Genomic DNA, 60,948 nt, shown 5'->3' on the forward strand with positions numbered 1-60,948 from the left:
GGGACCCTGACCCGGGGGAAGAACCCTGGAACCTAGAGGCTGGAACCTGGAACCCAGGGGAAGGAACCTGGAAGCTGGAGAAATCTTTTCATGGAATATTTTTCCCCAACAGTAATGACCCCGATGCGCCCTAGGCTGCACAAAGGTTCTAACTTCTTTTTATCTTTGGAACCCTGAGGCCACATAGGAATCCGGAGGTTCTTCCTTAGATCCATAGACTTTTGATTGGAACCCGAAGGCTATGGGGGAACCCGGAGGTTCTTCCTTAGATTTTAAGCGTAGGACCCGAAATCGTTTGGGGAACCTTGGGTTTCCTTTTTAGATCGGGGGATCGCATAAGGACCCGGAGTTCCTTGGGAACCCGAAATGTTTTGTTTTTCACAGGGACCGCACTCTGCCTTCCTAGGCAAGACTACTACGGGTACCTGTTTGGATTTCGCATTCTGCCGCTCGGAAGCTGGCAACTATCGAATTCCTATGCTGTATTCTACTTCTGCAGGAAGTCACTAACAAGCTTAGAGAGTGCTGGTGTGGGTGTTATGACTTATGACCCAAGTACCAGGCTTACGCTGCTTTCTACGTCTCGAGAAGCATGATTTAGATTGCTCCAAGTATTTCAGAGTACTTTTGCAATGAATATATACCAAGTGTTCCCTGTATCGTGTAGCTCGTAGCGTTTTCATACATGTACTTTTTACATTGGTACTCAAGGGACCCCGATGCGCCTTAGGCTGCAAAGGGGTTTTAGGTAGTTTTAACAGCATACTCAGGCTTGCGCATACCCATTCTTGCTTTATGTCTCATACCAGTTTTGATTCTTTGTGGGTCTGCCACTGTGGTCGTGCCACTTTTGTGAGGGTTGGCCAGGATCGGAGGTCCCTGGAGACCTGATCCAGCTCGTATGCCCCTTTAAGTATAATTATTTCCCCTCTGCTTTTATATTCGGAACTATTTTATCATAAGCTTTGTCTTGAGACCTTTAGCATACATAGGAGTAGGAAATTATGATGCTTAAATAGTATATAGTAGTATAGAAATCATGATCCGAAGACCGTATTAAAAATGATAGGCTTTAAAGTGCAGGGCATTCCAGCTGTTGGGTTGTATTTTACCTTTGCTATCTTGCAGCCTTTAGGCGCCTGCTCTCCGCATCTCGATGACCTTATAGGGTCCTTCCCACCCTGGGGTAAGTTTCCCCGTCATTTTTTCTGCTCATCGTAGGACCCAGTCCCCTTTCTGGAAGGTTCTGGTTCTGACTTTCTTTTTGGACGTCCTGGCGATGTCTTGCTGGTAGGACCAGTTTCTCAGTCGAGTGGCCTCTCTTTTTTCGTTGAGAAGGTCGAGGCTTAGCGCCATCATCTCGTTATTCTCCTCCTGAGATGTAAATCCGGAGACCGTTATTCTTACGTGCATCTCTGTAGGTACAATGGCCTCAGAGCTGTAGACTATCCAGTAGGGGGTTTCCCCTGTTGCTGTTGTAGGAGTCGTCTGGTAGGCCTAGAGGAATCCGTGTAGTTCTTCTGCCCACTTCCCGTGAGAGCCCTCCAGTCGCTTTTTAAGCATGTTAACCACTGTTTTGTTCGTGGACCCACTGTTTTTATGCATGTTGACCACTGTTTTGTTCAGGAACTTGCGGATCTGGAGATCTCTTATGCGGCTGAGCGCTTATGCTTCGACCCACTTGGAGAAGTAGCAGTGACTGTCAGAAGGAAGACCTTCTGCCCCGGTGCCATAAGGAATTTCCTTTCTATATCCATGCCCCCACTTTTTGAAGGGCCATGGTGAGCTTATGGACTTGAGGTTCTCTGGGGGAAGAATATAAAATGGAGCGTGCGTTTGGCTATGGTCGCAGTGCTTGGCTTGTTTGTCGGCGTCTGCGGCTGTCGTGGGCCAATAGTAACCGGGCATTCTGGCTCTGAGCACCAGGCTCCAACCGCTAGAGTGGGATCCACAATCTCCTTCATGTAGTTCTACAAGGATTCTAGCGGCCTCTGGGGTGTGACACACCTCAGATACAGACCAGAGAAAGATCTCCGGTACAGCTTCTCCTGGGAGATACAGTACCTTGGAGCTTCCTTTTTGATGTTTCCGGCGTCGCCACATTCTGGGAGGATATCGGCCTCCAGCTACTAGATTAGGGGGGTTATCCAAGTTTCGCCTTCTTCGACAGCGGAGACCTCCTCTGACGGGGCTTCCTCCATGGTAGCTGGCCATTCACGCACAAGCAAAGGGATACTCATCTGGCAATTTGTTTCAAGGGCGGACCCTAGATTAGCCAGGGCGTCGGGTTGTGTATTCTGTCCCAGGGGATTTGAGTGAGCTTGCAGCTTTTGAACTTCTTGATTAGTCGCTGAGGGACTGCCAGATACTGGATCATGCTGTCGTCTTTTGCTTGGTACTCCTCTTGTACCTGGTTGATTATCAGCTGGGACTCACCGAAGACCTGGATGTTCTCTTCCCCCATTTGATGGGAGAGGGTTAGGTCTGCGATTACGGCCTTGTACTCGCTTTCGTTGTTGGTTGCTTTGAAGTTGAATCTCACTGCCCTTGAGGCTGAGTTACCTGCTGGAGAGGTAAGCAATAACCCTACTCCAGCTCCTCTGACGTTGCTGGATCCATCAACGTGTAGGATCCATTCTCCCTCATTCTTACTTTCGCCTCGGAGGCGTAGCTCCTGCTCCAGAGCAGCAGGGAGCAAGGAATGGGAGAATTCGCACTATCGATTTCCGTTTAAATAAGGAAACTAGGAAAACTCTAATTTCCCAGAGGACCCAGATATCTGCTAATTACCACACGTCAAGCAATCAGAACCAGAGAATGACAACGATAAAGTATAAGAAATCGAAAAGAGAGCAAAGAAGATCTTATTCTGAATTTGCGTATGAGCGTTTACAACAAGGATAAGCCTGGGCTCGAGAGCTGTCGGCGAGATTCCTAGTTCTAGCAACCCTAAGACGGCTAAACCTAATTGAGTCGCAGCTCGAAATAAAAAAAACGGAAAATTGCCTAAATGTTCTTAGTGCTAAGTTTGCTCTGAAATAGTCGACGAGTACCCTTCCGACTTCTAAGTCTCGTATGACGAGATCTATGACGAGCAGATCGCAGTGAGGTTGATCGATGCCGCCAGCTTCCTCCTTTGTGAAGGTGATCGAGCAATTCTGGCCATCTCGGGGAGAAGACCATGTAGGCCAATTTGCACTCGACTCTGCCTTCCGTTGGTAAGCCTTGATGGCCGAAACAGTATCGCCGCAGTATTGTGATCCTCCGATGATCATGTTGACTCTGCGACAATTGTTATCATTCCCCTTGTCGTCCGGCCTCCTGCCGCATTTATCCCCTGGCTGGTTTCGTTGAGGGGATTTCTCAGCGGGCAGATTTCTGTCCGTCTTTGGAGGGCGATCGGAGTCGAGGATGAGATCCTTGATGCTGGTTACTTCCGAGAGCTCTCCAACGAGTAGCTTCGCGGCCAGCCTAGCTCTCAAGACTTTGCAGTTGGTCGTGGAGTGTCCTCGGGACTGGTGGAACTCGCAGAAGGTGTTTTCGTCATACCCTTGATTGCGGGTCCACATATTACCCGTGGTTCGGGCTTGGTCCGAATTGATCGTGTAATTATGCGCTCCTTGAAGATCTTCCCCCTCGTGATGGACATACTTGTCGTTACGAGAGTTCTTCTTTTTTTGCTTTTGGATCTACGTGTTTCAAGGATGGTCTTGCCGACTTATGTTTTTGCGACAAAACTTTTGTTTCTTCCTCGATTATGATGTAATCCGTTGCCTTGTGGAGGGCGTCCTGGATCGTTCGCGGTTTGTCGAGGGTTCTCCATTTTCTGCATTTCGACTTGTACCAGAGCGTCTTCCTGAGCGCGTCGATGGTCACTTTGTCGTTTATCCCGTTGACCATGGACATCACCAGCTTGAATCGGCTGATAAACTCGCGGAGGGGTTCGTCTTCTCTCTGGGATAGACTCCAGAGATCGACATCGGAAGTTTCTCTATCTATGAACATAGAGTATTGTTTGAGAAATTCCGATGCGAGCTGTCGGAAACTCTTGATAGAGTTTCGTTTAAGGTGTGCAAACCATTCGAGGACTGCTTCTTCCAGATTCTCGACGAACAGGCGGCAATAGCCGGCGTCTTTTTCGCCATGCTTCAGTCTCGCTCTTCCCATCGTAATGTGGAAAGCCTGAAGGTGCGCCTTGGATCGGTTGTACCGTCATACTTCGGTACTTTAATCTTTCCTTGATCGGAAACCCTCATATCTGAGATGCTAGTGGTGAAGGGAGTCTTCCGAGCCCCTTCCAGCAGCCTGTCGATCTCGGGGGCAGCGCTAGTAGCATGATGGATTTGAGACTTTACGGCTCTTACTTCTGCTGCAGTCTTGGTGATATAGTCGCGAAGATCGCGGATATCCGATGTCTCGTCAGTAGATTTCCAAGCCTGTCGGCGTTTACTGCGAGTGAGCTCGGTTTTCTTTTCGGCCAGCTCTTCTTGTTCGTTCCAGTAGACGATTTCATCCTCTTCCGTCATTGGTTTGTCGAACGGAGAGCTTTCCCGAGCAGATCGGCTTCTGGTCCTTCTTGGATGTCTGTCGACGTCCTTATCGGTGTCGTTGGAGACATCGCTAGGATCCAGGTCAATGCGTTTGGCTTCGTTGTCCTCCGAATCCTTCGCGAGAGGCGGAGGACTTTTGGGGTTTCCCTTTTCGGCGGGAGATTTCTCGCTAGGGTTTTGTCCCGAAGGTCGTTCCCGCGGAACTCCAGACCTATCGAGTGGGGTAGGGAAGTCGAGTCTTTTCCGCGGATTTTAGTGGTTCTGCGGGGACGGATTGCTCGAGTCCTTGTCGTTAAAGTTTCAACCTGTTTGGTTAAGGTGCTCACGAGCTTGTCATGTTGTTCCGACCTTTTTTCATTGGTGGCGAACAACTTTTTAAAGTCCTCGAGCGCCGCGGCGTTGGATGGTGCGTTGGCCGCGGATACGTCCGCTGCTGGAGTGTGGAGGTCGGTGCCGCTGCCTCTGTTAAGAGGAGTCTGCACGTTATCCGCATTGTTAGTTGACATGTCTGATTGAGCGTGATGTGGCTTTTGCGGGTTAGATTGATCCGTATCCCCCTCCTTCTAGCGCCAAACTGTGGGAACCGAAATTCGCATTGTCGATTTCCGTTTAAATAAGGAAACTAGGAAAACCCTAATATCCCAGAGGACCCGGATATCTGCTAATTACCATACGTCAAGCAATCAGAAAACAAGAATAACAACGATAAAGTATAAGAAATCGAAAAGAGAGCAAAGAAGATTTTATTCTGAATTTGCGTATGAGCGTTTACAACAAGGTATAAGCCTGGGCTCGAGAGCTGTCGGCGAGATTCCAAGTTCTAACAACCCTAAGACGGCTAAACCTAATTGAGTCGCAGCTCGAAATAACAAAAACGGAAAATTGCCTAAATGCTCTAAGTGCTAAGTTTGCTTTGAAAAAGTCTCTCCTTCATGCCTCTCGCCTAGGACTCCTTATATACTCGCTCCAAGGTTAGTTTACGCTTTTACTCTTCTTCCCTTAAGCCGTCATAGCATAAAATGGAGATATTCCATTTTTCCGATCTTCGTAATTATCCTCAAAATTTTGTATTTATCCGCAGAAACTTGACATTTATCCTTCCTTGTGCGCCAAGCGTAAACCGTTCTACGGTTTACGGGCTTTGGTTCAGAAATCGTAGAGTGGGCCACAAGTCGTGTTTTAGGTCCCTTTGGGCCGTTTTCCGACTCGAAGCGTTTACTGCGACATCTTTCGATAGAGAATGATCTTTCTGTGGTTTCAATCCGCAAAGTTTGATCGATGATTTAGAATAGCGGAAAACATGAACCGAGTTTGCTACGGTCTTTGGGAGATAGTATCGAAGGTTCGACGAGAATGCATGGACTGCTGTCGTATCGATGTTTCGGAAGAGCTCGGTCGCTACGTAGCGATCGAGCGGAACAGACGCTCGGTCGCTACGTAGCGACCGAGCGGGACGGACGCTCGGTCGCTATGTAGCGACCAAGCGGGATGGACACTCGGTCGCTATGTAGCGACCGAGCTTTGGCTCGAACTCGGTCGCTACGTAGCGACAGAGTAGGATAGCGACCGAGCTTGGCCCGGACTTGGTTGCTACGTAGCGACCGGATAGCGTGCATGTGCGGTAGTTGCGCAATGACCGAGCTTGATTTGTAAACTTTGAGCCTTCAAGGATACTTCTTCGTAAAAACTTCGTATTGGTTAATTTTTACGAAAATCATATTTTTCTTTTACTATCTTTTTGGAAATACGATTTCCGAGGGTTTTCAGGTGTTAATTTTATCATGACCGTTTTTGACCCCAACATCTGCTAGGACTTGTGACTTTATAGTCATGGCGGGTTGAAATATTACATCGTTCTCCCCTAGTTTCACGGCCCATTTGGCTAGGCGTCCGGAGACATCTGGTTTATGGAAGACCAACTTTACAGGGAAGGAGGTAACAACCACGATTGGATGAGCCTGGAAGGAGGGTCGGCGCTTACGAGCGGCGACAATTAGGGCTAAGGCCAGCTTTTCTTGGTGGGTATAGCGGGTCTCCGCGTCTAGGAGAGCCTTGCTTACATAATAGATTGGTAGCTGCTTGTTTTCCTCCTCGCGAACTAAGACGGTGCTTACGGTGTGTTCGGAGACCGCTAGATTTAACAGCAGGACTTCACCGAGTAGTGGCTTGGACAGGAGAGGAGGAGTGGTGAGATACGAGTTTAGCTAGGATTCCCCTGTCCACCGGAAATCCTTCGGATTCTTGAGGGTTCCATGTAGCAGTAGATCCCTCTGGATGACATGAAGGATGTTTTTTCCTGTTCTTCCGAATGCATAAGTATCTGATTGTAGCCAAAGAATGAGTCCATGAAGCTCATCAGCTGGTGCCCCGCGGTGGTGTCCACCAGCTTGTCGATATGAGGTAGCGGGAAGGGGTCCGTTGGACAGGACTTGTTGAGGTCCGTGAAATTGATGTAGACTTTCCACTTCTCGTTCTATTTCTTGACCACGACGACGTTGGCTAGCCATTCTGGGTACTGCACCTCACAAATGAACCTCGCGCCGAGCAGGCTCTCGACTTCTTCGTTGATGATTGCGCCTCTCTCGGGGGCGAAGTTCCGTCTCTTTTGTTTGACGGGTTGATGTAGGGGATCCACCTGCAGCTTGTGCATGATGATCTCTGGATCGATCCCATGCATATCTGCGTGGGAATAAGCGAAGCAGTCGGAGTTAGACCTGAGGAATTCTACCAGTCTTCTTCTCAATCCTTCGGTTAGCTTGGAACCGATCATGAGATCTAGTCTGATCCCCTTCGATTAATGGCACCTCGTTTATTTCCTCTACCTCCGGTTCCTCAGTGTGACGAGTTGGAGGTTTGTTCTATAATTGCTTTAAGACCTTGATCTTTTCCCTCAGAGAGGTCTGATAGCAGGAGCGGGAATATTCCTGATCTCCTCTGATCGCCTTTATGCCCTAGGGTATAGGAAATTTCACCATCTGGTGAAGAATCGAGGGGATGGCCCCCATTCCATGAATCCAGGGACGTCCTAGAATCATGTTGTAACACGAGTCGCAGTCAACCACGAGGAACTTGGTTGACATGTTGATTCCTTCGGCATATACGGGGAGGGTTATCTCCTTGGTGGTCTGTTTGACTTCCCCGCTGAACCCTATAAGGGGGGTTACCCTCTGGGTTAGAGCGCCTTCCTCCAGCCCTAGGTCCTTGTATGCGACCTGGAAGATGATGTTGCCGGAGCTTCCACTATCTACCAGTATCCTTTTTACCAGGCAGTTCGCTATAGTGAGCGATATAATCAGGGCGTCGTGATGCGGAGTAAGGACTTTCTCCTGCTCCTTCGCCGTGAAGCTTATCTCGTCTGTTCCTAGGAGCAGACGTTTTGGCTTGGTTGCCTCTAGACCGTGCTTGGCATTCAGAGTGCTTTTCTTTGCCGCTAACTTCCAAACCGCCCGAAATGACATGTATCACTCGGTCCTGTCGCGGTGGCGAGACGAGAGCAGCTTCAGTGGGCTTACCCGTTTTCTCCTCGCTTAGATGGCTCTTGGCCTTATCGGAAAATAACTTCCTGAGGTGCCCTTTCCTAAGCAATTCGTTGACCTCGATCTTTAGTGCGACGCAATCCTCCGTTTTGTGACCGTGGTCTCGATGGAAGTCGCACGACGCCAGGGTTCCAGAAAGAGTCGAGAGCTTTCATCTTCTGAGGCACTTGACCTGCTGGCCCAACTGCCTAAGAACATTGACAAGCTCCGGTGAGAGATGTCTGGCCACATGGACACTGCCATCCCTTCTGCCTTCTCGATCGGCCGGTTCTGGTACCTGCCCCGGGTTCGATTTCCGGAGTCCCTAGCTGATCTTTGAGAGGGTTTCTCGTCTCGCTCGGTTTGGTCTACTCTGATCGTCTTAGAATCTGGCTTTTGCTGCGCTTTGGCCCGGCTGGCGACGTCTTCCTCCCATTTGACCTGCGCCCTGCCTCGAGATAGGACGTCTTCCATGGTTTTGCACTGATATTTGGTCAGCTCCTTGTAGAGGTCTCCGTCGGGGAGCAGACCTCTCTTGAAAGCGGATATAGCAGTGGGGATACTGCATTCGGGAATAGCCACCTTCTCTTGATTGAAGCGGGCTATGTAGCCTCGCAGGAGTTCTCCTTGGTGCTGGAGGATTTCGTAGAGGCTGTCGGAGGTTTTCTCCAGGTCCCTGCTGCTGGTGAATTGCTCCACGAATTTGTCGCTGAGAACCGCGAAGGAGGCTATGGACCTGGAGGGTAGGTTGATATACAACTGCAGAGCGGGTCCGGTCAGGGTGGAGCCGAAACTTTTGCACATGGTAGCTTCGCATGACCCCTTTGGGACTGCTATCGCGAGCATCTTTTGTCTGTATTGGGTGACGTGGTCGTCCGGATCAGTGGTGTCGTCGTACGCCTTTATGCTGGGGAAAGAATACTTCATGGGCATCTCGATCAAGGTTATCTCATTCGTGAAAGGAGTATCGGCGTAGGAGTCGGGGTTGCTCTTCCGGATGGGGGGAGCTACCCCCGGGAGTCTCTCTGCCATGGACTGCATGGCGTTGAGCCTATCGGAGAACATCTGGTGAAGGCGAGCGATCATAGGAAACTCCGTTCTCCCTGCTCCGTCTTACGCTTCCTTATCAGGCTCGGGCTTTGATTCGCTGTCCTCCACATCATAGGTCTGAGCATCCTTGGCCTTCTCTCGCGTAGATGCGTCTTCTGCCGGTGCCGTAGTTGGGAGGTTCACGCCTATCCCGGAATTGGGTGTTTCCAGGGTCGGCATAGGGCGAACCTGAGTCCAGAATCGACGCTTCTTGTTGCTTACCATGTTAAGAGCTTGGTTCTCGTCTTGGAGGATAAGATTCTCCCATTCGAGCTGGCTGAGCTTCTCGGCGCTCTGTTCGAGTTGCTTGGAGTGTTCATTGAGCTTTTCCTTCAGGATCTGAAACTCCGAGGAAAGCTTGGGATTTTTCTCTTCCCGAGTTCTATTCAACCCGGTTACTTGACCTTGCAGATCATCGATTTTCCTCTAGAGTTCGGATTCTCTCTGGGTAGCTTCGGGTAGCTCGTCATGCTCGTCCATCGCCATTATCAAGTAGTTTAGATTACTCCCCTCCTTCTAGCGCCAAACTGTTAGGGGATTTTTGTGTAGGATCTTTGTGAGTACCACAGAACGATGGACAAGGCTTAGTATTTGTGTTGAATTCGTATTGATTTAGAGAGAAATAGACTTGAAGAGACTTTTTATTAGATCAAAGAGCTGGAACTACAATGATTGGTATATAAACCCTAGTTCTAGCCGTCTAACTCTAATCTTTAAGTCTTAAAGTGTCGATCCCTTGCTTTAGGGTTTTGGTTCCCTTGATATAGTCTTCCTAAGGCGGGCCTTAGTCGGTTGGAGTAGGTTAAACTCTTCCATATTTGGAAATATGGAAGGTTCGCCTTACCAGAAGTTTTTCATTTCCCAGAGGAAGGGGGCGATCCTGGGACCAGACCCGGAAAATTCCATAACGGGAACTGGGCTTCCTTCTAGCGGGGATCCTGGGAACAAGGGTTCTTTCCAGCGAGGATCCAGAGGCCAATGTCCTACCTGGGGTCTGGAGGAATTTAATACCTGGATATTTTTCCCCAACAATGTTGATATGATCCATTGGTTGTTCGTGAGGAAAGCCATGAAAGGGACACTGTTCCATAAGAGTTATGTATATAGGTTCCTTCTCAGCAATACTTGGCATGAGTACCTCGACCTTCTCTACCTTCTCGCAAGTAATGTCGATTGATGACGTTATGTTGTTGTCGATCGATTTCTGGTCCACGTTGTCGATCGTTGTTGCTTGGAGGGTGTAGATCGATACTTCTCTCGTAGACTTAAGGATCGTCCATGAATCAGCAGGCTCCTTCTCTGAAGAACCCAGAAATCCTCTCTTCATTGTTGTTCTTGGTACTAAGATGTATAAACCTGAAACAGAAGAAATTTTTTTTTTTACAGTAGTAAAACCTAGACTAAATCTAACTAAATAAGATCTAATGGCGATCAAAGCTCCCCGACAACGGCGCCAAATTTGATATCACTCAAATTATCCAAAGGACTGATTTATGATTTATACTCTCTCAAATAAGAGGTCGAGTTGTAGTATTTAGGGATCGAATTTACAGGGAGTTAGGGAACCAATTAGATGTAATAGTTATAGGATTAAGCTAGGCTAATAGTTTATAAAGCAGTAAATAAATATAGCAAATTAGTAAATAAAGCAATAAACAAGTTGAACAAGACAATTGTTCAGCTTGGTAGAGAGTTGTTTGATGGAAGGATGGTTGCTAGATATAGGGTTTCTATTCAAGTAATCTTGATTATAATGATGTAGAGGCTACTTGTTACTTGCAAGATATTATAGAACTCAACTGGGAGTACAAATCTAACAACTTCTGTTGTATTGACAGTCTAATATCTAGATTTTGGATCTCAATTCTCGTTTATTGATCACAAGAAAGTGTCGATCGATTATTTTATAGGAATATCGATCGATACACCTTTCACAATATCGATCGATATCGCTTCTAGCAAGCTTTGCGATCAGGTTGAATATGTGTTCACTAGGGTTCCTAAATCAACTCTCGTATGTTTCTAGCAATCCTAGCTCAATAGAATTCAGTTCAGAGAAAAGACCAAGCGTTCACAATTGTGCCTAATGATTCTAAGATCAGGGTTCTAGTTCATGACTCTAGAACACAAGCAGTAAGACCAATCCTATGATGAATATCACAACTTAGCATTTCTATAATTTGGGCTAATCCTTCATAACATATCTGAACCCTAAACCTAACAGGTGGATCTACTCAGACATGAAGTTTATCACAAAAATCATAGATGAATAGATAAAGAGCATAAACAATATGAAACCAAGCGTATGTTTCTAGCAATCCTAGCTCAATAGAATTCAGTTCAGAGAAAAGACCAAGCGTTCACAATTGTGCCTAATGATTCTAAGATCAGGGTTCTAGTTCATGACTCTAGAACACAAGCAGTAAGACCAATCCTATGATGAATATCACAACTTAGCATTTCTATAATTTGGGCTAATCCTTCATACCATATCTGAACCCTAAACCTAACAGGTGGATCTACTCAGACATGAAGTTTGTCACAGAAATCATAGATGAATAGATAAAAAGCATAAATAATATGAAACCAAAACCAATGGAGTTCCTCCCTTCTCTCCTCACTAAGAACAAGAATCAAAGAAAGCTTAAGGAGCGTGTAGCCGTCAACAATGGGTTAGAAATAACATAAATAGGGTTTTGGGTCGTCCAAGGGCATTCTGATAATTTGTGGTTACTTATGGGCTTCAGTCGGTCATAAAATATGCTCAGCCAATATTCTGGCATCACTGTCGACCGACACCAATGCTGTAACGTCGATCGACAGTCCTTCATCTCCTAGACAGCTTCCTCTCGCGAGGTAGACTGACCACTCTTCAGTAAATCAGGCCTAACTTCTGATACAGGATGCTGATTGACCTCATACCGGCGGCATTGAAAATATAACTCAAAGCTCTATATTGTTTCAAAATATGGGCTTAATTTAACGGTGGGAAGGTCTCCATCCATAGCTAGACATCTGACGCACCTGTGCAGTTTTGCACCTCAAAAGGCTCCAAAATCACCATATTTCTCTAGAACGTACCTGAACCTGTAAATACTCTAAATATATTCTATATAATAGTAATTAGTTATTAAAACACTAATAGATCTTGGCTGAAAGTGGGTAAAATCCATGGTCTATAAGCTGGAGACACAAATGGTTCAGATAGGGTACACTATTAAAAGGCAGGATGCCGTCATCAAGGGTAAAGCAGATGATTCACTGAAGCACCACCTGAATGCCATCATGGATGATGATTTCTGGCAAGTTGTTAAGGAGGAGAAGCTTCAGGAGGGCGACTTCCAAGTCGAAATCCCCATGAGTTTTGGCGGTTCACATTGGTGTCGATCGACACCAAGCTTTAAACATCGACCAATGGAGACAGACGACCATCGATCGATATCAGTTTCTCCACATCGATTGACAAAGGAAGTTGCATCATGTGCGACCGTCAGAATCCTAACTCACGAGGAGTTCACAGCTAAACACCTTCATCCACCCAAACCCTTCTGTATCAAGAACTCTGACATCGATCGACACCAGGATCCACTTGCCGATCGACAGCAAGACTCAACCGACAATCGACACATCTCATCTAGAATTGGTCGACAACCACCTCTGACCTACCGAGTGTAGTTACCAAAGATAGATGTAGCACGCCTGAATGCACTCAGAAACCCATCTCAACCTTTAGTACATATGGCAGACAGCTTCGAACAGCTTTCAGATGATGCACCAGAGCCAATGCAAGTTGATCAGACTTTTGAGAGAGAACCTTGAGGAAAAGAAAGGAAAAGGTTCCTAAGCATCTCAAGAGAGGGGTCAATGAGAAAGAGATGGATAGCTTTACTAAAAGAGTTTTTGGGATACCCTTGGACAAGCCATTCGAGGAGGCTTACTTTACCCACAGATTCTGGATGCTCTTCAGGGAAACCAAGGAAACTGAGCAGGACATACATAGGACATTCGATCAGACCAGAGAGAAGATGAAGTAGAGGATTACACTTAAGAAGAAGTGTGATCCTGGGAAATTTGTAGTGCCATGTTTGGTTAAGGGAAATTGAGTTTACATGTGCGCTGTGTTACACAGGTTCATCAGTACGCATAATACCCAAGGTAATGGCAGACCATCTGGGTCTGAAGATAGAGTCTTCTGAGGATTCATTTACTTTCGTGGATCATTCTACAAGGAACTCAGGAGGAATCATCAGAGACCTTGAAGTGTAGATTGGCAATGCACTAGTCCAAGTTGACTTTCATCTCCTGGAAAACAAGCAGAACAAGAATTATTCTCTACTCCTTGTGAGAACTTTCATGGCCACTGTAGGAGCAAGCTGCAACATACAGATGAATCAGTTGTGCTTTACACTGATTAATCCAGATGTATACTATGATCCAGTCAAAGTTGTGAAGCCACAGACGTCGAACACTGGAGTAACCACATGATTCATTGCAGCATGCCACTGCAACTATGAGGATTAATACGAAAATGAGTATTCAGGATCAATCGACAGTGAGACTCCGCCATCGAACGACATAGCCATTCATCTGCTGATCGACGACAAGCGCATAGAATCGATCGACTGCAGTCATGAAAATGTGACTTTCACTTTACCAGCACACTGCTATCTGCGATTAAACATTGCTACACAGCCTCAGACAGCGATTGATTACAACTACGGTGATACGATCAGCAGACAAGGCGATTATTCTATTGGCAGTTGGGCAGATGAGAGCCTGCATGAGAGTTTTGCAGTGGATACTGTTGACCCAACAATGCAGTCTAATGAGTATGATGAGGACTACCAGAATGAAGAGGAAAAAAAGAATATCATAGCCTTATCAGAGAATATGTTAAACTTCTCATGCATACCTATGGCACTAATGAGGTGACGACGATCGACAGCAGGCCTATGCCATCGATCAACGTCGAAACGTAAGACCAGAAAGGAGCTCAGGCAACATGAAAAGGAATTGTAGTATTTGAGATGTCAATCCATTTCTAAGAGTTTTAATGCAAAGAGAATTCAGGTTCCAACTTAAGCTAAATGCAATCCAAGTGATAGGGTGATTCAGTTAAGCTAACAAAGTTCTAACACAACTATCTAGTAATTTTCAAGCAATTGGATAAAAGAGGAGCCATGGGTGTAGGAATTTTATTTTAGATGACTAAGTTTTAAACTAAAATGGCAAGCTTCAATCAACACATTTCCCTAAGTCTAGAGAACATTTCTAAGCTAGTTTTTTATCAAGACAAAAGCTCATTTGCTCTCATAGATCAAACATCAAATCTCTTTGGTTTGTGTCTAGCTAGCAATCATTAAGAACTGATCATTCAACAATCAAAATTCCCCCAACATCAAATGTCTTTGGTGGGGTAAGTTAAGAGAATGTTGAGTTGGATCAGACATTTCATCGAACACCTTTCAGGCGATAAAATGTCTAGATGTCTAATCTGAGATGACCAACTCTAGATTAGCATTAAGATCACTCAATCAAACCAGGAAACATATTAATCTATTCTAGACATTCTAGATCATCACTTATCATCCTAATCATCCTAACCCATGAATACAAAGATGACTACTCACTAACTATCATGATAAACCCAAGAATCAATGATGATTTGGTGTTAATCATGATTCGTAATCAAGATAATTAAGCAATCACAAAAGATAATGATCAAGATTAGATCTTTCACCTAAAAGTTCTTTGTGATTAAATAGAAAACAAGATAAGTCCCAACTTTGGGATAACAAGGGTATTTATACAATCCTTAGAAAACCTAATGGTTTCTATTAAAAAGTCTAAAAAGCCCTTTAAATTGTTTAAAATCGACTAAGGATAAGTCTCGACTCGGGTAGATATCATCGGGCATAACCCGTGTCACTCTACCCGCATCGAATCATCGTCGAGGGTCTCCGTCATGCACGCGGGTAGGCGATCCCGCGTAACTCCATCCCGCGAGACCCCATCGACTGCTTCTCTTCGTGTGCGGGTAAGGGAACCCGCGTCAAGATGTCGATGCTTCTTCCTCTTCCTGCGTGCGGGTTCACGATCCCACGTGCTCGGCCCCGCGTGGAGCTCTTCGTCGCCTTTTGTTGGCCTGGCTACGCGGGTAGGTGAACTCGGGGTACTTCAACACGTGTCGTACTCGCCTAAATCCGAACCAACTTCATTTTACATCTCTTCTTGAACCACAATGCTTCTAACCACCTCCAATCACTCCATAGGACACTCCAATACCTGATAAAGACATATGAATGCAATATGAATCCTAAAGATGATTAATTCCTAATTTTTATGATCAATGTGTACAAAATGGATGGTTAAAACAATGCAAATATGCATGATATCAACTCCCCCAAACTTGTTCTTTACTTGTCCTCAAGTGAACTTGCAAGAACTCATATAGGAGAGAGGTTTGAAGGTGGGAACTCATAGCCAAAAGACTTCCTAGCACTTAACTTAACATCCTAAAGAGACATAGCAAATAGCATGAACAACTATCTTATTATACTCTAGCTTCTCTATGCCTATCCATACTCTTATGCCTCTACACAAGTTGCAATACTCATAACCTAACAAGTTCCTTCAACCAGCTCTCACATTGATTCACACACACACACACACAAGGTGAATTCTCACAAATGGGCACATGATCTCAATCATTTGGCTAGGTAAGCAATGGTCTAATATGAATGAAGAGAAGGATTCAAATGTTATCATTTCAAGGTGGTTATCACTCAAAAACAAGGAGCTTGATCATTATGAAAAATTTATCTAAGACTAGAAGCAATTCATGCATACATAGATCCATTTTCATCATTCTACCCTTTTCCTAAGTGATTACAAGTTCTACCCTTTTCATCCCCATCTTAAAGCCAAAATAACACCCACTCACATCACTAACCCAATGAACAACTCTCTTTTTCATTTGATTCATCCAACTAGGGACTTTAATTCACTTTTTACAACACTTAGCTCTAAGTCTTTCTCATTTCCCTTCCCGCCTTCTCTTTGATTTTTTTTATTTTTTTATAAGGGGGAAGGTTCTTTTGTACACAATCTAGAGCTTCATACTTTTCTTCTGTCCCTAGAGTTTTTATTTTCTAATGACACTCTTTTGTTCATCTTTCTCATCTTTCTCACTCTCCAAACCCAAGATATTAACATTTAGAACACACAAACCCTCTCACCACCCCCAAATGCTAGCTCATTATGCTAGCAAGAGATGAGAAGAAATCTATGTCACCACCCCCAAAAGTGGCCTCACTCATGCAAATCAATGTTTGGTCTCAAAGAATGGCTAGGGTTGTAGGGTATGGAGTACCATTTGGGTTAACAAAGAGTGGTATAATGGAATAAGATAACCCAAATGTGTATGAGATCCATGATCAAGTATGCAAGTGCCCATATGCAAGAGAGATTAAGTTCATTCAAGCCAAGTTCAGTTTGGAGCTGATTTTAAGAACAATGCCAATGTCAAGCAAGCAAACAAGTTTCAAGATGAGTTTTCAAGGCTCGAAGCATGCAAGGCTTTTTAGAGATGCTTAAGCTACTTGATATGTTTAACTAGGGTGTCACTTTGAGTTCTAGACAAGACTTCTTTACAAGGCATTTTAAATCATTGCTCCCTATGCAAGTGAATGCAACCTATATGCTCTAGACTCAATCCTAAAAGTGCAAGTGATGCAACTACATTCTACTTTTTGTTTTTTTTTTTCAAATTTTTCAATTTCTTTTTTGTTTTTTCAATGCATATATGTATGTACAATGCAATGCATGAGACTCAAATCATCAAAGAAAACATGATCAAATACTTAGTACCTCCCCCAAACTTAGTTCACACAGTCTCTGTGTTAGGAAGTTCAAGGAGATACTGAAAAGAGTGATAAATGCAAAGAAAAACCCGTATATACAATGGAAAGGTGGTGGAGTATCTCACTATGGAGCGTGGTAAGAGGCCGTTGGCTCATCCTCGTTGTTGGAATCGATCAACACTTTCTCAGGACCAACAAGCGACAACTGAGGTCCTAGATATGGCTAGTCTAAATATACGGAAGTTGATTGACTATACTTATTTGTTTGAGTTCTAGAATATCCATATATGCTTAGTAGTCTATGTCTCTATAATCCTAATTGTCTGAATAGAAATCTTAAGTGTAACGTCTCCCATATCTGTCTTAAAACCCAATCAATCAATCGAACATTTACTTGTTCACCCCTGGTAATTTACATTTAAACCATTCAACTTAGCTTAACTACATAACTAGATAGATCTATTGTGTGCCTTAGCTCCCTGTGAATTTGATCCCTAAGTACTATAATTGAACCTTTTATTTGAGAGAGTAAATCACTCCTTAGGGTAATTTGAGTGATATCAGTGATTAAGCCTAGACTTAGCAGTAAGAACAACTAGATGAAAAATTATTTTAATTCCCTAACAGTTATTCATTTCAACAATACATAAATCAAACTTTAAAGAACCCTAAAATCTGATAATGAGACTACTCATACATATTAATAAGAAACATTATGATGGTCTGAATAATACTGCAATATAATAAAATGAAAAGCAAACAAAGCAGAGTAAGAAACAAAGGAGTTCAAGATCTTCTCTGGTATGAATTTCAGATCTCTCTCTCTCTCTCTCTCCAAACCTAAGCTATGTCTTCTAACAAGTGTAGAGATGCCTGCATCCAATAGTAGTCTCTCTCTAAAAGTTTGTGTCTATGTATAATAGAAAAACCTTAATAGATAGCTTAACAGGTGGCCATGGACTTATGGTGTAATATTTAGGAACTCCTATGTAAAACTTGTAATTTCCCAAAATTATTATTAAACTCTCGGAGCAAGAAGTCGATTGACGCTTCATATCTTCCGTCAATCGATGTTTGTTGCAACAGTTGATTCCGACTTCATGTTTTCAGCAGAGCTTTCTTCAAAGCTCCAAATGAATCAAAAAGATCCAAATATGTCCAATGAGTACCTGAACCTGTAAAGTCTCTAAAAATACTCCAAATGCAGATAAAAGACTCTAAAAATATATATAAATCATGGGTAAAAGTGGGTAAAATCCATGACATATCATGCTGCTAGAGAGTGGTTAGAGTAGTAATAAATTTGAAAAGTTCATTATCCGTTTCTTGACTTAATAAAACTTTACCATGCTGCTAGAGAGTGGTTAGAGTGGGTAAAATCCATGACATATAAATCACGGGTAAAAGTGGGTAAAATCCATGACATATCATGCTGCTAGAGAGTGGTTAGAGTAATAATATATTTGAAAAGTTCATTATCCCTTTCTTGACTCAATAAAACTTTAGATTAGAACTCATAGGAATCAGTCAAAGATTGGTGCAAAAATAAATCAAAAGTACTAATGTAACAAGGCAAAACAATATACCTGCTCACTGGATATGAGTGTCGATCAACACAATAAAGTGGTTATCTATCAATAAAGTGGCGATCGATCGTTACTCGTGAATAACTGTCGATCGATACAAGCCGGTCCTAACGGTCATGCTGGTTGCAGTCGTCGGATCTTTTTTATAACTTGAAATAAATAAACACATAAAATAAATACTAGATAAAAAATAAAGCTTATTAAAAACTTACCAGTGGGTTTCCTTCGATAGCCCTTGTTATAGTCTATGGCTTGACTTTTTGAAGGTGGTTGGCTAGTATGGAGGTAATTGATTACTTGTTGGAAAACAAGTATCAACATCTTCTTTGCTCATCTCGAACAAGGTACCAACAAAGCTTTTGGTTGCTTCTTTTCCTTTGGTTATGTACTCTTGATGTCTATGAATGATCTCATGATGGTAGTCTACTTTCAGCTGTACCTTCTCCATTGTTTTTCTTCGCCAAGCAACACTGTTGTTGAGAGGATAGTAGATTGCATCAGTCTTGTTGTAGAAGTCCTCAAATATCTTCTCCTGATCCTTCCATACTTTCTAAATCAACTCATTGACATCATCTCTACCATAGACATCTTCTGGTTGATAAGGTTGCATATGATGAAATCCAGGCATCTAAAAATATTTTTGTGGTAAACTCAAATATTTGCCTCCTTGATGATCCATCCATCCAGTGTATGTGCGTTGTCATCTTCATGTCTGTATACTCCATACTCATCTGGTTTCACAACACGGACTTTTTTTAAAGATCAAAAGAGTGATCGGATTGCGTTTGTTTAAGACGGCTGGCATGTTCGTCGGGGCCAATCGACGAACGGGGTGTAAGGTTTTTGGTGGTCGCGTTCGGACAATTTGTTAGCATTGTCCTCGAATTTTAACTTTTGCGACGTCTCACAGTTATTTCGAGGATTATGCGTGTATTTTTGCGTGTTTGAAAGATAATAATCTTTTCGATTTTTGGGCCGGAAGGGGCCACAGACAAGAGTCTTAACGTTTTCAGGCGTGTCCTGAAAGTTTCTTTTGTGTTTTACTGAAGCGTAAACGTTTTCGATAATAAAAAAAAAAGGACAACGTATATTGTAGTAAAAGTTTTTGAAGTTTCTAAAAACTCGATTACAATAATGAAGATTTTTCTAAGTGGGAGTATACGAGTACACGCACCCACTCCCCCCCCCCCTTTTTAGAGAGGGGGATAGCTGAACTCGTCTTTTGACGAGCTGCCTACGTACCCCACAAGGAGCTGCCTAGAGAGGGGGATAGCTGAACTCGTCTTTAGTACCGATTGACACGTTATAAGCGGATCAAACACAAGCTGTCCCAAGGTAACGGAAACGTATCTAAGTTAGCCACGGATAGGTTCGAATATGACGATCGGAACATGGACAAACCAAGCTCAGTCACTACGCAACTACCGCACATGCACAATGCCCGGTCAATGCGTAGCGACCGAGTTCGAGCCAAGCTCGGTCGCTACGTAGCAACCGAGCTCTTCAGAAACGTCGATACGACACGAATCCATGCATTCTCGTCTACCCTTCGATGCTGTCTACCGAAGACCGTAGCGAACCCATTTCATGTTTTCTGCCACTTAAAATCATCAATCAAACTTTACGATAAAAACCGCGGAAATTTCGTTATTATCGAAAGAAGTCGTAATAAACGCTTCAAGTCGAAAATCGGCCCAAAGAGACCTAAGACATGACTCGAAGCCCACCTTACGATTTCTTAACCAGCAGCATGTAAACCGTAGGACGGTTTACGCTTGGTTCGCAAGGAAAGATAAATGTCAAGTTTATGAGGATAAATACAAAATTTTAAAGATAATTATGAAGATCGGGAAAAATGGAATATCTCCATTTTTTATGACGGCTTAAGGGCAGAAGGGAAAAAGCGTAAACCGACCTAGGAGCGAGTGTATAAGGAGTCCTAGGCGAGAGGCATGGAAACAACTTTTTAGACTCAGAACTCTCGGCACTTAGAAACTTTGAGGTAATATTCTCGATATGCTCTGTTTCTGTGACTGGCACCCAATTACCAGACGAACGCGCACAAGCAGTTCGATCTCTTGGTTCACTATTGAACTACGTTTGGCTTGATCCTCGAAAGGGGTATGTAGGCAGCCTTTCATAAGGTTCAGTCCGAAATCAATCAAAAACCTTTTTTGTATCTTTTTCGTCTTTTGTTATCAAACTGCGACTCAACTAGGTTTGAGCTTTTAGGCCCCTAGAACTAGGTAACTCGCTGACAGCCTTTGCGGCCAAAACTTTTATGATCTCTTGTAATGATCGCAACGCTCTAACGCAGATTCGAAATAAGATCTATTGTTTTCTCTAAACTCGTTTGTTATCTTTTCATGATTTCCGTATATATTTGGTCACTTGTCGTTGGCTCTCGCAGAGATCCGGGACCTCTGGGAAATTAGGTTTTTCCTAGTTTCCTAATTTAAACGTAAATCGACAGTGCGAATTTCGGTTCCCACAAGAAACCTTTTGAGGAAGTTTATTTCACACACCGGTTGTGGATGTTCTTTAGAGAGACTAAGAAGACTGAGGAGGACATTATGAGAATGTTTCATCATGTCAGGGAAAGGATGAAACTAAGGATCACATTGAAGAAGATGAGTGATCCTGGGAAGTTTAGAATACCGTGTGATGAAGGGTATTGAATTTCCCCATGCACTTTGTGACACAGGAGCATCAGTCAGCATACTACCTAAGGTTATGGTAGACCAGCTGGGTCTGAAAATAGAGCCCTCATCAGAATCTTTCACCTTCGTGGATCTTTCAAAAAGAAGCTCAGGAGGCATCATAAGAGACCTTGAGGTACAGATTGGTAATGCCCTTGTCCCAGTAGATTTTCATGTCCTGGACGTCAAGCTTAACTGAAACTATTCACTTCTGCTTGGAAGAGCTTTCCTAGCTACAGTAGGAGCTTTATGTGACATGAACACCAACAGATTGTGTCTGACACTTATAGATCCAGACGTCCACTATGACCCAGTTCGAGTTGTGAGACAACAGGTCAACCTCGTGGAGCCTGGAAATGATCTTGGCTACATTACAGCATGCCATTGTGGAGCAGAGTACGAAACAGAGTACGAAACAGAGTACTCAGAATCGATCGATACTCACACTGGGTCATCGATCGATTCCAATGAGTCAACGACGACCGATGAACGATATCCCACTTTGCTCGATGGGAAGCAACCGTTAGACCACTTCACATTATCAGATCAGTGTTATCCAGACTTTGCCTTTCAACAACACAACAAAAGAGGACGAGATGACAACTCCATAGGCAGTTGGGCAGAAAGTAGATTTCATGAAAGTTTTGCAGTAGAGACTGTAATTCCTTCATCCAATGAGGATGCTACTGAGGAGTATGATGAGGATTACTTGAAGGAAAGAGCTATAGAGATTGCTATGCAAGATGCCAGATATTCAAGCCATTCCTTCAACAACACGTCTCCACCATCGATCGACAGAGTCTACTCAGCATCGGTGGGAACCCACCCTCATCCAGCAAAACGATCATATGCATCGATCGATACCACACATGGTACATCAATCGATATTAAAACCGCCGCCTTTGAAAAGGAAAAAGGGAATATTCCAATTCTAAGTAGGTTTACCAATACCTATATAAGGAGTTTTGCACCCCAGATTACTTCTCGCGACACCGAAGCAGAAAAGATGAACGCTCCAACAAACCTATCAGAAGGAACATACAGGAGGAGCATTCAATCCAGAAACCCTAATTCAGCAGACAAAAGTTTACCCTCTATCGATATTCCAGTATCAACATCGATCGATTCTCATTCTAAACCTAAACTTTCTTTATTTACTAAAAGGAATATGAGTATTGATTACGATTTTCTAACTCCTGATGAATTTGGTATTTTCAGGGACTCAGATGGCCAAGCAAGAGCTATGGATGGAAGAATTCTACAAGTATCCAGAGAGGACATAGCATATATTCTTCAGTTGGCCAATGGACCAGACAACTTGTTTATGCAGCAACACATCATTCCAAACAACATTCCAGCTGTTCCAGATGAATTTCCAAGGGCCAACACAAAAGAAATTGGTTCACACCAATCGTGAAGACCAGTTGGCCAAGCATCGATCGATATGGTTGTTCCTACATCGTTCGACAGGGTCGATAAGGCACCTTCACCATCGATCGACAGACGTTACGAATGTGGACGTCGCGCTTATGACATCTATGGAGCCAGAAAGTTCAGATGGGAACATAAGGACGAATATGGTGTCTACAGAGATGAGTCTGGATATGCAAGGAGCATAGCTGGTGAGATGATCCCTGTTACCAAGGACAACATCAGAAAAATTCTAGAGAGAGCATCCCTATTTGAAGAGAGTCACATATGTCTTCCAGAACATGCCACTTCTTTCACACCTACAAGACTGGCACCAGAGATCTACACCAAAGATGAGATTAATGAGATGGTGACAAGTATTTGTGGAACTCAATACATTGGTAGATGACACCTATCAGCCTTTGGACAAAGGTTGCAATGAGCTTTTCAGAATTATGGCAGAGATGAGGACAGATATTGAGAGTATGCAACACAGCCTTGCGAAGGAAGCTATGACATCACCATCGATCGACGCCAACAAAGCAACATCGATCGACGTCAAGCCACACATATCCCGAATCCATGCAAAGCCAGAAAGTTTGGCAAAGAAGAAGGATGAATGGGAGATCGCATACATCAACACGAGGATTAACGACGTATACAACCCTCTCAACAACAATGTGGACTGGTTAAGTACGAGAATTGATCTGCTACAGCAAGATTTGGACATCATTCGCAAGAAGGATCCACAACTAGCCACATCGATCGATATCTTCACCGTCACATCGATCGACAGAAAGTTCGCAGCCATGGAAGACAGGTTAAAATCTTATGAGGATATGCACGACCGTTTCACCTCATCTATCATGCGATACTTGGACACCTTGTCTACACAGATGATGAATGTCCAGAGGGACATTGGTAAGCTTAATGATCAACATGATTTTCAGGAAGAATGTTCGACATCGATCGATAGGTTCCGCAGGGTATCGCTCGACGGCAAGAAACCTACAGAACATCTTCCCTACACAGCAGCATAATTTGATCAGATCACATCAAAGCTTTACACAGCTATAAAACGATTTGAGAAGCGGTGTGATGACATCTACTTTCCATTCAACGTCAGACTCAGTGAACTGGATAGCCAAGCATAATGGTTCCAGAAGGAAGTCAAAGCCATTCAGAGGCAACTCGCATCTCAACACCAGATATCAGCATCGATCAACAGAGCACGCTCCATATCGATCGACAGTACTACACCAGCAACGATCGATAGACACCTGGTCGCATTGATCGATACCACGTCTACACCAGACGATGAGCAGCTGATACAAAAAAAAATGGAGTCAATGCATGCATGAGGAACTGAACGAGCTATCAGCATACGCCCACGACAAGAAAGTATGGCATCAGTTCAGCATTGAAGACATCCTAGAAAGGCTACAGATAATCTCAAATGCAATACAGAAGATGGATGAGAGATGGACCAGAAATGATGAGACAACAAGAAGTTTCATTGCAGCTTGGTCCAGAATGTGTAGATATGAGGTGGATGCTTGTTTCCCAACAAGTAGCTGTCTTTCCACCAACTAGCCACATAATTCCATAGTCAAGCTAAAAGACTATAACAAAGCGCTGAGTGGGAGGCAACCCACTATTAGGTAATTTTAATTGATTTTCTTAGTTATTAGTATTTACTTTCGTTTTCATTCTTTCAGATTTATTGCAAGACCCAAGTAGGATGATTACCAACATATCAACCGTGGATGAGGCGTCAACATTGATCGACCTACAATCACATACGACGATCGATGCATACCGATGCACATCGATCGATTCCCACTCCGGTCAGGTTTATCTTCCTATCTTGTTACATTGAGTGGTTATGATTTATTTTCCACCATAACTCCGACTATGTTACACTGGGACAGTGTAATTTAAGTATGGCGGGAGGTTTACTGATATAATTTATTCTGATTCTTATAAAAGTAATTTAATAAAATTATGCTTAGCTATGTTAAAGGGACTATGATCTTATTATTGATTTATACTTTTGACTCAAGAGAGAAAAATTATGAAGTAACTTTTACCTGCAGTTCCAGATACTTGTCTGAAAATCCTTGCATCCTATGATCGATACTCCCAAGGTAAAGCATGCACTTTTATATTTATGCTAAGAAATGAGGTTGGTAGAGGGGAATGTCAGACAGGATTTACTGAGTTGAAGACAAGTTGAAATTGGTTGCTAAGCTAGGATATTGCATAATGTGCTTTTGTGATTAGAACTTTTTAGATGTGGTTTGCGAAATTGTAGAGGTGATGACTTCTATGTTTTAAATCTGTAAGTCCCTGCTGTTTTCAAACCTCTTTCAGAGAGACTGCTTGCTTGTTTTGCAAGAGGACAAGCAAAAGGGTACGTCTGGGGGGAGTTGATATACCATGGATTTGACCCATTTTCATCCATGGTATATAAGTGTTTTACTATCTATATACTATATATTCTATACTATTAGGTATATTTTCAGGTTCAGAAGTATCTTGGAGCAAAGTGATGATTATGGAGCATTTAGGAGCTTAGAAGAGCTTTTATCCAAGCTGACCATTAGAGGTCGATACGAAGAAGAAGAAATCGATCGATGTACATCATGTACCATCGATCGATGTCGAGACGCGGAACGCGTGACTTGGTTCCAGCGGACATTAAACCCAAAGCTTCACCAAATTACAAGATTACCCTGACGAGTTTCTAACCTAATAGTTATATACTTGCCTAAGTGTTAGGAGGCAATAGGAGTGTTTTTTTAGAGAGTTTTTCAGCCACCATTGTATTCTTACTTTCAGAGGAGAAAAGATCATAGAGAGATTTGTGATTGGAACTTCATTGATTCATCTATTCGATTCTATGCTGTTTTATCTGTATTTTGTGTTATGAATTGCTTAACTATGTTTGAGTAGTTTACTTGTTAGATCCAGGGTTCAAATAGGTTAGAGGGATTAGCCCCAACTATAGATTTGCTAAGTTGTGATATCCATTGATTGATTGTTCTTATTGCTTGTTTTAGCCTTGCTAACTAGAACATGAACCTAGGAATTAGCATGTGTCAAGCATCCTTGATCATCCTGTCCTGAATCTAATCTGTCATGCTAGGACTGCTAGAGAGAGCTAACCGCTGATGTAGGAGACTAGTGAGCATTATCAACCCACGCCTAGGGCTTATCTAGAAGCATCAATCGATATTGGCTTCTGACAATCGATCGTTATTTGCGAAAGGTGTATCGATTGATATCTCTATAGGATCATCGATCGACACTTTCTTGTGATCAAAAGATGACAGTTGAGATCCAAGATCTAGTTAGTTAACCAGTGAAACATTGCCATCGCAGATCACTGTGATTAAGGAGTTGAGCTCTAATATATCATGCATCCAACTGTTAGCCATCTATAGGATTATAATATCCAACACCTTAATAGAAACCGTGCATCTAATATCATCCAATAAGTTACACCCCCAATCATCTTGTTAGTCGAGCAATAGACTTGCTCAATTAGGGTTGCTATTTACATTTAAACCCATAAAAAAAACAAACACCTAGAATTATTAACCTTACTAGATTTAATAGGTTCCCTAGCTCCTTGTAGATTCGATCCCTAAGTACTGCAACTAAATCTCTTATTTGAGAGAGTAATTCACTCCTTAGAGTAATTTGAGTGGTATCAAATCACCCTTAGTCTCCCTAACCCATGAATCCAAAAGTGGATTACTCACTAATCACCATGATTACTCTCAAACCCATGAAGGAATTTAGCTTAATCATGTGGAGAAAGCAAAATAAGAACTTAAAATCAAATAAGAACACAAGAACAAGATGATGATTTGATTTAAGATGAGAACTTTCACCAAAAAAGGTTTGTGTTTCTTAAGAGATTAAAAGATAATCCCAACTTTGGGTTACAAAAAGTATTTACACTAGGCATGGAAGCCCATAAAATAACAAGGAAAATGACCAAAAAGCCCTTAAAATATGATAGAACTCGACCAGGACAAGCTGGTACCTGGGATGAGAGAGGCTCGACCAACCCGGGTGGCTAGGCCGGGTATGTAGATCGTGCGGGTGCTTCAGGCCGGGTATGTAAATCGTGCGGGTCCTTCAGGCCGCGTGCTTCAGGCCGGGTACGTAAATCGTCTTTCCCTTGCTTCAGGCCGCGTGTGCCAGGCCTGGTACGTCTCTCGACTCTCCTTTGTTCAGACCCCGTGCAGGTGCTTCAGGCCGCGTGTGCCACCCCGGGTGGGGACTCAGCCAGCTTCACTTTTACTTTGTCTTGCCTTGGCCACACTTCATTCTTCACTTCTTTTTGGGTTTTAAAGCTCCCAAACACCTCAAATCACACCATAGGATGCTCCAACACATGATAGGGACAAATGAATGCAAAATGGATCCTAAAGATGTCTATGTCCTAATTTATATGATTAAAGTGCATAAAATGGGATGCTAAAACAATGAAAATATGCAAGATATCAATGGTTCAACAAGGGCAAAGAAGAGATGGATACTTGTTTTCCAACAAGTCCCAATTCTCAACATTACTAGCCAAAACACCTCCTGAGTGGGAGGCAACCCACTATTAGGTAATATTTATTAAATTTCTAATATACTATTTATGTTGGTTTTTAATTATTGCAGGTCTTAAAAAAAAAGAATAACCGAGTAAGCGATTGCCATCTGTATCCACCGACGCGAACCTGTTGACATAGATCGACATTGCTTTATATGTGTCGACCGATATCAACATCCTTACATCGGTCGACATTCATTCCGGTCTGGTATAATACTCCAAAATCATCACTTATCTACAAAACACTCCTGATCTTATAAATATAATAAATAGACTCTATAATATAATAATTATTAGTAAAAACACTCATAAGCTATGGATGAAAATGGGTCAAATCCATAGTCTATCAACTCCCCTAGACTTACCATTTTGTTTGTCCTCAAGCAAAACAAACAGACAGTCTCACTGAAAGAGGTTTAAAATAGCAGGGACTCACATGATTTAAAACTTAGAATCATCACCTCTACAATATTGCAATCCACATCTAAGAAATCCTAATCACAAAAGCACATTATACCATATCCTAGCTAGCAACCAAATTCATCTAGCCAGCAACTTAGCAAATATTGTCTAACATTCCCCTCTACCAACCTCATTTCGTAAAATAAATAAAAGTGCAGGCTTTACTTTGGGAGTATCAATCACATGATGCAAGGATTTTCAAACAAGTATCTGGATCTGCAGGTAAAAGTTAGTTCCTATCTTTTCTCTCTACTAATTTCTCTCTTTAGTCAAAATTTGCTTCCATTGCAGGATCATCGACCAAGATTGGACAGGCTTCCCTGAATCAAACCTTAATGGTGGTTGCCACCAAGTCATGTTCACTTCTTTTTGACCTATATTCAAGAATTCATGTGAATCGAACCTGATGATTGCCGCCACCAAGTCCCGTTCGAATTCTTTTTGTTGGAATCCTTATGAAGTAAGCCTTAAGTGTTGTAGCCACCAAGTCATGTTCGGATTCCACCTAACTAACACCTATTATATATATATATATATATATATATATATATATATATATTTTTTTTTTTTTATTTCTTATTCTTTTTCTTTCTTTCTTCTTTTTTTAATATAAATTTCTCTGGCTATAAATCTAGGGTCAAAATAGAGAAATAAATTGTGATAAATCTACACAAGGCTTACCTTCCAGACTTGTTTGAAGAATCTGATCCAATGTATACCAAGCCCCAAGACAAGCAGTTGTCTCAGGTTTAGTGTTGGAGGTCAGCTTTGGTTCCTTCAAACAATCTCAGCAAGTGTGAATAGGGGGCAGGTTGATCCACTTTAGTAGTTTTAGTACTATCTGCAATCAGTAAGTCTATAATGGTGCTAAAGTGTGGTTAGATAAAAAGCAAAAATCTAATAAGTTCATTATCCCCTTCTTGACTCAATAAAACTCTTTTTAAAACATTTTGATAAGACTCATGAACACACTAATATCAGTAAACATCCCCCAGACTTAAATTACATTGTCCTCACAGTATATCTAGTCAGAGTTATGGAGAGAAATAAGCAAAAGTACATAATTTAACACGAAAAAACGATGACCTGCTTAGTGTTGATCGACACAATGAAGTGACAATCGATCGTTGTTGATGAAGTACTATCGACTGATAGCGACATGGTCTCATCGGTTGATGGCTAGAGCAATCATTCGACAAAATGAAGAGACAATCGATCGTTGGATCTGAAGTGTTGTCGATCGATATCGAGGAGAGGAATCGTCTACTCGGTTTTTTTTTTTCTAAATAGCTAAGTAAAACACAATATTAGTATAACCTCCCCCAGACTTAAACAACATTGTGATCAGTGTTATACAGTCTAAAATTGTTGTGAAAATAAATCATAAGGACAATATTAACAAGGTTTCGAGAGTATACCTGCCATTGATGTGGGTATCGATCAAAACAGTTACGTGGCAATCGATACATGTGATGCTCTATCGATCGATACGCTGGCAAGCCGTCGATCTATTCTAGTTCAGAACTCATGGACCTTCGATATTTTTCTCTTTACCTAACATAAATAAAACACTAAAAGTAAGTAAATAATAAAACCAATTATCTAAATAAAAAACAAATTTCGATTAACAGTCTTCTGCTACAGTAACGCTGCTACAGTAGCTCTCGATTTTCTGCTACAGTGTCGATCGATTTGTTTGCTACAGTGTCGATCGATATCCTTGCTACAGTGTCGATCTATGCTACAATGCATGTGCTACACTGCCGTCGTTACTGTTCATCCGTCAATTTGTGTTTCTTTTAACCTGAAATCATTATAAAACAAAGAACCAATAATAAATTAAAGTAAAACCAAATTTAAAACAAACCTAACAGTGGGTTGCCTCCCACTCAGCGGTTTGTTATAGTCATTTAACTTGACTTTGGAGATCTGATTTAGTCCGGATGAGAATGAGAACTCCCTCCAAACAAGTCTCAATGTCTACTCTCTGAAGCTTTATCATTCCTGTGTGAAAGCCTCCTCCATAGAATCTTCTCCTTTGCAAATGGCTGTGAGAAGCATCTGTTGTACACTCTAGATTTCCTGACACCATCTAAGAAGCGAGGGATAAATGATAACTGAAAATCACCCTTGATATTTTTTTCTCTTCTTCCAATTCCTCCTCTTCTTTCCCAGACTTGTCTAATCGCATGGTGGTATCTCCATCCCTAAGGTTTCCACACACATCGAACTCTTTCTGCTCTGATACACGTCCAGTGTCAATCGATGGAGAAGTGGTAGCGTTGATCGATGCCTGATTGTTGATGTCGTTCGATATTACATATGTGGTGTCGTTTGATGGTATTTGGTTGGTGTCGATCGATGCTGCTTCTGTTGGGCCCTTATCAACTTCATCTCTAAATTGCAACCCTCTCTAAGAAGCTTCTCCATGTAGACGATCATCAAGTACCCCAATGTATGGACTTAACTGCATACATCTATCTGGTCAGATAGAAAATTTAACTTTGACCACAGCGCATTGAACCACAATCTTCACAGGATCATGTATCCTCTTCACTCTTTTGTGAAATCCAGCAGCTTCCTCTGTCTAGATAGGTGGTCTCTGATGTTTAGGGACCGCAAGGTGTGACGCCTTAGACATGTGTATCTTTTCCTCAACTTCTTCCAGCTCGAATATGTATCCTGGCAGTTCATCCAGCCATGGGTGTCGATCGAGGCAATCGGGTGGGTGACGATCGATAATGGAGTGTGGGTGTAGATCGATGCTATATGCTGATTGTCGATCGATGATATAGGGTGGGCGTTGATCGATGATGTGGGGTGGTTGTCGATTAATCTCATCACTTTGGTGTCGATCGATGCTAGCCTTTGGTGAAGTTTCCAGATCTCCTCTCGAAATATGCTGATCGTCATCAAGCTTCTTCTTCAAATTCTGATCCATATCTTCAAGCCATTCCTCCTGCTCTAAGAAGTCTTCCATAGGGATTTCTCTACTCGAATCGAAGTCTTCAAGCTTTTCTCCATCCTCCAACTCCAAGAACTCTTCTAGCGCCAAGAAATCTTCCATGGTGATTTCTCTGTCTACATCTGGGGAAGGAAAACAACTTGATACATCATTGCTCTTATGGGTTGAGGCTGCAATGTCCTGAGGACAACCTGATCTTTCATGGATTTTGAGTGGTGTCGATCGATGACAAAAGTCTGTGTCGATAGCTGCTGAGGTTCTGTCGATCGTTTATGAGTTTGTACTATCGATGGACGTTGAGGTCGTGTTGTTGGTCGACGTTGACGTCGTACCGTCGATCGACGTTAAAGTCGTAGCGTCGTTTTCCGTTGAGGTCATACCGTTTGTCGTTGTTTGAGTTGTGACGTCGGTACACGTTGAGGTCGTACCATCTGGCGACGTTGAAGTCGTGCCGTCGGTAGACGTTGAGGTTGTACCGTCTAGCGATGTTGAAGTCATGCCGTCAGTAGACATTGAGGTCCTACCGTCGGGTAACGTTGAAGTCGTGCCGTCGGTAGACATTGAGGTCATACCACTAATGTCGGCTTCTTCTACTCTGCTCAGCTCTCCAGATACATGTTGTTCATCACCCTCTACCATATATCTCCTTATAGATTCCATCTCAATCTTTAGATTTTCTGCAGAATCATAGAGAAATTTGTTGAGGATGGCATCTCTCATGTCATTCAAGGTAGTGAGAGATCTTAGTGGTAGCTTCTTGAACCAGTGAGTTGCCTCTCCAGCTAGGGTGCATGGGAAGAGTTTGCAGAAGTGGTGGTCTTCAGGGACTTCATTGAAGATAAACAATACCAATTTCTCATACATGTTGATATGATCCTGATATACCTTGGATTTGACCTGTTTTCATCCATGGTATATAGGCGTTTTACTATATATATATCTATGTTTTCTACTCTTCTAGGTATGTTTTAAGGTTCAGGTGCATTTCGGCGTAAAACTATGACTTTGGAGCATTTTGGAGCTTAAAGGACATTTCATCCGAGCTGACCATGTAGAGGTCGACGAGAGAAAGAACAATCGATCGATGCACATCCACTGTTGTCGATCGACACCATGAGATGCCTCGACAAATGAAGATTAATATCGATCGATGTACACAAGTACCATCGACCGATGTCGAGACATTGGACATGTGACGTTTTGGATACAGCGGACTTGAAGCCCAAGTCCAAGCCAAATTACGAAAATGCCCTGACGAGTTTTTAACCTAGTAGATTATATACTGCCTAAGTGTTTTGACGGCAGAGAGAGCTTTTTGGTTACAGTTTTACTTTGAGAGACAGAGAGAGAGTTTTGGAGAGAAGATCGCTTGTGATTGGAACTCCTTGTTTTCATTTCTTTTCATCTATACTATGAATTCTCATTTCTTCATTGTCATGAATTGCTTTGCTATGTCTGAGTAGTTCATTTATTAGATCCAGGGTTCAGATAGGTTTGTGGGATTAGCCCCAAACTATAGATCTGCCTTGTTGTGTGATATACCTTGGATTTGACCCGTTTTAATCCATGGTATATAGGTGTTTTACTATATATATATATCTATCTTTTCTACTCTTCTAGGTATGTTTTCAGGTTCAGGTGCATTTCGGAGTAAAGCTATGACTTTGGAGCATTTTGGAGCTTAAAGGACATTTCACCCGAGCTGACCACGTAGAGGTCGACGAGAGGAAGAACAATCGATCGATGCGCATCAGGGCTGACGATCGATACCAGGAGATGCCTCGATGTGGGAACCGAAATCCGCACTGTCGATTTCCGTTTAAATAAGGAAACTAGGAAAACCCTAATTTCCCAGAGGACCCGGATATCTGCTAATTACCACACGTCAAGCAATCAGAACACGAGAACAACAACGATAAAGTATAAGAAATCGAAAAAGAGAGCAAAGAAGATCTTATTTCCGAATTTGCGTATGAGCATTTACAACAAGGTATAAGCCTGGGCTCGAGAGCTGTCGGCGAGATTCCTAGTTCTAGCAACCCTAAGACGGCTAAACCTAATTGAGTCGCAGCTCGAAATAACAAAAACGGAAAAATGCCTAAATCGCTCTTAAGTGCTAAGTTTGCTCTGAAAAAGTTCTCTCCCTCATGCTCCTCGCCTAGGACTCCTTATATACTAGCTCCAAGGTCGGTTTACGCTTTTACTCTTCTACCCTTAAGCCGTCATAGCATAAAAATGGAGATATTCCATTTTTCCCAATCTTCACAATTATCTTCAAAACTTCCGTATTTATCCGCGGAAACTTGACATTTATCCTTCCTTGTGGACCAAGCGTAAACCGTACTGTGGTTCACGGGCTTTTAGTTAAGAAATCGTAGGATGGGCCTCGAGTCGTGTTTTAGGTCTTTTTGGGCCGTCTTCCGACTCGACACGTTTACTACGATTTCTTTTGATAAAGAACGAACTTTCCGCGGTTTCGAATCCGCGATGTTTGATCGATGAGTTAGAATGGTGGAAAACATTGACTGAGCTTGCTACGGTCTTCGGGAGATAGCATTCGAAGGTTCGACGAGAATGCATGGATTGGTGTCGTATCGATGTTCGGAAGAGTTTAATCGCTACACAGCGACCGAGCTTCGGCTCGAGCTCGGTCGCTACGTTGCGACCGAGCGGGACGATCGCTCGGTCGCTACGTAGCGACCGAGCGGGTCGGACGTTTGGTCGCTATGTAGCGGCCGATATCGGCCCGGACTTGGTTGCTACGTAGCGACCGGACGGCGTGTATGTGCGGCAATTACGCAACGACCGAGCTTGGTTTGTTATCCTTGAATCTTCAAGGATATTTCTTCGTAAAAAGTTCGTGTTTGGTTATATTTTACGAAAGTTACATCTTTCTTTTTACTATCTCTTTCGGAAATACGATCTCCGAGGATTTTCGGGTGGTAATTCCGTCGTAACCGTTTTTGACCTCAACAGTTAGCCCCCCAGCCCGTTAGGATCATGCATCGTAGGATCCTTGCGTGCGGTTAGGCATGTTTGGCAAGTTAGGCGTGATGGATGGAATTAATATCCGAAAGTCCGAGCTTGAATAGTTAATCCTTATGCCTATAAGAAGGGAGGTAACTTGTTTCATAATTTTTTCACTTTCTTGTCTTTCTCTAAGATCTTTCTTAAGAAAAAACTTTCTTCCTTTCTTTCCACCCTTTTCCTCTATTTTCTCAAGAGAAGTATAAAGATGTCGAGCAAGAAAAAGATTGCGAAAAAAGGGTTTTCATCCGCGAGTGCTTACGAAGAGCTCATTGTTCCAAAGATGGAGTTTGTGCCTCACTCGGTACATCCCGCTGAGAACGAGGCATGGTGGGTTGCTCATTATGGTTCGATGACCCCCCCCCCCCCAAAGAGAAGTCGTTCCCGGTCCTGACCCATGTTGGAGTCGAGAAAGAGGATGCAAGCAGGAGTACCGACGAGTTTCTCGCGATCATGCGATCGTTCTACCATATCCCGGATGCTGTGGAGTTTCGGGTTCCCTGCCGCGGGGAATGTGCTAACAGCCCCTAAAAAGGTTACTTCACTTGCTACGAGGCATTCGTAGTGCGTTGTCGCTTATGGTTCCCAATCCCCGAAATCCTCGTCCGAGTGTTGGACCGGTTCGAGGTTGCTATATGCCAGTTGACCCCCCTTGCCATTCAGCATCTTATTGGGATCCTGATCCTGAGCTATGCGCATGACCTTTCCCTTTCCGTCGATCATTATGAAGCGCTTTTGAGGGTTCAACTCGTCAAAGATACGGACAAGCATAGGTTGGTCCCTCGGAACTTTATGTCAGTGGTTAAGAAGTTCATTTCGAACTTCAACTCGTGGAAGAAGTTCTTTTTCTTTGTTCGTATAGACGCTGCGTCCGTCGAAGAGAGTTGTATTCCACGATTTCGGAGGTTGCCGAACGATCGTCCCTTCATCAATCCTCTTGCTCCGTTCCTTGAGGACATCATTGCGGTGAGGGATCTTCTCAGGAACGGTCCCTTGTTCTGGACTTCTTTTACGCCGAAGAGGGTTCGAAAGGCACTGAGATTCGTGCAACCCGGTCCCGCTTCGGCTGCGGACACGGGAAGCGATTCCGAACCTGACGACCAGAATCCCGTCGTAGCTCCAGCAGCTGTGCCGGAGTCGAACTCTTGGAAGGGAAAAGATGTCGATCTTGGCGACATAGAATTTTCGATGGATGACTCTATGCTTCCAGGATGGGATCCGAACCTTGCTTACGGCGATGGGAGTGGTTCGAGCGAGGTCCCTATTCCAGATTTTGATGATTTCTTTGCTGGTCTGCCACCGGGTTTCGATGCTCCTCCACCTACGAAAGAATCGGTGAGGCCGAATGTCGTCGCGGAAGGATCTCGCATCATCAATGGGGTTAGTTTTTTGAGAATTTCTTGGTGATTGTCCTATGTATATATATATATATATATATATATATTATAACATGTCAATCGTTTTTGCAGGGCCTAAGCTTGCTGGGCTCGGCCATTGAGGCGAGCCATAGAGAAGCCATGGTCTACCGCTTCAAGGCGGAGAAAGCGGAGCGAGATCTCGCTCGCGTGCAAGGCGAGATGTTGGAGCGAGAGGTGCAGCTTACTCGTGATCATGCGCGAGCCATCCGCAAAGCGGAAAGGAAGGGCAAAAGGGAAATCGTCGAGGTGATGAAGACTCGTGCCTCTCAATTCCAGGTTGAGTTTGGGAACCTCAAGAATGCCTTTACCTCGGTGGGTGATTTCTGTGAGTGACGTGGTTCGGTCGGAAGTCTTTGGAGGACGCGAGCCGATGACTATGTGTTCGAGGAGGAAATGAGCTTGATGAAGAGTGGGATGAATGAACGTGCCCACGCTGAGGCGCTCATCCCTTCGATCGACGAGCGGATTCAAGGGTTCTGGGATTCCATCCCGGTTTCCCCTGATACCGAGGAGGTTTCGACCGGATTTCCTGACGGTGGCGAGGAAGTGGATCGTCCCGCGGATGCGTTCGGTGCTTCGTTGTCCGGGGATTTCGACTTTGGATTATGAGAGGTGGAATAGTTATCGAAAGAAAGATGCTAGTCTTTCTGTTTTATGTTTTTGGCCGAGTGTGGCCGAGAGATTTGTACGGGCCTGTTTTGGTCGTTTTTATTGCTTATCGGGACTGGCCGTTGGTGGCTTTGAATCCCCTTACCGCTTTACGCGGTTATTTATATATGAATGTTTTGTTTTTCGAATTTTCCTGAGTAGGTTCAAAGTAAATATGAGTTGTCGTCTCATATTTAATTCCGATGAGACGTTCAATCTGTTGGTTCGTTCGTGATTTTCGTAAGAATTACCTATCTTTACGATTTTTCGAGAACATTGAGATACGAACGGAGAGACATGGTTTAGGATCTCGTATCTTTTAGATATCATGCCTTGAGATATTTGAGACCAGAGCGTTGGGTTTAGGGCAAGACCTAGGTTTACTTTCGGTTAAGGTTTGTGCGGTGACTAGCCGGCTATCGTTTTTCCTGTTGCGATTTCTTCCTGACTCGCACCGATCTAAAGTCCGCGATATGTTCTCGGCTTATATGACTTGTATGGTACGACTCGAGCATCTTCTCAGAGTCAACTGGAAGTGCTAAACCAAAATTTCGGGTTTTTGTTGTAGCGCGCTTTTGTCCTTGTGCTGGACGTTTTGAAGATCAAAAGAGTGATCGAATTGCGTTTGTTTAAGACGGCTAGCGTGTTCGTCGGGGCCAATTGACGAACGGGGTTTAAGGTTTTGGTGGTCGCGTTTGGACAATTTGTTAGTATTTATCCTCGAATTTTAACTTTTGCGACGTCTCGCAGTTGTTTCAGGGATTATACGTGTATCTTTGCGTGTTTGAAATGATGATAATTTTTACGATTTTTGGGCCGGATGAGGCCGCAGACAAGAGTCTTAATGTTTCCAGGCGTGTCCTGAAAGTCTCTTTTGTGTTTTACTGAAGCGTAAATGTTTTCGATAAAAAGGACAACGTATATTGTAGTAACAGTTTTTGAAGATTCTAAAAACTCGATTACAATACTGGCGATTCTTCTAAGTGGGAGTATACGAGTATACGCACCCACTCCCCCCCTTTTTAGAGAGGGGGATAGCTGAACTCGTCTTTTGACGAGCTGCCTAAGTACCCCATTCGAGGATCAAGCCATCTCGTAGTTCTGTTTCATGCCGCGAGTGTTTTTACTCAACGGTAGATGTCGCGATGTCCGCCTTGACCATGTCGATCGTGGCTGGGTCAAAGCTATTTTCCGGATGTTCCGGTTGAGTTGTAGCGTGGCCTTCGGACTCGTGTCTTGCTTCGACGTCCGATACGTTTGCGTTGGTGGACGATTTTAATTCGTCATTTCCTGTGGCGTTTTTGGCCGAAGATCGATCTATCTTTGTGCGTTTGCCGTTTGCAGTTGCAGAAGTCGTGATTTGCCTTAACTTGTGCTCTGTGAGGAAGCATAGCCGCGACTGTTTTTGGCAGCCCCAGATGGCCGCGACTCCGCTTGTGGTTTGGAATTTGAGACCCAGGTGGTAGGTTGACGGAACTGCCTGCATGGCGTTGAGCCATGGGGTTCCCATGATCATTCACCGCCGTATGGCTGACCGGCGATTACTAGCGATTCCGGCTTCATGCAGGCGAGTTGCAGCCTGCAATCCGAACTGAGGACGGGTTTTTGGAGTTAGCTCACCCTCGCGGGATCGCGACCCTTTGTCCCGGCCATTGTAGCACGTGTGTCGCCCAGGGCATAAGGGGCATGATGACTTGACGTCATCCTCACCTTTCTCATGTTGTCAAAGAGTTGAACAATGGTTTTTTCGTGTTGTCAAAGAGTTGAACTATGAAAATAGATGGCGAGTGCCTGATCGAATTGATCAGGTCATGTAGGAACAAGGTTCAAGTCTACCGGTCTGTTAGGATGCCTCAGCTGCATGCAGTGACGTTGTAGATAGCAGGATGATCAACTACCGCGAACTCGGCGATTTTTGTGATCTCCTTGGCCATGACTGGCAACTGGATCGATCCAAGAGTCATCGATACTTCGCCTGAAAAACCCGTGAGTGGTTTTGGCGTCGGAATTACTTCTCCGAGTCGATGCTCATCCGCTTGAGAGTGTCGCGGAAGATTACGCTGACCGTGCTTCCCGTGTCGATGAGTACCCTTCCGACTTCTAAATCTCGTATGACGAGATCTATGACGAGCGGGTCGCAGTGAGGTTGGTCGATGCCGCCGGCTTCTTCCTTTGTGAAGGTGATCGAGCAATTTTGGCCATCTCGAGGAGGAGACCATGTAGGCCAATTTGCACTCGACTCTGCCTTCCGTTGGTAAGCCTTGATGGCCGACACAGTATCGCCACAGTATTGTGATCCTCCGATGATCATGTTGACTCTGCGACGATTGTTATCGTTCCCCTTGTCGTCCGGCCTCCTACCGCGTTTATCCCCGGGCTGATTTCGTTGAGGGGATTTTTCAGCGGGCGGGTTTCTGTCCGTCTTTGGAGGGGGATCAGAATCGAGGATGAGATCCTTGACGCTAGTTACTTACGAAAGCACTCCAGCGAGTAGCTTCGCGGCCAGTCTTGCTCCCAAGACTTTGCAGTTGGTCGTGGAGTGTCCTCGGGATTGATGGAACTCGCAAAAGGTGTTTTCGTCATACCCTTGATTGCGAGTCCATGTGTTGCCCGTGGTCCGGCCCTGATCCGAATTGATCGTGTAGTTATGCGCCCCCTGGAGATCTTCCCCCTCGTGATGGACGTACTTGTCGTTACGAGAGTTCTTCTCTTTCCCTTTCAGATCCACGTCTTTCGAGGATGGTCTTGCCGCCTTATGTTTTTGCGATAAGACTTTAGTTTCTTCCTCGACTATGATGTAGTCTGTTGCTTTGTGGAGGGCGTCCTGGATCGTTCGCGGTTTGTCGAGAGTTATCCACTTTCTGAATTTCGACTTGTACCAGAGCGTCTTTCTCAGCGCGTTAATGGCCACTTTGTCGCTTATCCCGCTGACCCTGGACATTATCAGCTTGAACCGACTGATAAACTCGCGGAGGGGTTCGTCTTCCCTTTGGGAGAGACTCCAGAGATTAACATCGGAAGTTTCTCTGTCTATGAATACAGAGTATTGTTTGAGAAACTCCGATGCGAGTTGTCGGAAACTCGGGGGCAGCACAAGTAGCATGATGGATTTGAGACTTTACGGCTCTCACTTCTGCCGCATTCTTGGTGATGTAGTCGCGAAGATCGCGGATATCCGATGTCTCGTCAGTGGATTTCCGAGCCTGTCGGCATTTACTGCGAGTGAGCTCGGTCTGCTTTTCAGCCAGCTCCTCTTGTTCGTTCCAATAGGCGATTTCCTCTAGCTCGGTCGCTACGTAGCGACTGAGCGGGACGAGCGCTCGGTCGCTACGTAGCGATGGAGCGGGACGATCGCTCGGTCGCTACGTAGCGACCGAGCTTTGGCTCGATCTCGGTCACTACGTTGCGAACGAGCTTCGGCTCGAGCTCGGTCGCTACGTAGCGACCGAGCTTTGGCTCGAGCTCGGTCGCTACGTAGCGACCGAGCTTTGGCTCGAGCTCGGTCGCTACGTAGCGACCGAGCGGGTCGGACGTTCGGTCGCTATGGAGCGGCCGATATCGGCCCAGACTTGGTTGCTATGTAGCGACCGGACGGCGTGTATGCGCGGTAATTACGCAACGACCGAGCTTGGTTTGTTATCCTTGAATCTTCAAGGATACTTCTTCGTAAAAACTTCGTGTTTGGTTATATTTTACGAAAGTTACATCTTTCTTTTTACTATCTCTTTCGGAAATACGATCTCCGAGGATTTTTGGGTGGTAATTCCGTCGTAACCGTTTTTGACCCCAACACTCGACAGATGAAGATTTATATCGATCGATGTACACAAGTACCATCGATCGATGTCGAGACATCAGACACGCGACATTTTAGATTCAGCAGACTTAAAACCCAAGGCCAAGCCAAATTACGAAAATGCCCTGACGAGTTTTTAACCTAGTAGATTATATACTGCCTAAGTCTTTTGACGGCAGGAGACCTTTTTTGTTACAAGTTTTACTTTGAGAGAAAAGAGAGTTTTGGAGAGAAGATCACTTGTGATTGGAACTCCTTGTTATCATTTCTTTTCATATATACTATGAGTTTCTATTTCTTCATTGTTATGAATTGCTTTGCTATGTCTGAGTAGTTCAATTATTAGGTCTAGGGTTCAGATAGGTTTGTGGGATTAGCCCCAAACTATAGATCTGCCTTGTTGTGATATTCATGACAGATTTTTATTCATTGCTTGTTTTAGCCTTGCTAACTAGAACTTAATCATAGGATTGCATATTCAAGCACCCTTGTTATCCCATCCTGACATCTATCTATCATATTAGGACTGCTAGAGAGGGCTAACCGCCAATTTAATATCTTAGTAGGGCATATCATACTCGCGCATAGGCCTGGCTAGAACACGTCGATCGTTGTCCTCAACTGACTATCGATCGACGTTGGCAAAGGTGTATCGGTCGACGTCCCAATAGGACCATCTATCGACGTCCCAATAGGACCATCGATCGACGTCCCAATAGGACCATCGATCTACACTATGTCGTTGTCGACATACTAACCGTTGAGACACGAGAATTAGCCTGTTAACCAGTGAAACATGCGACAGCTGATCACTGAGTTAAGCGGTTGAGCTCTAATATATCATGCATGCAACAAATAGGCATCTATAGGTATTAAAATCTCCAACACCTGAATAGTGGCCCTGCATCTAATATCATTTCCAACCAAGTTATATTTACTAGTTACTTCGCTTTTTACTATTGCTATTTCATTTAAACATTTACAACTCTTAGAATTAATAAACACTAGATTTAATTATTCCCTAGCTCCTTGTGGATTCGATCCCTAAGTACTACATCTGAACCTCTTTTGATGAGAGTAACACTCCTAAGGGTAATTTGAGTGGTATCAAATTTGGCGACGTTGCCGGGGAGCTTTGATCGCCATTAGATTTAGTTTTATTGATTCTTATTATTTTCTCTACCCCCTTTCTAATAATCTTTTTCTTGTCTTTTCAGGTGCATGCCCAACGGTACCAGAAGCAACATGGAGAAAGACTTGCTGTTCTCACACGATCCTGCTCATTTGGAACGCACCATCCGTAGAGGTCAACGTTCCACATCGCTCGACGCAACAACTTTGTCGTCGATCGATACGCACAACCAACCGTCGACCGACACCAGAACTTTATCGTCGATCTATCCCAATCGTTCGACAACAATCGATACTATACCGCATACGTCGATCGATACCGTGTCGTCAAAAATGGTAAACATTATTATTTTAACACAGGACGAGAACGGAAATCTGTATGACCAAGACGGTCATCTGCGTAATGCAACAGGTCATAAAATAGACGGTCAGGGGACTGCAATCCCTGATGCTAATGCTACAGGAGCTGCTCAACCTGTAGATGAGAATGCTCGATCAAAACCACTGGACGACTACAATCGCCCAGATGAGTACTATTCCAACAGATCAGCTATTTGACTTCCGGAGATCAAGAAGCAGAATTTCGAGCTGAAGCCTCAATACTACACTCTCGTGTCGCAGATACCCTACTCTGGGTTACCGCACGAGCATCCTATGGACCATCTGGAACGGTTCGAGGATCCAATCGCTGCTATTCGGATGGAAGGAGTCCCCGAAGACTACCTGCTGTGCAAGCTCTTCAGATACACGCTGAATGGAGAAGCGATGCACTGGCTTAGGCAGCAACCCACAGGATCTTTAACATCCTGGGCCTACATCAAGAATGCTTTCCTACGAAACTTCTTCGATGAGGCGCGCGCTGAAGAACTTCGGAACAAAATTTCCACATTCTCGCAGGAGGCTAGAGAGTCCTTCAAAGATGCGTGGATTAGATTTAGGTTCTTCCAGCGAGACTGTCCACACGACGGATTTAACGAAGTGCAGCTGCTAAGCACTTTCTTCCGAGGTCTCGCCTTACAGTATCAAATGGCTCTTGATACGGCGAGTGAAGGAAACTTCACTACTCGGAATCCGTTGGAAGCTGTGAGACTTATCGAAAACCTTCCTAACAGCAGCAGCACCAAAAACACTGACTCTGAACGGAAGAAGTCTGTAGCCTCTATCGGGAAGGAACAGATGGACGAAGTAAGAGCTAAGTTAGATGTGGTGCACGAGCTTCTTAGGAAGCAAGTCTGTTCAGCTGAAGGAGAAGTAGCAGATACAGAAGGAGAAGAAAATGTGAACTACATCGGAGGTACCGGATTACAGAAATTTGGAAACCAGGGCGGAAACAGAAACTTCTTTGGAAATGGTCAAAGAGGTAACCAAATTTCACCACCCCAGACTCAGGAAAAGCAAGATCGAAGAGATGCTTGATCGAGTACTGTTGGGACAACAACAAATCACCGTGGATTTTAATGGTAAAATAGACTCCGCCTACAACAATCTGAACACCAAAATCGAGACCTTAGGGAGTCAGATGAGAAAACTTGAAACGCAAGTAATTCAGACGGGCGAGACTATAAAAAGGACGGAAGCTTTCGCTAAAGAGGCAGGAGCCGACAAAGGGAAACACCACGTAAATGCCATCATAGATGATGATTTCTGGCAAGTGGTGAGAAATGAAAAGCTTGAGGAAGGAGACTTCGAAATCGAAAGCTCCATGAGTCTCGACGGATCACAATGGTGTCGACCGATGTCGATGAACTTGCATCGATCGACAGACCATGACGAAGATCGATGGACGGATTACTCCAGTCATCGATCGACGTCGTCCGCTAAATTGACTGAATGCAATGCAGTTCGAATTCTAACTCATGAGGAATTCGCAGCTAAGCATCCTCACCTTTCTATGATAAAATTGATCGATCGGTTGAACCAACCATCGATCGATAGAGTGAGTCCAACATCGATCGTCACAACACACCCCCCATCGATCGACATGCACCTCTGACATACCGAGTGCGGTTACCTTCAATCGATAATGATTATATCAACGCACTCAGACCACCACCTAAACCATTAGCTAGCCCACCCGAACCAAAACCCAACCCTTTAAATAGTTCACCAGAACCAGTTCAAGAAGAACAAGAAACTGAAGGGAGAAGGTTAAGGAAAAGAAAGGAGAAGATTCCTAAGAACCTTAAGAGGGAAGCTAACGATAAGGAGATGGATGGTTTTACTAAAAGAGTCCTCAGAATCCCAATCGAAAAAGCTTTTGATGAAGCTTACTCCACACACCGGTTGTGGATGTTCTTCAGAGAAACAAAGGTAACTGAGGAGGACATTAGGAGAATGTTTCATCAAGTCAGAGAGAAGATGAAACACATGATCACATTGACGAAGAAGAGTGATCCTGGGAAATTTGCAATACCATGCTTAGTCAAGGGTGTTGAATTTCCCCATTCAATGTGTGACACAGGAGCATCAGTTAGTATCCTCCCTAGGATCATGGCAGACCAGCTTGGTTTGACCATCGAACCTTCAACAGAATCCTTCACCTTCGTGGATCTTTCAGAAAAACGATCAGGAGGTATCATACGATATCTGGAGGTACAGATTGGTAATGCCCTTGCCCCTATAGATTTTTGATATACCATGATTTTCACCCGCTTTTATACATGGTATATAAAGGTTTTAAGATGTATTAATCATGTTTTAGAGTCTTTTTAAAGCAAATACAGGTTTATTCACCTGATGGAAGGAAATGATACTTTTGGGACATTTTGGAATGCTTTTACGCAAGGAAAATCGATCGACGCTTGAAGAGCAACATCGGTCGATCTTAATCACTTATTATCGATCGACATACATTCTTGTGCATCGATCGATACGCAGTCACACAGATGAAATCGCAAGCTAAAAGATTTCATTTCCTAGAAGATCTATTATTTACAACTTAAGTCCTTGGCCGCCTGTTAGGCTATATGTACTAGAGTTTTGTATCATTTCTAGGCAGACACTTGCAAAAGACCTAGTTTGGAAAAAGAGCATTTTGGCTACCATTAGGAGAGCTAGGGATTGGAGAGATAGATCTGAGACTGCAAAACAGAGAAGATCTTGATCTCCATTATTTCTATTACTCTATCTATTTGTGTTCTATGTTTCATTTGAGTTTATTTCACACCATCATGACTTTGTCTCTCATGAATATGTTTGAGTAAACCAATTGTTAGATTTAGGTTTCTCACCATGGTTGAAAATATGTACTGCTAATATGACTGTTAAAAAGGTGTTTTGATTGTTCTTTCATTGCGTATGAACTTAATGCTAAAATTGAGATTGATCACCTTCATTTTAGATCCTAGGATTAATTGAGTCCGACTAACCGTTTCCCCTCAATACATGAACCCATTTGCGTGATCTAACTGACTCAGGCGCAACGACAGTTGGTCTGAGAAGGTTAGAGAACAAGTTAAACCCGTTCGCAAAGCTCACTAGAATAACCGTCGATCGACGCAAATATCGTTCTGTCGGTCGATCGTTACAAAGGTGTATCGGTCGATGACTTTCACATCGATCGACACTTTCTCGAGGTCAAAATACGACAGTTGAGATCCGAGATCTAGTGAAGATAACCTATCCGGTTAAATCAACGTTTAGTTCAAGAACCATTGAACCCTTTAGTCTAAACTAAGTGCATACATTTTACACCTGAGAATTACCTGGATCTAGCTACTTTCCCAATCTTGAAACCACTTCAATTCAATCTATTGAATCACTGTTGTTTTCGATTTATCATTTATTTCTTTTAAAACTATTAAAACCTTTTAGTCTATATTCATTTCTAATTATTTAAGTCTGTTGAGTAATCCTAGAGTCTCTGTGGATTCGATCCCTAAGTACTATATCTGAACCTCTTTTGATGAGAGTAACACTCTTTAAGGTAATTTGAGTGATATCAAATTTGACGCCGTTGCCGGGGACTCTTTCTTATTACCATTAGATTTAATTTAGAATTTAGTATAGACTTGTTACGAAAATCTTGCTAAAGTTTTCTTTCTTAATCTGTTATTCAGACACAAAGAATGGAGAACATAGAGCGCGACCAACCATCGATCGACGGGAATACGTTTCCATCGAGCGACGATGAGTCAGAGGAATCGACCGATACGGAGTCACCAACATCGATCGATATCGCCCAGCCGGAAGCAGGTAAGTATTCTCTTACCAAGCCCGCTAATGAGAAAGTAGTCCAAACTAAACTAAATGGTCAAACGAGCAATGAAACTAGCCAAACTAAACAGGGGACTGAAATCCCTGTTAAGGAAAATTCCACCTTAACTAAAGGTGAAGATATAAAATTGTCCATACATGACTACCTTGATCCTGGTAGGACCTATTCCAATAGGTCCGCTGTAATAACCCTCACTAGCAGATAGAATTTTGGTCGAGAAAATTCTTTAAGATCAGTTTGAAGATTGATCGATCAGAATTTAAATAAAAATTGACACGGTGAATTAATCTCGACGGGGCTGTCTTTTGGTCGAAAAAATGGTTCTGGTCGAGTGTTAATTATTATTGTTGATTTTTATTTATGCTGGGCGAGTTTCTTCAGAGCAGGACGAGATTCGAATGATGAAAAATATTTAGTCGAAACAGTCCGAAAATATCGACAAAACTCTTAAAATTATTTCTGAACAGTCACATGCTTTGCACCTTCTAGCCTACTTGCTTCCTCAGTAATTAGGTCACATGACCTGCACCTACTTGCTTGCCTGCTTGCTCATTAATTCAGTCACATGATTGTCACCAGCTGCTTGCAGCTTTCTTCTTGGGAGGGAAAGGACAGCAGCTTGCTGTTGGAAGTGCTGAAGCTGCTCTCCACATGTCCTTTCTCAGCCTTGCTTTGTGCTGAGTGAAACCCTCACCTGAAGCAACTTCTTATGTTATAAAACACCATCTTCTCTCCTCTGGACGTTCATAACCTGCAAGAAAAACCAGAGAAATTCAGAGAGAAAGAGAGAAAGAAGAGAGAAAACTTTGTGAGAAAAACTAGTTGAAAAATTCAGAAAAAAAATTCAGAGAAGAGAATTGAGAATGGACAAACCTTTCTCACCATCCTGTGACTTTATCCAGTGTGTTCTGGTGTGGTTAAGAGCTGAAGGTTTGGTGTCCAAGAGTTTAGAATCACCCATGTTCTTCAGCCTTTGATTTTGATCGGTAAGATGGTTGTGGATCAGTTTCTGTGAGAAGTTTTGTTTGTTTGCCTATACTGGAGATAAATTCTGAATAAATCCAACCATGGATTCTTGTGGGGTTGATCAGGTTAATTCGTGGTTAGCTTGAAGAGAGACAACCAGTCAAGTTTAATTAGTTGAGTAAAACCGGTAAGCTTCAGCTTCTTGATTCAGCCATGTTTTGATGAGAACCAATTGCTGTATGTTGGTTAACCTGTCAGGATCAGTTGTCTAAGGTCTTGTTCTCTTCAGTCTTGGTTGATTTATGATTTAATCAGTCTCATAGAACCAGTAGACGAACTGATAAGAATTATGGGAATTAAACCGAACTGATTTGATCTTGTTTAGAACTGAATTGAGCTGAGTATGTTCTGATCTGATCTGAGCCGAGCTGTCTATGGTCTGAAATTGTCTTGAACTGATGTCGTCTGAGTATAACCGAGTTAAGCTGTTGGGAACTAATTTGAACCGGAGTTAGCTGAGCATGAACTAAGCTGATATGAACCGAGTTAAATTGTTAAAGCTTGAACCGAGCTGAACATGGTATCAATCTGTCTTGAACCGAACTGATACGAGAGAACTGAACTGAAATGTTATGAACTGAGTTGAGTTTCTTCTTGAACCAGACTAGTGAACCTTATGTTCCAACTGTTATGTTTTGAATTCAGATGGCCAAGGAGAGTATTCGGATCAGCCGGATCCTTGTGATGGTTCTGAACCGAGAGTGATCCAGAAGTGAAGTGTGATTAGCTTGAGCTCGAGTCTAGTCTTCCTTAGCCAATCTCATGGATTTAAAGGTGAGTCTAGATAGATGATGAATGAATTATGAATGAGTATATTGCACATTGAATATGGTTGATTAATTAAGAATTAATCATGAATTAATTAAGAGATAATCATTGATTAATTAAGGATTTATCATGGATTAATTAAGGAGTAATTATTGTTGATTGATTAAGTATTATCCCTTGATCTATATTTATATATGAAGTATTTATCTAGTTTAAATACTTAAGAATTGATAAGAGTAATTCTTTGAGGTTATCCCGAGCCTTAGTACTTGTTCTCAAGTACTAATCTATAAGTATTCTATTAATAAGTGTGAATCATGTGAAGTCTTATTGTATACTCACTCTCCCGAAAGTCCCGCATTGCCGTGAATTGGTCCTGCGATATGGATCAAGGTCATGAAGACACGATGATGGGGTCGCACCCTGGAGGCCGTGTAACTGCATGCAGCGTTGGATGTTCTATCTTGGAATATCTGATGGAGATGATGGTTATATTTATTCCCCGTTAGGCTCGGTTAGCCTTGGTGGTTTTCCGGGTTTAGCATATATATATATATTAAGAGTATGAGTGATTGGCGGGTATCGTGGAGGTGATGTTTAAGATAGATTCACATGGATGGATTGAGAGGCCTTATAATTATATTAATTATGGAATATAATTCCACTGCATTCAAATGGTGTCGCTTGCTCGGGATACTATTGATATGTGTTTGGGTGTGGGATTAGACTCACTGAGTAAACTAGTTACTCATGACTCATTTGATATGCAGGTAACCAGTAGGTGGGAGACCTTTACTCTAGGACGGGAAGGAACGGCATTAGCCAGCGGTAGTTTTATTATCCTTGCAGTCGTTTTGATATACTTTATGTATAAGGTTTGTTGACCGAAAACCTCGAGGTTAATCTATAATATTTTGTAAGATTCTTTTAAATGAATAAGTATATAGTGTATAAAGAATGTTTTTAAAGTACGGGTTCCAAATGATATTAGTCCTTGTCCGGACGAACCAACTATTCGGTATTACTCTTATGGTTGTAAAGCCTTGGGTTGTACCTAATAGGATATGTGTACTTAGGCGGTTGGCCTAAGGTACCTGGATTTATTTCGGGAACTTCAGGTTAGTCGTTTATGTACACATTGTGGCTTCTCGGTTTGGTTTCAGTTACGAGTGATCGGCTGTGCATGTTCTTGTTTGATTGTTGCACGGCTGGTCGAGTCAACTTATACTTAGACCAGATCGGGGGTGTCACATCCGCTATTAAAATACCAGGAGACGATACCAAGAAATCCAAGTTTAACGCAGATTACTACCGTATGGTTCGTCAAAACCCATTCCGTGGATCCCTCCCAGATTACCCACAAGATCATATTGAGACTTTGGAAGAATTAATACCAGATGAATATGATCGTTGTAAACTATTCTCATTCTCCCTAGAAGGAGAAGCCCTCAGGTGGTTGAACTGTTTAGCAACAGGATCACTCACTTGTTGGGAAGAGATTAGAAGAGCTTTCCTTAGAGAATTTTTCACTGATGAACGCCACTGGGAAGTAAGAAAACAAATTTCTACATTTCGCCAAGGTCCACGCGAATCATTTAAAAATGCTTGGGGAAGATTCAGAGGCTATGAACTTGAATGTCCCCATCATGGTTATTCAGAACCACAACTTCTTAACATCTTTTATGGAGGTGTTAATTTGAGCTACAAAACCACACTCGATACAGCGAGTGATGGAAATTTCATCACTAGGAATCCCGAAGGAGCTAGACGCCTTATCAAGAATATGACAACGGGAAGGTCCTATGAAAAAATGGATGAAGAAATAGAGAAAACTACAAATCCAAAAGACAATTCTGATTTATTAGAAATTATGAACTCCCTTAAAACCCTTCATTCCTTTCTTCAAAACAAACACCGATCTGATATAGCCCAGATCGACGAAAACGCTTTGTCTGACACCGATGATTATTCGGATGAAGAAACGAACTGCTCTGATCCTTCCTCTGTTTTTCATGTCGAGAGCTTTACCCAAGCTTATGACACTGCTTTAAAATCACGTACCGGAAGAGAAAGGTTCAATATCAGACAAGCTCTTACTGGCAACCGTAAGACGAAATCGGAGTTTTACGGAAAGATAAATATGGTTTACGGAGAATTGATGGAAAAAGCAGATTCTTTAGGAGAACTAATCCGAAAATTAGAAGGTCAAGTAGCTGAGATAGCAACTGCAATAAAGAGAGATGCTGGATGTCTTCCCGGAAGGACTGATCTAAACCCAAGACGTCAAGTCAGTGCCGTAATGCTGCGCAGCGGGAAAAACCTCGCAGCAGGCACGAGGAATAATTCAGATGTTGGAAAACCTGACGATGCCGATGAGACCGGGAAAAGCAACTCTCATCCCATTTTTCTTGACGAACTAGACCCAAATCCATCTCAAGACAACCGGAAAACCACCGCTGAAAAGGCTAAGGAAAAGGCAATAGACTTAGAACTAGAAGAAGATACGGAGACTGAGGATGAGATCGATCGACAGTACGGCACTGACGTCGATCGACCCAAAACACCCACCGTTGATCAACAACCGGAGAAACCCATCGATCGACGGTCTACTCAACCCGAACCTATAATTGAAAGAGTCTATAGAACTTTACCCCCTTTTCCTCCTAAAACGCAAACTAAGAAATCATTAGAGAACGCAATCTGCAAGAAAGCCTTAGATAGGATTTCTGTCGAGATGTCTTTTAGCGATGCTATAAAAATAGCACCTTCAATTAAGAAGAATATAAAAGATATGAAATCTCCAAACTATCCAATCGCAGAACACAATGTGATGATGATTTCAGAAGAAGTAAGTGCTATGATTAGAGGAGAAACTCCAACGAAGAGATCCGATCCTGGTAGATTCGTCCTAGATTGTAAGATAGAAAACACGTGTTTCCCTAGATCACTATGTGACCTCGGTTCTAGCGTGAACCTTTTGCCTTACTCTGTTGCTGTGACGTTAGGATACAGAGAGTTTATGCCAACTCCGATCACCCTGGTTTTAGCTGATAGATCTATTAGGGTACCCGAAGGAATTCTCGAAGATGTTCCCATAAAGATTAACGATTGCATCGTGCCTACGGATTTTGTTGTGTTGAAATACAGACAAGAACCCAAAGACCCCCTCATTCTGGGTCCAGATCCCTGCAGAACCGCAATGTTCAGCACAACACAAGGATGAATGGGAAGTCTCATACATCGACACAAGGATAAACGACGTGTACTACCCTCTCAACAAAAACGTAGACTGGCTGAGCACTAAAATCGAACTACTACAGCAAGATCTGGATACCATTCGCAAGAAGGACCAACAACCAGCCACATCGATCGACATGTGTACCATCACATCGCTCGTTGCTAAGGTCTCAGCCATGAATGAGAGGCTGAGGACTTACGAGGACATGCATGACCGCTTTATATCACCAGTCATGATAGATTTAAACAAATTGTCTAGTCAATTACTTCATGCCCAAAGGGATATTGATAACATTACTATTCAAATTTATTTGCAGGCAAAATCAGCATCGATCGACAGGCTACGAGGGCCTTGGATCGATGGCAAGAATTCTGTGGAGTTACTTCCTTACACAGCAGCAGAGGTTGACAAGATCACATCCAAGATCTACACTGCTATAGACACCATGGAGGAACGACTTGACAAATGCTGCGATGACATCTACTTTCCATTCGACAACAAAATCAGTGGACTAGACAGCCACGCAGAATGGCTACAGAAAGAAGTTTAAGCCATTCAGAGGCAACTCGCAGCTCAGCACCAGATATCAGCATCAATCGACAGGACGCGAGCGAAATCGCTCGATGGTAAGTCGCCGAGATCGACCGACGCACACATAATCGCATCGATCGACGCCGAGTCTCCACCAGCCGGCGAGCAGCTGATACACAATATGATAGAGTCAATGCAAAAGGAACTGACAGAACTTTCAGCATACGCCTATGACAACATAGGCTGGTACCAGCTCAGCATTGATAACATTCAAGATAGGCTACAAAACATCTCCAATGTACTTGCGAAGATGGATGACAAATGGACAAGAAATGATGAGGCCACAAGAAGTTTCATTGCATCTTGGTCCCAAATGTGCAGAGATGACGTGGATGCTTGTTTTCCAACAAGCAGCTGTTTCTCCACCAAATAGCCAATCACTACCACAGGCAAGCTAAATGACTATAACCAAGCGCTGAGTGGGAGGCAACCCACTATTAGGTATTTTAGTTTGGTTTTATTAGCTAGCATTTATTTACTTTCGTTTTATTTCTTTCAGATTTAGGAGACCCAAGTAGGAGGACCTGAATATCGACCGCCGACGAGACGTCGACATCGCTCGACATAGAGAACCACACGACGATCGATGTAAAATATTCCCATCGATCGATATCTAATCCGGTCAGATGTATCTTCCTTACTTGTTACATTTCGTACATCATGAACTATTTCATCATAACTCCGACTGAGTTACACTGGGACAGTGTAATTTAAGTCTGGGAGGAGATTTACTGATATAATTTATTTTATTCTTATATAAAAGGAATTTTAATAAATTATGCTTAGCTATTGAAAATAAGGACTATAATCTTATATTGATTTAAACTTGAACTAGGTGACCGGCCCGCACCCTGTGCGGGCATAAGAACATGACGGCCCCGCACCTTGTGTTCTCTCTCGGCCCGTACCTCACGAGAGGGAACATAGTAACGTCAGTATGAAGAGACAGATATTGTGTGTATGTATAATTGCAACGTCACAAAATATTTTGTGTGTTTACGAAGATACTTTCATTCAAAAAATGAAATAAATAGTATATAGTTTTAGAAGTAACTGATTTTATATTATCATTAATTAGAATTGTATTGTATATGTTTCGTAATTTTTATTTTAGGTGAATAATATTATTTTTCCAAAAATAATAAACAAACATTTATGTAGACATAATAAAAGAAAATATAATAAAAATCAAAATATTATATATAAATAATATAAATTATAAAGTACATTTCTCGATAAAGAAAGCAAATTCAATTAGAAACTTGCAAAAAACTAAATAAATTTTGTAAGCAATTTGACGGGTTAACATTATTTGATAGATTTATAAATTTCTAAATTTTATTGAACATGAAATAATATTAAATTGACATACCGTCATCGGTCTCCTAACTCATCACAGCCCATCTAGCAAATATAAAAAATAAATAATTGCAACAATTTATTGATTTTAAAATTTATTTTTGAAAAAAAAGTAGATTAAAATTACGTACCGTGACTACGAAATATTCTGAAAAACTTGTTTGTAGACAACATTCAATATTTTTGCTTGCGGCTTTCCTTCTTTACCAGTTATTAGAATTTTTAATCCAGATCTCGACTTAACTCTTGAAATTGCAACCTTGCCTTGCATTTTGCAAGCATTTTATAAATTATTTTAAAATTATGATAAATTTATTCTTTAAACAACGATAAATAATTTAAAAATAATATTAATAAACATTTTTGGATTTTGTAATATTTAAAATAGTTATTATATAATTATATTCGAACACAGTTCATCAAGTAGAGTATAAAATATTATAATTATCTTATATAAAATTTTGTTCATTGTATTTTATAGTTTATAAATATTAAAAGTAATAAACAAAACATTATTAATCTTTCTATAATTTCGAAAATTAGTTTCCATAAATTGTTATTTGTAATATTCGTTAGATTATATGACAAGTGATGTTAAATGATTTTAGACTTATCCTAAATTTTTAGATCTAAATTAAATAAATAAAAATTAAAAACAATCGACCAATCAAATTATAACAATTTCTTGAAACTTCACCTATGAATCCCAATCTGCGATAGATCAGTCCACGAGATTCACAAAGAAACTCTAAATCCCGTACAGGTTGGGTTACTTAAACGTAGATTTGTCAATTTGACATATATGCACCATGTTGGTAAGTTGACCACGATTATTGGTGGAACTAATATCCGGTCTAATAAAAAAAGGTAGCTGGTTCGATTATTAATTTTCTAGGTTTTTTTACTCCTTTGAAAATGACCTCATGAATTAAATAAAAAATGCATAATGCTAGCTTACTTATAAGATAGTATATTCAACAAAAAAAATGATATAAGATAGTATTACTAAATGATACTATGTAATACTTTCCCCCGACTATATTCATCAAAAAAAGAGAAAGTACTAAAGAACCTCTTCAATAACTGCTTTAACTTGGCGAAGCTTCTCAGCATGTTCAAGGTCTTTTGGATCACTATCACTCTCACGACCTGGTCTACATATAAAAAAAGGAAGACCATACCATTATTCAACACATGGAAAGGATAGATCAGACATGCTTTTTGGAGACAAGACACAAAGAGTTGAGTTCATGGTTCTACCTTGTACGGGGAACTAACATTCTTGTTGCATCTAATAGGTCTTGCAACTGGACTGCACTTTTTAGTTTTGTCTATAAAAAGAAAAAAAATATATAAAATGAATCAAGCCTCTGATAAAAGATGGATGACAGAAAAGCTGGAGCCTCTCGCACCCCAGCTGTTGGCTTTCCACCATTGTACTTCAGCATCAGGTTTAACAGTTTCTCCTTTGTAACATTTAGTTTCACCTTCTGTTTTGGAGTTCGATCGCCACTGTCATGTAATAACAAAATTTTAACAGATAGAAGTATAGAGGAGATAAAGGTGATTTATATGCTAAGAAAACATACTGTCGAATAACAACAATGACACAACGTAGCTCTTCTGAGTTCCCATTGCCTTGGTGGGTTAGTCCTTTATTAGGTTGTACATGTGTATTGAACTTCCAAGGCAAAGTGGGTGGAGTCGATGAAAGATGAGAAGCCTTTGCGTCAAAACACATTTTTCTTAGCACACAAGCAGCATCGTCGTAATACCTTAATAGTATGAGAGGAAGATTTGTGAATAATACTTTAAAGAATGAAAAGAGAATGTTTGTATTTTAAGACCTTGGGTGTCTCCTATATATATACATTCAATTTATTTCTCCTATTAATGACGCACAATATTTTGCACAATAAATAATGAAATCGTTTAAAGAAAGATATTAAATGTGTATTGTCAAAAAATTATTTGCATATGATATTATTTTAACTTGCGCAAGTAATCCATATTAGAAAGGTAAGTTATTAAAAACAAAAACCTAATTAGAAACATTAAAATATTTTGTAAGCAATGTAATAAATATGATATCAACATGCGCAAGTTTACCGTTTCAATAATAAGGAAAGTTTTTAATATTTGTCTTAATTCTAAATCTTGCCCAAGAATAAACTAAATCGATAATATTTAATGATTTCAACTTGCGCAAGTAATCCATATTGTGAATAAGTGATTTGCATATTTAATGATTTCAACTTGCGCAAGTAATCCATATTAAAAAGGTAAGTTATTAAAAATAAATTTTGTCAATAAGTTATTTGCATATTTAATGATTTCAACTAGCGCAAGTAATCCATATTAGAAAGTTAAGTTATTAAAAACAAACAACATAATTAGTAGGGGTGGACACTTTACCCGATATCCGAAGTGGCACCCGAACCCGATCCGAAAATGCATGTTAAGTTTTTTATTTAAAAAAATTAACAAAAAGTTACATCCAATTTTTTTTTTAAATAACTAAATTAATGCCTTTTTAGTTTTAAATTTTTTTGTCCAAATCTATTAACCATTCAATCTATTAAAAATAAAAAATTAGTTAACTGAAAGTTATATTTTTAAATATAAGAATCTTGAGAAATGAAAATTTTAATTTTTTTTTTCAAAATCTAAATATCTGAACCCGATCTGAAATAACCGAATCCGAACTAAAAATACCTGAACCCGACCCGAAGTACAGAAATATCCGAACGGGTTCTACACCTCTATACCGAAATACTCGAAACTCCAAAATACCCGACCCGAACCCGAACGGGTACCCAAACGCTCACTCCTACTAATTAGAAACATTAAAATATTTTCTAAGCAAATGTAATTAATATGATATCAACATGCGCAAGTTTACTGTTTGAATAATAAGGAAATTTTTTAATATTTGTATTAGTTCTAAATCTTGCCCAAGGCTAAACTAAATCGATAATTATTATCTCCTAGCTATATATGGGCTTAACGAAATCGACAATCGTTTTGGGCTTGTCTACATAAGTGATTGATTAAAATAAATGAAAAATAAAATTCAAAAAAATTGACCAATATAATTATAACAATTTTTCTGAGAAGCTCTATATTAATGACATGTCAGCAGAAATCACTAAAGTGACTTCCCTTTTAATGTATAGGAGGATATCTAACCAATCTTTAGCACCATTTTAGATTTACTGATTGCAGATAGCACTATAGATGCTAAAGCAGATCAACCTATCAACTACACACTTGCCTTGAAACGTATGAAGCAACCAAAGCTGATTTCCAACACTAAACCTGACATAACCGCTTGTCTTGGGGCTTGGTATACATGGGATCGGATTCTTCAGACAGGTCTGGAAGGTAACGCCTGGTGTAGATTATTTATCACATTTTCTCTCTCTAAAGTTCGACCCTAGAATAGTTAGTGTATTTAAAAAAAAAAAAAAAAGATCTATTGTTTACTTAGGATGAGTCTGAACAGGACTTGGTGGCTAAAACCATTAAGGCTTGATTCATAAAGACTCCAATAAAAGAGTTCGAAACAGGACTTGGAGGCGGCAATCTTCAAGGCTCGCTTTCGCAAAGAACTCTTGGATATAGGTCAAAAAGAAGTGAACAGAGCTTGGTGGCAACCACCATTAAGTTTTGATTCATGGAAGCCTGTCCAATCTTGGTCACTGATCCTGCAATGGAAGCAGACTTTGACTCAAGAGAGAAAATTAGAGAGAGAGAAACTAGGAACTAACTTTTACCTGCAGATCCAGATACTTGTCTGAAATCCTTGCATCCTATGATCGATACTCCAAAGGTAAAGCATTCACTTTATATTTATGCTAAGAAATGAAGTCAGTAGAGGGGATGTCAGACGTGAATTGATGAGTTGTGTTATGTTAGAAATGGTTGCTAAACTAGGATATTGCATAATGTGCTTCTGTGATTAGGACCTTTTAAATGTGGTTACAAAATTGTTGAGGAAAAGATTTCTTGCTTTAAAATCTTAAGTCCCTAATATTTTCAAACTTCTTTCAGAGAGACTGCCTGTATGTTTTGCTTGAGGACAAGCAAAAGGGTAAGTCTGGGGGAGTTGATATACCTTGGATTTGACCCGTTTTCATCCATGGTATATAGGTGTTTTACTATATATATATATCTATGTTTTATACTCTTCTAGGTATGTTTTCAGGTTCGGGTGCATTTCGGAGTAAAGCTATGACTTTGGAGCATTTTGGAGCTTAAAGGACATTTCACCCGAGCTGACCACGTAGAGGTCGGCGAGAGGAAGAACAATCGATCGATGCGCATCAGTGCTGACGATCGATACCAGGAGATGCCTCGACAGATGAAGATTTATATCGATCGATGTACACAAGTACCATCGATCGATGCCGAGACATCAGACACGTGACATTTTGGATTCAGCAGACTTAAAACCCAAGGCCAAGCCAAATTACGAAAATGCCCTGATGAGTTTTTAACCTAGTAGATTATATACTGCCTAAGTGTTTTGACGGCAGGATACCTTTTTTGTTACAAGTTTTACTTTGAGAGAAAATAGAGTTTTGAAGAGAATACCACTTGTGATTGGAACTCCTTGTTATCATTTCTTTTCATCTATACTATGAGTTTCTATTTCTTCATTGTTATGAATTGCTTTGCTATGTCTGAGTAGTTCAATTATTAGATCCAGGGTTCAGATAGGTTTGTGGGATTAGCCCCAAACTATAGATCTGCCTTGTTGTGATATTCATGATAGATTTGTATTCATTGCATGTTTTAGCCTTGCTAACTAGAACTTGATCATAGGATTGCATATTCAAGCACCCTTGTTATCCCATCCTGACATCTATCTATCATATTAGGACTGCTAGAGAGGGCTAACCGCCAATTTAGTATCTTAATAGGGCATATCATACTCGCGCATAGGCCTGACTAGAACACGTCGATCGATGTCCTCAACTGACTATCGATCGACGTTGGCAAAGGTGTATCGGTCGACGTCCCAATAGGACCATCGATCGACACTCTTTCGTTGTCAACATACTAACCGTTGAGACACAACATCTAGTTTGTAAACCATTGAAACATGCGACAACTGATCACTGAGTTAAGCGGTTGAGCTCTAACATATCATGCATGCAACAAATAGGCATCTATAGATATTATAATCTCCAACACCTTAATAGTGGCCCTGCGTCTAATATCATATCCAACCAAGTTAAATTTACTATTTATTTCGCTTGTTACTATTGCTATTTAACTTAAATATTTACAACTCTTAGAACTAATAAACACTAGATTTAATTGTTCCCTAGCTCCTTGTGGATTCGATCCCTAAGTACTACATCTGAACCTCTTTTGATGAAACTAACACTCCTTAGGGTAATTTGAGTGGTATCAGATCCATTGGTTGTTCGTGGGGAAAGCCATGAAAGGGATGCTGTTTCATAAGTGTTATGTATATAGGTTCCCTCTCAGGAATACTTGGCATGAGTACCTCGACCTTCTCTGACTTCTCGCAAGTAATGTCGATCGATGACGTTGTGTTGTTGTCGATCGATTTCTGGTCCACCTTTTCGATCCCTGGTGCTTGTAAGGTGTTGATTGATACTTCCCTCGTAGACTTACAAATCGTGCTGAATCAGCAGGCTCCTTCTATGAAGAACGCAGAAATCCTCTCTTCATTGTTGTTCATGATACTAAGATGTATGTACCTGAAACAGAAGAAAAGCCTAGACTAAATCTAACTAAATAAGATCTAATGGCGATCAAAGCTCCCCGGCAACGGCGCCAAATTTGATATCACTCAAATTACCCTAAGGAGTGATTTATACTCTCTCAAATAAAAGGTCGAGCTGTAGTACTTAGGGATCAAATTCACAGGGAATTAGGGAACCAATTAGATCTAATAGTTATATGATTAAGCTAGGCTAATAGTTTATAAAGCAGTAAATATATATAGCAAAGCAGTAAATAAAGCAGTAAACAAGTTGAACAAGACAATTATTCAGCTTGGCAGAGAGTTGTTTGATGGAAGGATGGTTGCTAGATCTAGGGTTTCTATTCAGGTAATCAGGATTATAATGATTTAGAGGCTAATTGTTGCTTGCAAGATATTATAGAACTCAACAGGGAGTACAAATCTAACAACTTCTGTTGTATAGACAGTCTAATATCCAGATCTTGGATCTCAACTCTCATTTATTGATCACAAGAAAGTGTCGATCGATTATTCTATAGGAATATCGATCGATACACCTTTCACAATATCGATCGATTAATCTATTGGATCATCGATCGATATCGCTTCTAGCAAGCTTTACGATCAGGTTGAATATGTGTTCACTAGGGTTCCTAAATCAACTCTCGTATGTTTCTAGCAATCCTAGCTCAATAGAATTCAGTTCAGAGAAAAGACCAAGCGTTCATAATAGTGCCTAATGATTCTAAGATCAGGGTTCTAGTTCATGATTCTAGAACACAAGCAGTAAGAACAATCCAATGATGAATATCACATCTTAGCAATTCTATATTTTAGGCTAATCCTTCATAACCTATCTGAACCCTAAACCTAACAGGTGGATCTATTCAAACATGAAAATTTGTCACAAAAATCATAGATGAATAGATGAAAAGCATAAATAATATAAAACCAAAACCAATGGACTTCGAAGAGGACTCTGATGGAGTTCCTCCCTTCTCTCCTCACTAAGAACAAGAATCAAAGAAAGCTTAAAGAGCATGTAGCCATCAACAATGGCTTAGAATATGCTCAGTCCAAGGGTATTCGAGTAATTTGTGGTTACTTATGGGCTTCAGTCGGTCATAAAATATGCTCAGCCCACATTCTGTCATCACTGTCGACCGACACCAATGATGTAACGTCGATCGACAGTCCTTCATCTCCTCGACAGCTTCTTCTCGCGAGGCATACTGACCACTCTTCAGTAATACGGGCATAACTTCTGCTACCGGATGCTGAATGACCTCAGACCGGCGGCATTGGAAAGCTAACTCAAAGCTCTATTTTGCAAACGATGGGCTCAATCTAACGGTAAGAAGGTTTCCATCAATAGCTAGACATCTGAGGCGCATGTGCAATTATGCACCTCAACGGCTCCAAAATCACCATATTTCTCTAGAACGTACCTGAACCTGTAAATACTCTAAATAGACTCTATATAATAGTAATTAGTTATTAAAACAATTATAGGCCATGGCTGAAAGTGGGTAAAATCCATGGTCTATCAAAGATCAATCCTTCCTTGTCGAACATCAATGATATCACCAGCCGTGCACAAGAAAGGACGAACCAGGATGAGGGGATCTCTTGGTTCTTTGTCAACCTCTAGAACCAAAAAAATCTGTCGGAACAAAGGTGTTTCCCACTCGAACATGGAGATCTTCTAGAATACCCACCGGTAACTTGACTGATGTGTCCGCGAACACCAGGGAGATTCTTGTTGGTTTGAAGTCTGTGAAACCCAGTTGTTTTGCCACCGAGTAAGGCATGAGGTTGACACTTGAACCTAAATCACAAAGAGAACAAGCAGACACTGTTTTCCTAATTTGTATCGAGAGAACAAACTTCCTTGATCACCCAACTTCTTGATCTGCTTGTTCTGAAGCACTGCACTGCACTCCTTTGAAACAAACAATAGCTCACTGTCCCCAGTGATCTTGCCAAAAGATTAAACGTTTCTTCAAACTGCGCATAGAGGGTATCATCTCGATCGCATCAATCAGAGGTAACTTGATAGTTAGATCATCTAGCATCTTCTTACACTTTGTCTCCTCCCTATCCTTGCGAGAAGTCTTTGCTGGAACAGGGTATGGAACCTTAGGAGTGTATTCGCGTGAAGGAACAGGCTCAACAGGTGTAGCAGCAGAGTTTGGATCCGTCTCAGTAGACTGTTCCGGTTCCTCGTCAGATAAGGACCAGCTTCGGATTGTGGTTGCTCGCCCTCCTTTTGCTTGCCCTTCTCTGCTGCTGATAGTTTTTTAGGGGCTGCATCCGGCAGTGTTCTTCCACTCCTTAGTGCTACGGCACTGCATTCCTTTAGATTTTTGTCGGTCTTTCCACGTAGAGTACCTTGTTGTCTCTTGACGCTATCGGCTGTATGCGCGATCTGAACGTCCATCTGACGCATATGGCTAGCTACATTGTCATACGTCCATCTGACGCATATGCGCGATCTCAAGTCATTGAACATGTGGTTCATCCTTGAGTTGATGACCGTGGTGGCCTGATTCAACGCCTTCCCTTGAATTTTCTGACCCTGGAGCAACTGCTGCATCATCGTCGCTAGGCCCTTCATCTCGTCTTGCGGAGCAGTTGTTGGCGAAGGAGCGGTTTGTTGAGCAGTCTGCTGATTTTTGGTTCTGGAACTGGTTGTGCTGCTCCTGGCTCAGGACATATGTCCTTCCTTGGTACGGTTTCTAATAGCCGATGTTGGGGAAAAATACCCTGGAATCATTTAATCCAGCCTCCAGGCAGAACCCAGACCCTCGGGTCCCCGATAAGGGAACGCTCTAGGTCCCCGCTAGAAGGAACCCTGAGTTCGGTTTCTGGAACCGAGCTCCCTTCCAAGAAATGGAAAACTTCCGATAAGGAGAACTTTCCATATTTCCGAATATGGAAGAGTTTAACCTAATGGAACCGACTCCTAGACGACTATATAAGAGCTACCAAAACCCTAAAGCATGGGAGGGACTTCTAAAAAGCTTAGAGATTAAAGCTAGACGGCTAGAACTAGGGTTTATCGAATCTTCTTTGTAACCTCTCTCGTTCTTGTTCATCTAGTCAATAAAACATCTCTTCAAGCATGTCTTACTATTCTTTTACTTGAATCCTCACGAAATACATACAAACTCACATGGTTTACCAGCCTATCCATCGTTTCGTAGTAATCATAAAGAGCCTACACAAAAATCTCCTAACAGTTTGGTGCTAGAA

General features: G+C 42.0%; 3 protein-coding genes across 3 annotated transcripts; 1 reads left to right on the top strand and 2 right to left on the bottom strand.

Annotated features, from left to right (window-relative positions):
• Positions 1-7,023: 7,023 nt before the first annotated feature.
• On the bottom strand, positions 7,024-8,008 carry LOC117127749. Its single transcript, XM_033278399.1, has 3 exons — positions 7,523-8,008; positions 7,279-7,408; positions 7,024-7,229 (listed from the first exon to the last, which is right to left on the bottom strand). The coding sequence occupies exons 1-3, from the start codon at positions 8,006-8,008 to the stop codon at positions 7,024-7,026; spliced, it is 822 nt and encodes a 273-aa protein (XP_033134290.1).
• A 15,076-nt stretch (positions 8,009-23,084) lies between these two features.
• Positions 23,085-51,193, top strand: LOC117128199. Its single transcript, XM_033280067.1, has 2 exons — positions 23,085-24,372; positions 51,054-51,193. Exon 1 carries the CDS (start codon positions 23,167-23,169, stop codon positions 23,749-23,751), a length of 585 nt encoding a protein of 194 aa, XP_033135958.1. The 5' UTR covers positions 23,085-23,166; the 3' UTR covers positions 23,752-24,372; positions 51,054-51,193.
• Positions 51,194-59,333: 8,140 nt separating this feature from the next.
• Positions 59,334-60,310, bottom strand: LOC103838809. The gene is made up of 3 exons (XM_009115259.1): positions 59,777-60,310; positions 59,581-59,671; positions 59,334-59,521 (listed from the first exon to the last, which is right to left on the bottom strand). Exons 1-3 carry the CDS (start codon positions 60,308-60,310, stop codon positions 59,334-59,336), a joined length of 813 nt encoding a protein of 270 aa, XP_009113507.1.
• Between the last annotated feature and the right edge of the window lie 638 nt (positions 60,311-60,948).

Source organism: Brassica rapa, chromosome A09, assembly GCF_000309985.2.
Source record: "Brassica rapa cultivar Chiifu-401-42 chromosome A09, CAAS_Brap_v3.01, whole genome shotgun sequence".
Lineage (NCBI taxonomy): Eukaryota > Viridiplantae > Streptophyta > Magnoliopsida > Brassicales > Brassicaceae > Brassica > Brassica rapa.

What these genes read in the sequence shown, in the direction of transcription:
- LOC117127749 (XM_033278399.1), bottom strand. Translation starts at nt 8,008, where the DNA reads ATGTCATTTCGGGCGGTTTGGAAGTTAGCGGCAAAGAAAAGCACTCTG. An exon ending in CCTCGATTCTTCACCAGATG is followed by an intron (nt 7,409 to 7,522) that starts GTGAAATTTCCT and finishes AAGCAATTATAG; the next exon opens with AACAAACCTCCAACTCGTCA. An exon ending in AAGGATTGAGAAGAAGACTG is followed by an intron (nt 7,230 to 7,278) that starts GTAGAATTCCTC and finishes ATTCCCACGCAG; the next exon opens with ATATGCATGGGATCGATCCA.
- LOC117128199 (XM_033280067.1), top strand. Translation starts at nt 23,167, where the DNA reads ATGGCAGAGATGAGGACAGATATTGAGAGTATGCAACACAGCCTTGCG.
- LOC103838809 (XM_009115259.1), bottom strand. Translation starts at nt 60,310, where the DNA reads ATGAAGGGCCTAGCGACGATGATGCAGCAGTTGCTCCAGGGTCAGAAA. An exon ending in GGATAGGGAGGAGACAAAGT is followed by an intron (nt 59,672 to 59,776) that starts GTAAGAAGATGC and finishes TCTTTTGGCAAG; the next exon opens with ATCACTGGGGACAGTGAGCT. An exon ending in GAAGTTGGGTGATCAAGGAA is followed by an intron (nt 59,522 to 59,580) that starts GTTTGTTCTCTC and finishes TTTGTGATTTAG; the next exon opens with GTTCAAGTGTCAACCTCATG.